Below are 72,089 nucleotides of genomic sequence, written 5' to 3' on the forward strand. Positions count from 1 at the left end.
AGCTAGTTTCTGGCACGACTCCTGGCTCTTCGGTGCGTCGCCCAGAGCCCTCGCCCCCTCCCTCTACAGCCTCTCCAGACGCAAGCACCGTTGTGTGCGGGACGCATTACGGGGCGGTGCTTGGGTGCAGGACCTACGCGTGCGTGTCTCCGCGCCCTTGCTGGAGTCTTTCGTTGCCCTCCGCGCCCTGATCGTGCTGGTTGAGCTTCGCCCGGTCAGGCGAGACAAGTTCACATGGCGTTTCACCTCGGATGGCTGCTACTCAGCCTCCTCTGCGTACCGCCTTCAGTTCGAGGGCTCTGTGCAGACGCCCTTCGTCCAGCTCATCTGGAAGCCTTGGGCTACACCGCGGTGCCGCCTTTTTGCCTGGCTCTTCATTCAGAACAGGCTCATGACGTCCGACAGGCTGCTTGCTAGACGTTGGCCGAACGGATACTTCTGTCCGCTTTGCATGCGGAATCTGGAGACCGCGATGCACCACTTCACCGAGTGCCCGTACTCACGGCAGGTCTGGGAGCGGGTGGCGCTGCTCGCCACGGCCCCCTCCCTCGCCCCCTCCTCTTGGGTGGACCACCATAGGGCCGTCGATTGGATGACCGGCCTTTCTGAGGGGCTGCCTTCCCCGGAGGCATCCCGCGTCCGCTCTTGGACGCTACTTGTCCTCTGGCATATCTGGCTAGAGCGAAACGCCCGCATCTTCAAAGCATCCCCTTCCCCGGTCCGCTCTCTGCTTGCGCGGATCGCCGACGAGGCTGCTGCTTGGGATTCGGCGGGCGCGAAGATCTCCGTAGCTCGCGAGTAGTCCGCTTTCTTTTTTCGGTTGCGGTGGCACCCCTTTCCACCGCCATGATTGCTCGGCCGCAGCCGTTGTAGTCATGTTGTGAACTTTTCTCCTTCTATTAATATATCGAGGCTCACCTGCCGAATTCTCAAAAAAAAAAATTCGGTTCGGTCGACACACAAGTGGATCAACCAGAATTCCATGGCGACAAACTATACAATTGGCATTTTGTTGGCTTGGTCGCATGTGATCATTATTTGACGACAAGCTATAGCTAGACAGATTAGCCGCCAGGTTATCTCTTTAATTACTTTGTGTAGCTGAACAATAATTCGATGAGGCCCATGCACGCGAGCATGTGATTCCACAACCAAGAAGCGTCCAAGAGCTACAAGTGCTGAAAACCCGACGATGTATCATGGCCCAAGAATCTATATATGCATGTATAGCCTCCCATGCATGGTCGTCATATCATATCCTTAAACGCCTCCAAGCAACAAGGGTACAAAAAAGGATATGTCGCTCAATCGACAAAACGTGAATAGCATACATAGATGGAGATATGATGAACATATATACATATGCTAGGATTGTGATGCAACATTTGTTTGTGGCGCTTGGCGTCGTGTATTCATCATGCATGACTTGTTTTTAATTTATTATTCTGGAAAACCCGAAGGGCATAGTACTCCGCAATTCAAGCAGAAGAATATATTTCCACTTAATTAGCAAAGCACAAGATCTAGGTACAAAGGGGAGAAAGTCCTATGCCACCATCCACAAAGAAGTTCCTCACCGATCAGACAAAGAGGAAGAACTGACAATGTAGGGGAATCAGAGAGCGCATCGGCGCACCAATGAAGGCCATCGGAAAATATCATCGCTGCATCATGATACATCACACCTTGAAAGTACACTAGCATAAATGCCCGCGCGTTGCTGCGGAAGGAAAAAGAAACCTAAATTTTAATAATTTTGCTCCGTGCGCTCGCATGAGCAAATTAAACCTAGATGCACGGACAGTAAAGTGATCTGTTAAATTAAAGGTGATCATCATTAATAAATCTTCTAATCCTAGCAAAGCAGTTGAAATTACCTTCAATTAAAAATATGCTATTGACAACATTATTTAAAAAAATCTGAATAGTGACACCGTATGAGCGCGGCTAAACATGCTTTCCGTGCATAGAACTTCATGTAGTAGTGTAAATCAAATGCTTCTATACCTGTTGGCATAAGAACATTTAATTCATGTGAAAATCATGTAAAAATTATACAAACTAATTTAAACCAGTAACCTGTTAAAAACTTGTGTACTCTCCATAATAGTATGGTATGATGCATGGACAATGGAAGGAATAAAAACTTACATATGTATTTTAAAAAAATCAAGTACATGTTAAAGCGGTGCTTTTGTTGGTACAATTTTTTTTGCGAAAGGTTGTTGCTACTATTTGACTGTTTCTCGGTAATAAAAAAATGCTTCGGTGTTAGCAACATTCAAGGATTGACGGATGGATACTTCCTTTGTTTGCTTTTCTTTTAAAAAAAGTGGAAAAAGAGATATGAAGACAAAAACAGAATAGATAGTCCAGCCGGACAGGGCCAATGGCCCAAATCGACCGTCAGCTGTTCAACCCTAGCACGCGACCCAGTGGCTAGGATTTTCCTCTTAGCGCCACTTCTGACGCTCACACTGGTGGAAAAAAGGGCTTTGGTCGCGGTTGGCCACTGCCATTAGTCGCGGTGGCGCAACCGCGACCAAAGCTGCGCGACTAAAGGCCCCCCCCTTTAGTCGCGGTTCCTTACGAACCGCGACTAAAGGCCCGTCCACGTGGGCCGCAGGCGGCGCTGTGGCGGAGGACCTTTAGTCGCGGTTCTTCTGGCCAGCCGCGACTAAAGGCCTCCGCAGGGTTTAGGGTTTTAGCCCCCCTCCCCCTAAATCTGGTTTCTTTTTAATTTGTATTATTTTATTTCTTTTGGGTTTTAATTCTGAAGGAGTTTCACATATTTAGGCCAACCGCGACTAAAGGCCTCCGCAGGGTTTAGGGTTTTAGCCCCCCTCCCCCTAAATCTGGTTTCTTTTTAATTTGTATTATTTTATTTCTTTTGGGTTTTAATTTTGAAGGAGTTTCACATATTCTACTGATCGTATACATACATGCATATGAATGTACAATTTCAAACAAATTTGAAATTAGAACCAAAAAGAATTCAAGAGGAATATACAATATATATTCAATATCGGATGACCATATACAATATATATTCAATATCGGATGACCATATACAATTTTGAACAAGTTAGTTACAAATTCTGGTGCATATAAAGTTCTACGTCATCGTAATAGTGTTCTCCTTTAGGATCGATGACTTCCCTCGCCAACCATCCAGCTAGTTCCTCTTGAAGTGGTCGGAAGCGAGCTTGGACTAAGCGTCTTCCGGAGGTTATTCCTCAGGATGTTGTTCTCACACGTCTGGTCCCGCTCATTGCGGTATCTCCGGATCCTCTCACAAACATAGTATCCACATAGGTTGGTCCCCGGTGGCTGAGTATCCCAGTCGTCCGCACCGCCATTTTAAAATGTAGCTCTTTTTTGAATTCACCGACCTTGGTATCTACGAACCGTCTCCAAACCCTACGAGGCAAAGAAAATTAAATAAACAAGAGAGTTATTAATTAGTTACTTGATATTAGGAAATGATGAACGAAATAGGCCGATCGATATAGAGCGCAAATGAATGAAAATAATTACTTTTGCATCATTTTTCTCATGTCGCCCCAAAGCGCCGGATCCATATTCAGAGAGTCGTGGACGAGAACCGAGGAGGTCTGAACTTTAATTACCATAAGAATCCAGTGGAACCTGCGGACACGATACATGCACGATCATGCATAACTCATCGATTAGCCACATACCATGCATGGAGTAAACAAAAGAGAATGTGCTCAAGACAGAAACACTCACCCAAAATGGTAAGGAAATAGAATATCACTTTTCATTGCTGTTTTCTAATAAACCGCCACAGGTCATCCTCCACGTCGGCGGGGTGGTGTTCTAACACATGTGAATTAACGATGTGTGGGTCAATGAACCCAACATCATGGATGTTCCTTATTCGCATTTCCCGCTTCTTCATTCTCGCATAATAGCGTACACAACAAGATAGTTAGGACGGTGCGAGGCAATGAACGAGATGGGGTAGAAATTAATAAATCACTTACGTAACGTAGCAACCGATGATAGATTTGTCGAGGTCGCGCAGATTGAACAGCTGGAACAATTCACTCAGAGGAATTTGTACCCGGTAATGTTTGAAGTGATGCTCATATCTAACTTCCGCATAGATATAGTCTTTGGCGTTTTTATGTTTTATGTAACCCTTGTACCAATTTAGCAGACCTAGCATTTGTCGAGGTAGATCCCCTTCTGCGCAGGCTCGACGAGAGGGCCATTCTTCACATATGTAAATACTACGTCCTTCATTGGCGCCTCATCAAGGCCTAGCGAGTGCACGAAGAGTGATACCTAACTCGGCCGCTTGTTCTACGGCACTCGTTACGGTCAATCCATGTCTGCCGCAGCTGCTATGATATCGGGGGCATCCGGATCGGCGGCTTGCACTATGAGCGGGGCGATCGATTGTTTACTTTGTTCCCCGAGCTGGGCAACTTCTTTCCCCCTTTCTAATTTTGACTCGGCCTCGTCCTTCACGGCTTTCTTCTCCGCCAACTCTTTCCTGTTCTTGAACGCGAGTGCTTGCCTACGAAGTTCACGTAAATAGTCGTCGAGCAGATTCTTCGCGGCTTGGGACGGTGTGTTCAAAAATGACTTAGCCCACCGCTTTTCCTTGTCGAATATACTGGCTTGGGCTCGCCCTCTATTTTCCTCTTGACGCTCGCCTTCCATTTCTCTAAATCAGCAGCCGCGCCCGCCTCGACTTCCTCGGCACTACTTTCCCAAGGCCTCGTGGGGAGAGGCTTCAGTGATACCTCCGGTACCTTTGTTTTCTTAGGTACGTAAGGGTCCGGGTTAATAACCCAGGACTGCTTCTGCTTCTTCGCCGGAGGTGGATTGGGGGGCGGTACCGGTGTCTGATCACCCGCCGGACGAGGACTGGGGGGCGGCGGCGTGGGCTGACGTGAATGAGGTGTATTAGGTGAAGCACCACCGCCACCGTCACCGCCACCGCCACCGCCACCGTCACCGCCACCGCCACCACCACCACCGTACGGGGGTGGACTTGTTGGCGCCTCGCCTGGAAACTTGATAAATTTCTTCGCCATAGAATGAACTGGCGCTTGACATCTCCAAGTCTTTTCACCCCTTCAGGTGTAGCAATGTCAATGTCCAGGTCCTCAAACCGTTGGACTATCTCCTCCACCGTCACACGAGCATAGCCATCTTGAATGGGGTTGTTGTGGTGGAGTGCTCCAGGTGGTAAAGCACTGCCGATGGCTACCTTCATGGACATGTTCCCGATAGGATAATACAGATGACATGCTTTCATCTCCTTTATATCGTCCACGGGGTAGCGAGGAGGCTCCGGTGCAGTAATTTCGACCACCGCAGGCTCCGGTGCGGTAATTTCTATCGTCGGTGCACCAGCCGGTGAGGCCTCCGTGGAAGCCACGCTGCTTCTTCTCCGCTGGCTTCCGAGATCCATTGGATGATCTTCACATGCTGCGCCCGAGCTGCATCTCTTTCGGCGACTAGTACACTCACGGTTTTCTTCATCACATCCATTTCAGTTACCAACTTCGCCACAACATCCGCATCCCCGATCCATCTTTCTCTTACGGCTTCTGTAACCGTACGGGTCATCGTTCCGGGGGAACCCTATTTTCCACGGAATGGGCCCCATGCCTCGTATACGTCCTCCGTGTTCAGGATTCCCGAGGGCTTTTGTCAGGGCGTCGTTCTCTCTGTTGAACCTGATCCTCCCTCTTGAGCCTCCCTCATTGCCTCAATAAGCTTTTGGGTGGGTGTAATTATTTTGCCCCGATAAACACACTCCCTGTCTCCGGGTTCAGCGATCCCCCATGCCCGTACCACCAGCTTTTGGCCCTTGGGTCCCATCCCTCCGTGCACTGGACGGATTCCTCGCGCCCTCGGCTCGTTCTCCATCTTCTCCCACTTAGGCTGCCAAAAGCGATACCCTCCCGGCCCCATTTTATGATTGTACTCCTTCTTGGCCGCATTTTCCTTATTTTTCTCGATAGTTCAAGGAACTGCTCCGATTTCTTTTGCTTCACAAATTCTGGCCAATCATGTTGCGTTTCTCATATTGTCCTATGAAATCCGGAGTCTTGCCCTGGTTGACAAAGTCATGGGCTAGATTTTGCTTGTATTTCCGAATGCGTTGGCCATCCTAGAAAGAGCGAACTGTTTGACTAGCTTGCGCCTCTCCTTGTTTTCCGCAATCTTGTTACCCTCCTCATCGTATTTGCGGTATTCCGGAGGTAGAACGAAATGTTCCATAAGCTTGTTGAAGCAATCTTTTTTTTCTCTTATCGACAAAAGTGAAACCAACACGTGCCTTCTTTGGCTCATTCCACTCCCCGGGCGGGTGATCGAGACGTTGTCTCTAACAACGGCTCCGCATTGGCCGACAAACTTGGTGGCGTTCTTGCTGGGCTCCAGCGGCCTGCCGGTTGCTTCATCGACAACATCGATGGTGCATGTTTCTCCTGCTTTCATCGTCTTGGTTGCGCCACGCTTTGACGACGTACTCGATTTTTTTCGACGATCCGCCGAGGGCTACAATAAGAAAGAGACTCGCGCGCGTTAGCACACACACATTTATTCAAATCAGTTAGTTGTATCACCGTACGCTCAATATGTATATATATATATATACCTCGGCGCCGGAGGTGGTTGCTACTTCCAATTGAAGATCGTCGTTTATCGACGTTTCTTCGGCATCATCTCGCTTGCCGACGGCGCCCTTCATCTTCACACTCAAGGTTCGAGATAAGAAGAGATATCATCTTCTTCTTCTCCGGTCGGCACATATGGAATATCGCCTTTTATGATGCCGAACATATGGTCTTCAGCGTCCGGATCATAGTTGTCCAGAATCGGGTCAGCTCTATCGTCCGCCATATGTCAGTCCTGAAAACATGTAGTCAAAACAAATTAATTAAGTGAAGAAGGGGTGGTGGCGGTGGCAAAAGGGCGGTGGCGAAAGGAGGGGGCCGGCGAGCTGGAAGGGGTTGGGAGAGGGTGTCGCGGAAGAGCGCGAGACGGGGCGGTAGACGACGGCGTCACGGAGAGGGAGGCGTATGCGGAGGGGGCGACGAGGCTCGCTCCCCCTCGGTATACGCGCGCGGTGGCGGTGGTGAAAGAGGCGGTGGCGAAAGGGCGGTGGCGGTGCCGAGGACACATAACCCTCGCGCGGTGGTTAAGTTATGTGTCCTCGGCGCCCTAGTGCGTGTGTGTGGCACGCCGTCCTAATGCGTGTGTGTGGCGCGCGCCGCCGGCCTTCGGGCCTCCGTCTCCCCTAGATCTAGTACGTTTTATTAAGTCAAGATTTTAAGTCAAAATTATTAAGTCAAAAAAAGTCAAAATTTTAAGTCTCAAATTACAAGTCTTCTTTTAGTTTTTTAAGTCTCAAAATTTTAACTCTCAATTATTTAGTTAATTTTAAGTCTCAAATTTTAAGTCTAAAATTTTAAGTCTCAAATTTTTAAGTCTCAAATTTTATGTCTTCTTGTAGTTTTTTAAGTCTCAAATTATAAGTCTCAATTTTTAGTTAATTTTAATTTCGAAATTAACAAAAACTAAAACTAAAAAAAAGAAAAAATTGGCCGGGCCGAGGTATGCCCCATTTGAAGTAACAAATTACTTAAAACTATTTTTCATTTAAGTTACAATTTGTAAGTTACAAATTTTGAAGTTTTAATTTTTAAGTACTATTTTTTGTTAAGTATTTTTTTGTTAAGTACTTAGTTATCGACCGGCTAACAAAATTTAAGTTAACAAAATTTTAGGTTAACAAATTGTGAGTTAAGTACTTAGTTATCGAGGCTAACAAAATTTAAGTTAACAAAATTTAAGTTAACAAAATTTTAGGTTAACAAAATTTTAGGTTAACAAAATTTAGGTTAACAAAGTTTTATTTTGTGTCTAACCAACAAAACAAAACAATTCAGATATGATGATTCAATTTTAGTTTTTTAAGTCCAATTTTAGTTAATTTTAATTTCGAAATTAACAAGAACTAAAACTAAAAAAAGAAAAAAAAAAATTTGGCCGGGGGTGCGCCGGCCAGCGCTATGGCGCCCCATGTCTTGGCGGCGCGCGCCTCTCTCTCTGGCCGGCGGCGCCGCCCCCCTTCCTCTCGTGCGGCGCCGCCCTTCCTCTCGTGCGGCGCCGCCCCTTCCTCTCGATGGCGCGGCATGGCTGCGGCGGCACGGCGGCTTGGCACGACGGCGGGCGGCGCGCGCGCGCGTTTGTTTGGAGGGATCCTTACGGGCCGGGCGTGGCGAGAAGAGAAGATGGAGGGCGGCGATGGCGGCGACGGCGCGGAGACGATGACGCCGGCGACGGCGTGGAGACGACGAGGACGGCGTGGAGACGACGAGGCGGCGCGGCGTCTCAGATCGATGCGCGATTCGGGCGGAGGAAGAAGAATGGCGCGGCGGTTCGCCGTGCGCGAATATATAGGGACCCCCTTTAGTCGCGGTTGGGGTCGCCAACCGCGACTAAAAGTATTTTAGTCGCAGTGGGGACCCCAACCGCGACTAAAGGTATTTTCGCCGGTTTTTATTTTCCTCACAAGAAGGACCTTTAGTCGCGGTTGGCCAGGCCAACCGCGACTAAAGCTCTTTTTTTGAAATTTTTTTCTTTTTTGAAAATCATATAATACATATAATATATCAAAAAAATCGAAAAAATAAAACTAATTCAATTCAAAATTTTAAAAATACAAATAATATATCAAAAAAATCAGAAAAAAAAACTAATGCAATTCAAAATCTTAAAAATACAAATAATATATCAAAAAACTAAGAAAAATAAAACTAATTCAATTCAAAATGTTTAAAATACATATAATATATCAAAAAATTCATAAAAATAAAACTAATTCAATTCAAAATCTTAAAAATACAAATAATATATCAAAAAATTCATAAAAATAAAACTAATTCAATTCAAAATCTTAAAAATACAAATAATATATCAAAAAATTCAGAAAAATAAAACTAATTCAATTCAAAAATTTAAAAATACAAATTATCAAAAATTCATAAAAATAAAACTAATTCAATTCAAAAGTTCGTTGGCCCCCTCTTCCCGCCTCTTTCCGCCGACCCCTCTTCCCTCCTCGTCTTCCCGCCATTTCTTCCCTGTCTTCCCGCCTCTTTCTTCCCGCCAATTGTTTCCCGCCAATTTCTTCCGCCTCTTTCTTCCCGCCAAGTGTTTCCCGCAAATTTCTTCCCGCCAATTTTTTTCCCGCCACTTTCTTCCCGCCTCCTGTCTTCCCGCGCCCAATTTTCCCGCCATTAGTCACTTCATAGAGGTAGCCCGGCTTGGCCGACATCACATCTCTACAATCTCTCATCACTCTCTCATGGCTTCCACCGCACCCACTCTAACCTACGGCCAGGTGGAGGAGCTTTGCGCCTCGAACTACCCTTGCCCTCCGGCTACCGCGTCCTCGCTGGCCGGAGCCTAAGCGCCGGCGGCGTGCCGGTCCCTCCCGTCCCTCGGGTACCGCGCGCCGGGCGGCCATCACGAACCACTACTACCTCGACCTCACGCCGGAGCAGCGGATGAATCCCGCCGGCATCCCGATAACCAGCATACTTGGGACGCCTTCTTCATCAATCGGCGTGAGAGGGCGCTCGCCGTATGAGGAGGACGGTCCGCCTCTGGAAACTTCCACGAGGCCGGCCGTCGGCTATGGTGGTACGGCCGGACTCTGCAGAGCGTCATGGACTACATCACGGCCGGCGATATCCCCCGCTGCGCTACCCTCGATTCGAGCCACGAGCGCCGCCCGACGACAGCGACGACAAGAGCGACGACGACGCCGGCAACTTAGAAGGCGACGACTACCGGTACAATGGCGGCGGCTATGAAGACTACGAGTATGCATATTATACGCCTAGGCAGGAGTATGACTAAATCACTCCAAATTTCATGTATGTAGGAGTATGACTTAGTCACTCCAAATTTCCTATATGCAGGAGTATGACTTAGTCACTCCAAATTTCATGTATGCAGGAGTATGACTTAGTCACTCCAAATTTCATGTATCATCAGTGCTATCTCGAGTCAATTGAATCATTCGAAAATGGACACCAAACACATCACGGGTAATATAATTCACATGATTCATTCAACAAAGTTTGGTACAATAAATTATTACACATCATTTCTTCCCTTGTGTCCCTGCTTGCTTACGATTGTGCCGTATCCATGGAGCATCCTCATCATTTAACTTAATGCTTGGGTCGGTGTTCACTTTGAAGGGGGAATTTCAGCAAACATATTATAATCTTCGACATGTCTGTCTTGTCCTCCACTCCCACGATGTTTCTTTTCCCTGAAAGAACAATGTGGCGCTTTGGATCATCGAACGATGTACTGATCGTTTTCTTATCTTTCCGTTTCCTCGGTTTGCTACTCATGTCCTTCACATAGAAAACCTGAGCGACATCTTTCGCTAGGACGAATGGTTCGTCAAGATAACCAAGATTGTTGAAATCCACCATTGTCATTCCGTATTGCTGGTCCACCTTTACCCCACCTCTGTTAGCTTGAACCATTTGCACCGGAACAAAGGGACCCTAAAGGAGGGTCCATAGTCAAGTTCCCATATCTCCTCTATGTAACCATAATATGTGACCTTTTGCCCATTCTCGGTTGCTGCATCAAAGCGGACACCACTGTTTTGGTTGGTGCTCTTTTTATCTTGGGCGATCGTGTAAAATGTATTCCCATTTATCTCGTACCCTTGGAAAGTCGTTATAGTCGAAGATGGTGTCTTGGCCAACATGTACAGCTGATCTACAACCTTATTGTCACTCATTAAATGTTTTCTCAACCAACTGCCGAAAGTCTCCATGTGGGCCTTCCTAATCCAGGATTCAGGCTTCCCTGGGTTGTCCGAGCGTAAAATATTCTTGTGTTTCTCAAAGTACGGAGCCACCAAGCTGGAATTGGTCGAACCGTGTGGTGTGCTTGATCGAGAGAATGGCCGTCCATACATATCATTGATTTCCTTCCGATCGTGCCTTTTCCACTTAGTCTCCCCTCGTGCCGCGATTGAGGAAGACCAATCGGCTTAAGGTCAGGAACAAAGTCAACACAAAACTCAATTACCTCCTCATTTCCATAGCCCTTGGCGATGCTTCCTTCTCGGCCTAGCACGGTTACGAACATATTTCTTTAATACTCCCATGAACCTCTCGAAGGGGAACATATTGTGTAGAAATACAGGACCGAGAATGGAAATCTCATCGACTAGGTGAACCAGGAGGTGCGTCATAATATTGAAGAAGGATGGCGGGAACACCAACTCGAAACTCGACAAGACATTGGATCACATCGTTCTCGTAACCGTGGTAGAACTGGATTGATTACCTTACGAGAGATTGCATTGAGGAATGCACATAGCTTCACAATGGCTACTCGAACATTTTCCGGCAGGAGCCCCCTCAAAGCAATCGGAAGCAATTGCGTCATAATCACGTGGCGGTCGTGAGACTTCAGGTTTTGGAACTTTTTCTCCGCCATGTTTATTATTCCCTTTATATTGGACGAGAATCTGACGGGACCTTCATATCGCTCGGGCATTCAAAAAGATGACCTTCTCTTCTTTGGTCGTAGCGTAGCCGGCACGACCTTGAAACCGTTCAGGATGCCGGTCATCGGGGTCTTTCAAACTTTGCTTTGGTCTGCCGTGCTTCCTTTGTATCATTTGACTTCCCATACACGCCCAAGAAGCTTAGGATGTTCACGCAAATATTCTTCGTAACGTGCATCACGTCGATTGCAGAGCGGACTTCTAGGACTTTCCAATATTCTAGCTCCCAGAATATAGATTTCTTCTTCCACATGGCTACGTGCCCGTCGGCTCCCTTCGAATCGATTGTCCGCCAGACCCTTTCCAAAGATGACTTTCAAACCCTTGACCATATCAAATACCTCAGCACCGGTGCGTGCATGCATTGTATCCCTTATTTGTGATCCGAAAGGTTACTAAGAGCAGGCCAATCGTTGATGGTTACGAAAAGCAACGCTCGTAGGTCAAATTCCTCTTCTTTGTGCTCATCCCACACACGGACACCAGGTCTGCCCCACAGTGTAAAAGTTCATCAACTAATGGCCTTAGGTACACATCGATGTCGTTGCCGGGTTGCTTCGGACCTTGGATGAGCAACGGCATCATAATGAACTTCCGCTTCATGCACAACCAAGGAGGAAGGTTGTAGATGCATAGAGTCACGGGCAGTACTATGGCTGGAGCTCTGCTCGCCAAAAGGATTCATGCCATCCGTACTTAGACCAAATCTTATGTTCCTTGCGTCGCTGCAAAATCTTTGAACTCTCTGTCGATCTTTCTCCATTGCGTTCCATCTGCGGGGTGTCTCAACTCCCGTCCGACTTACGGTCCTCTTTGTGCCATCGCAACAACTTGGCATGCTCTTTGTTCTGAACAGACGTTTCAACCGTGGTATTATAGGAGCATACCACATCACCTTGGCGGGAACCCTCTTCCTGGGTTTCTCGGCCCTCAACATCGTCACCGGGGTCATCGCCTCGATCTTATAACGCAATGCAGTGCATCTTGGGCATTCATTCAAATTCTCGTATTCACCGCGGTAGAGGATGCGATCGTTGATGCATGCATGTATCTTCGAACCTCTAAACCTAGAGGGCGGACAACCTTCTTTGCTTCGTACGTAGTGGCGGGCAACTCGTTATTCTTTGGAAACATATTCTTCAACATTTTCAGCAAGTTTTCAAATGCCGAGTCAGCTACACCTGCTGTGCCTTCCATCTCGGCAAATCCAGTGTGCAGCCCAGCTTTTTCAGACCATCATCGCATCCGGGGTACAGCGCCTTCCCGTGATCCTCTAACATGCGATCCAAATTCTCCCTCTCTTTTTCAGTTTCGCGGCGTCTCCGTGCATCGGCAATGGTCCGACCAAGATCATCAACGGGATCATCACGTGCCTCTTCTTCACCTTCCCCTTCACCTTCCCCTTCACCTTCAGCATCCTCCATGAAAGTATCACCGAAATGAGCAAGATAGCTTTCATCGATGAAATCATCCCCTTCTTCATCTTCTTCCATTATAACCCCTCTTTCTCCATGCTTGGTCCAACAATTATAGCTTGGCATGAAACCGTGCCGAAGCAGGTGCATGTGAACATCTCTTGAGGAAGAGTAACCCTTCGATTCTTACATTTAACACATGGACAGATAACAAAACCCTCCCAGCTTGTTCGCATTAGCCACTACGAGGAAATCTTTCAAACCCGCACCGAACTCGCCGGAGAGTCGGTTACCGTACATCCATTGTCGATTCATCTGCATTATTATAATATAAAATATATAATTAACCATCATGCATTTGTTAAACTAACTAGCTACAAACAATATAAATTAAACAATGAACTACACACACATGCACATTTTATCAACGACACATCAAAGGTTCAAGTTGCTAACCGCGATCGAGGAGGAAAAAATAAATGAGAAAGCTCAAGTGTGGCTCCAACACTTCATATCATGTTTGTTTCATGCTCTTGGGGCATTTCATCAAACACCTTATGTGCATAAGAGGAACCAAAAGCAAACCTAACACCCACTTGTGAGCTTGTGAAGAGAATGGCACCAAATGGCTAAGTGTTGGCTGCTGGATGGGTATATATAGGGGAGGGGCTTTAGTCCCGGTTGGCCTGGCCAACCGCGACTAAAGGCCTTCGGGCACCTTTAGTCGCGGTTGGCCAGGCCAACCGCGACTAAAGACCCCCCACGTGCACCTGCTGGCCACCGAGCGCCCTGGAGGCCTTTGGTCGCGGTTCTCCTCCCGAACCGCGACTAAAGGTACCATTTGTCGCGGATCCTGCAGCATCGCGACTTATGGGGCTCACCCGAAGCCTGTTTTTCCACCAGTGTCATGAGGCTTCGCTCGCCTCCATCTCCATTCCTTCGCAAGCTAGGCCGCGTCAGTACTGCGCCCCTCCGCTGTGAAGCCTCCACGAAGCTCATATCCTTCGACGTGAGCCAGTTAATTCTTTTCCTGGGCTGTTGCTTGTTCTCGGAGTCGGCGACCGTGAGACGGGATTCCGCCACAAGCTGCCAGCATCGATAAATGAGGCTTTGGAACTTATTTAGCACTTGATAATCTGTTCTATTCTTCCTAGCAGGCTCAGTGCATCGATACTGACTGTCGGGCCATCGATTGCGGCTACAGTCATCGCGTCAGTGGGCTGTACTCCGTTGTCAGCGTCGAGATGGTGAATAAACATTAATACTTCATGCGTGCACAAAGTCAATGTTAGTCTGGTATGTGAGCCATTCTGGACGAAAGGCTTTCATAGTCCAAGCAACTGTACGTTTTTTTTTCTGAGGCAGCCAAGCAACTCCACGTAGAGCAAAACGTTCACGGAGAGCAAAACGTTCACGTACAGCAAAACGTTTTGGCTGAGCGGACAATCATCCAGCTAAGCTGCACACTATTAGATAGGCCCATATCATGGACAGCCCATGGGCGAAGCCCACTGCCAAGCAGCCGAACCCAATTGGAACAAAGCCCTCGCGTCGCTACCATCGGAAATTCGGAACGTGAGGAAGCGACTTACGCGTACGAACCACGGGTCGCAATTTAATAGTTAAGACATATATATGATTTCTAAAAAAGTTTTGGATGATTCATGACGAGGCAATTAAGGAACTAACTTTTCTATAATTGTAGGGCTTTACTCTTACTTTCTATGTGGATCATGCCAATGGTGACTCATAAAAAATGTTAGAAAAATATACACTAGTGGAGATAGGCCCTTCAGTCCCGACCCGTAACGGGCTTTAGTCCCAGTTGGCCAACCGGGACTATTCAGACGGGACTAAAGGCCAACCCTTTAGTCCCGGTCCGGTTACCAGCCGGGACAAATGGCCCTCCATATGGCTGCGACACAGCGTTTGGGCTGGAGGACATTTAGTCCCGGCTTGTAAGCCAAACCGGGACCAATTATTATTTTCCAAAATTGTTTTTCATTTTTTCTAATTTCTTTTTTCTAATTTTTTTTCTTTTTTCTAATTGTTTGACTCGTTACTCTCTCACTTGGACCATTTTTAACACTAATTATAATTAATCTTTAGTCAAATTCTAGACTTGGTCACTTACCGGTCAGTCACCCATCCTCACACTACTCCACCATCAGCACGCTTAACTTCTCGGTTCTTTCCTGTTGTGCTCCCGCGAATGTGATTGTACCTTGTTGTAAATACTACCATAACAATCCTATTAACTATTATACCATTGTGTCACATTTCTGTATTTTTTGAAACCAAAAACAATTATGTAAGTAAATAATAATGAATAAGATAATAATAATGAATTCCAATGAAAATAAAATCAGTAATAAAACTACTTTTTTATTATTATCAAATAATATATGCATTATTCATATAATATGGCCAAATAATTAATATCTTTAAATCTGTAAACTGCAATTGGACAAATAATATATGCATTATTATTAGAAAAATGTGAGGAATTTGAATATGAAACAATTTTGTTTTTATTCATTTTTTTATTATTATCAAATAATATATGCATTATTTATATAATATAGCCAAATAAATAATATCTTTAAATCTGTAAATTGCAATTGGACAAATAATATATGCATTATTATTAGAAAAATGGGAGGAATTTGAATATGAAACAATTTTGTTTTTATTTATTTTTTATTATTATTATCAAATAATATATGCATTATTTATATAATATGGCCATCAAGTCACATGTGTTATCGGACTTCACGGCAGAATGGATGGAACTCCAAATAACAGGACCACCAGATTTATCGAGTGCTTGGACAATGTATTTTCATGGATCCAAAGGTTTGGAGGGCGCATGAGCAGGTGTGGTGTTAATATCACCCCAAGGAAATAAGATGCGATATGTTCCATAAGCGACAATATGATAGCATATCGAGGTATGTATAGCAATCTCGACGGATCATTTGATGGCTGCGAAGTAGGGGGCTACGTCCGCACCCGACGATATATATGGAAATAGATACAACCGCGATAGGAGTAACAAAGGACGTCATGATGGTGGAAGTTACATGGATGCAGCCATACTTAGCATATCTGCTAAATAAAGGTGAATTATATAAAAGGAGCTTCACGCGCGTACTGGTTATACAAGTTATCGAGCAATTACATCAGCGGCAGTGAACTTTGTGGAGTCAATTGTCTTCTGCTTCGGCAGTGATATGACATAATTAATATGTGAGGAATCTTTAAACCGCAATTAGAAAAATATGACAAATTTGAATAACAATAGAAAGATTCGATATATTTAGACGATTCATAGTTCATACAAATATAGAAGACACACATCACACACCACAACACCATCTACTCATCATCTTTAAATATTGAGACGATCAACATGGCTATTGTAGCCAACTAGCCTCCAATGACTCCTAGCCATCTCGAAGCACAGGCGAGCGTCTAGAGCGGCATAGTGCACTTGCTCATAGCTCAATGAAAAATTGCTCCATCCAAAAATAAGTTCATCTTCTTTCTCGTCGTACTTCTTCGTGTTCTTCTTGTCCCTCTTCCTCTTCTTCTTCTCAAGATTTGTGCCAACAGTAGCATTTGCCAGATCATACAGACTTGGAATGGGCTTGTTGGTGGGGTTCGGGAGTATCTTTTGGAGGTCGCACGCAGAAGAAATATCAATACCGTAGGGACTCAGCATTTCCACATCTTTGCCGATAGCCGCGCCGCAGAATTGGATGATATTGTCCTGCAAGAAATCCTTCAGCAGTTGTGGCACTTCATCCGCCCAACAAATCTGGAAGACCAAATTCTCGGTCGCCACCGAGAGTTGAAGGACGGCGGCGCGCTGATTACCCTCGCGATGGTTGGTGAACTCGCAGTCCAAGCCGACGCACTTGATTGGTGCGGCGTCGAGAAAGTTCCTCTTGACGGCGCGGATCCACTTCTCCACCCTTGATGCACGGAGAATGACCGTGATCTTGAAAGACATCCCTTCGGCCATGAGATGCACGGAGCCGGGACGCACGCGAGGTGCACCATTGGGGCCGGAACGTCGACGGGGAGAGAGATTTTTGGGAGAGGATGATGAAGATGTGAAGAGATGTGTGGCAATGGTGAAGGAGATGTGAAGCATATAAATGTGAGGAAGATGAACATGAACATGCCAGCCACCGGGTGATCAATTCCCGTGGCTGGCCGCCGGCACCGGCGACCCAAATTCCCGTGGCCGCGCGGCGCGTGATGATCGATTTCCGCGCCAGTAATAGCGCGGCTTCCGCGGGAACGAACCGTTTGATTTTATTTGTCCCGGCGTCCCGGTTTGAAATGCAAACCGGGACAAATGGTTCCTAACGAACCGGGACCAATGGGTGCCGTACGCTTGGGCGGATTCGGGACGACGTGGCCAGGCCTTTAGTCCCGGTCCAGGACACGGCTGGGACTAAAGGGTCCTGACGAAAGGCCTGTTTTCTACTAGTGGTATAGGCTGACTAGTCATGTAATCTCTATTTTCTTGAGTCTTAGATCATCTCTACCCGATCTCTTATAATTTCCAGGAGTAAACCGCCGAGTACCCTTCAAAGGAGTATATTTGCTCCTCTAAAAAAGCGTGGCTTCTAAATTTAACACCTTAAAACTTATATTTGCTTATACATTTTGTCCAGCACTTGCTATGTGTTTCTGCGGCACCAACCGGCGACCATGCAGACCATGTCTGGACGAGCAGCACAGGCCTGCATGACGCCTCTAACTACGTTATGCCTTAACCAAGGTTTAAAATAGCATGCTAAATGAAATAGCGGCAGTCCTGTGTAACGCTATGCACGGTATATTGTGCTAATAGGGTGCTATTTTTTAAATAGCATTTTTTTAAATACCACATATCGTCTAAAAAAGATTTAGCAAGAAATAAAGGATATACTTTGAAAGTGACAGAACCATAACTAGTAGAAAAGAGGGCTTTGGTTTTTTGCTCCAAAGAGCATTAGCACCGGATTTGGCACGAACCGGTGCTAAAGGGGTCATTAGCACCGGTTCGTGCGGTCTGGACGTCCAGGGGACCAGCCGCGGCATTAGCACCGGTTCCCACCGGTTCGTGCGGGAACCGGTGCTAAAGGGTTGGCGTTAGCCGCGAAACCTTTAGCACCGGTTCGTGTTGTCTACCCTTTAGCACCGGTTCGTTTAACTCTGTAAAATAGAAAAGAAAATGATAGAAAATTCAAAAAATAAAATCTTTTGAGATTCCTGTATGTTACACAACCTACTATTAGGGAAAATTAACAAATTCGAATTTTCACTTTTTTTGCAAAAAAAGATTGAAAAATGGTAAAACCGCATTAACTTTTGCATACGACGTCGGAAAAAAACGTATAATATATCAAAATCATCGTGAGAAAAAGTTACATCCGAATTCACCCGGATTTACCCGGTTAGCCAATTTTTAGATTCTCAAAATTCCAAATTAAAATATGAAAGCAGAAAGATTTTAGTTTTTTGCTAAAAATTTAGAATTTTATATATTTTTTATTTATTTTAAATTAAAATTAATAATTTTATCCTGCATAAAGATTACCATTACTTTTCAGGTTTAGCAAATTATAAAATTTTCAAATTTTCAGGTTTTAGGTTTGGCAAAAAAAAAAATTAAAAAATTAAAAAATTGAAAATAATCAAAAATAATATAAATTATAAAGTTAATGTTTATTTATTTATTCAAGATTATTATTACATCATTACTTTTGTTTATTAAAAGAATTATTAAACAATAAAGAAATATGACATCGACCAACATGTTAATAGGATTGATATGATACTAGTATCACATACATGCGCGTGAAGCATTTGGATGTGGGACGGAAAGGAACTTGGAAGTTAAGCTTGCTAGTGCTAGAATAGTGGGAGGATGGGTGACCGAGCGGGAAGTTTGAGCACGAGTAAGTAATTTGACTAGAGATAAGTGTAGTTAGAGACTAAACTTGTGAAATAACTAAAATATTAGAAATTCTGAAAAAAAGAAAAAAATAGAGGGAGTGGAAAATAATTCGAATTTTTTTTACGGTAGCGGGGTTCTACCGCGGCAGCGTTTTGGGGCATTTTTCTGCCGCGGCAGACCCTTTACGAACCGGTGCTAAAGGTCCTCCACCGGACGCTCCACAGCGGGCCACGTGGTGCCCCCTTTAGCACCGGTTCGTAACTGAACCGGTGTAAAAGGGGGGGGGGAGGGGGGGGGGGGCTTTTGCACCGGATCGTTTGCACCGGTTCGCCATCCGGTGCATATGGCCTTTTCGAACCGGTGCAAAAGCCTTTGGTTCTACTAGTGCATATATAGGTCACCACATACAAAAGTAGTATTCCAATTTTTTTTAGAAGCCTATCATCAACATTTCACGAGAAAACATCATAGTATAAATTATTTCTTAAGAATCACTAGCACTAGCGATATAATCTTTCGATTCAGAAGAGGAACATCAAAACATGGGGACCACCACCACCACAAACAGGAAACAAGAAACATCAAAACTTAAGGACCAATACGAGGCTGGAAAAAATAGCATGCTAAGAGAATCTCTAACAGAACCCGTAAATATTGCCGGAACTGAATTTTTCCGGCGGATTTACAGGTTCGTGCCGAAAGCGCAGATCAGCGACTGAATCGGAGCCCGGCCCGTAAAATTTTCTTGGGGGCCCGAGAAAGTTTGCGCGCGGCCCCTATTTTTACAGGCCGTGGAGTGGAGTAGGGTTCCAAAATCCAACTCCCCGCTGCCGCGTCCGCTTCCTCCACCGCGCGCACTGCTTCCACTTCCGGCGAGAAATCGCATCCTTGCCGCTGCCGCATCTCCGCTTCCGCGCCTCCACCGCGATCACATGGCTAGCGCCGGCAGCGGCGGGAGGGGTGGCGGACGGATTGGCGGCAGCAACCCGCCGCCGCCCCGCCCCCCTTCCCCCGTCTTCCACTTCGAGGCCGAGCGGCGAAAATGGAACCGGTCGGAGGGCGCGTAGAAGGGGAGCGCGCGCCGGTGGACAAATTGGGGCCTAACGCCGCCTGGGAAACTCGCCCGCTACGCCAATAGCGGCGAGGGGTATTCCTCAGGTGCGTCAGGACGTGCCCTTGCGCCACCCGTCACCAACAGCAGCGACGAGGAGGAGGAGGAGGAGGAGGAGGAGGATGCGGCGCCGGCGCGCACCGTCCTCAACTCGGCGGACTATGTCCTCAACGGCGAGGAGGAGGCGACGACGATCCAACAAGTCGCCGTAATCTCGGAGGCCGAGGCGCGCGCACGCTTCCGCCGTGAGGAGGCAGAAGCCGTCCGAGCCGTGCGCGCGTACGAGGTGGCGCAGAAGGAGGCTGTTGTCCGCCGCGTGAAGCAGGAGGTCATCGACCTCGACTCCGAGTAGGCCGCCGACGGCGTCGTCCTCCGCCGCACGTAGAGTAGCCCATGAAAATGGGCGGAAAACATGAAAAAGGTGAGTTTTGGTGATGCCCCTTAAACCATGTATTGGTGGTCACGGTCGCTGGAAATTGTCCCTGGAACAAAAAGTTGTGCGTTATAGCCCACGAAAATGGGCAGAAAACATGAAAAAGGCGAGTTTTGGCGACACCAGTCTAACCATGTATCGGTGGTCACCATCGCTGGAAATCGTCCCGGGAACTTAAAACTGTGAGCTATAGCCCACGAAAATGGAGGCAGAGCACATGAAAAACACGAGTTTTCGTGAAGCCGCTTAAACCATGTATCGGTGGTCACGGTCGAGGGAAATCGTCCCGGGAATCGAAATATATGCGTTATAGCTCATGAAAATGGGCAGAAACATGAAAAATACGAAATTTAGCGGTGCCACTAAACCATGTATCGGTGGTCACGGTTTATGGAAATCGCCCGGGGAACCGAAAAATGTGCGCTATAGCCCATCAAGATGGTCAGAAAACATGAAAATACGAGTTTTGGGGATGCCACTCAAACCATGTATCGGTGGTCACAATCACCAGAAATTGTCCAGAGAACCAAAAATTGTGCGTTATAGCCCACGAAAATGGACGGAAAACATGAAAAAGGCGAGTCTTGCCTACACCCCTCAAACCATGTATCGGTGGTCACGGGCGCTGGAAATTGTCCCGGGAACAAAAAAAATTGTGCGCTATAGCCGACGAAAATGGGTAGAAAACATGAAAAGGGTGAGTTTTGGTGAGACCAGTCTAACCATGTATCGGTGGTCACCGTCGTTGGAAATCATCTCGGGAACTTAAAACCGTGAGCTATAGCCCACGAAAATGGAGGCAGAAAACATGAAAAACACGAGTTTTCGTGAAGCCTCTCAAACCATGTATTGGTGGTCACGGTGACTCGAAATCATCCTCGGGAACCGAAAAATGTGCGCTATAGCCCATGAAAATAGGCAGAAAACATAAAAATATGAGTTTTGGCGACGCCACTCAAACTATGTATCGGTGGCCACGATCGCTAGAAATTGTCTTAGGAACCGAAAAATGTGCGCTATAGCCCACAAAAAAGGGCGGAAAACATGAAAAAGGCAAGTTTTGGCGATGCCCCTCAAACCATGTATGTGTGGTCACACTCGCTGGAAATTGTCCCGTGAACAAAAAATTGTGCGCTATGGCCCACGAAAATGGACAGAAAACATGAAAAAGACGAGTTTTGGCGAAGGAAGTGAAACCATGTGTCGGTGTTCAATATCGCTAGAAATTGTCCCGGGAAACAAAAACTATGCGCTAGCCCACGGAAATGGGCAGAAAACATGAGAAACGGAGTTTTGGCGATGCCACTCAAACCATGTATCGGTACTCACGATCACTGGAAATTGTCCCGAAACCAAAAGTTGCACGCTGTAGCCCATGAAAAAGGGCAAAAAACATGAAAAAGATAGGTGATACGTCTCCGACGTATCGATAATTTCTTATGTTCCATGCCACATTATTGATGTTATCTACATGTTTTATGCACACTTTATGTCATATTCGTGCATTTTCTGGAACTAACCTATTAACAAGATGCCGAAGTGCCGATTCTTGTTTCATTGTTTTTGGTTTCAGAAATCCTAGTAACGAAATATTCTCGGAATTGGACGAAATCAACGCCCAGGGTCCTATTTTGCCACGAAGCTTCCAGAAGTCCGAAGAGGAGACGAAGTGGGGCCACGAGGTGGCCACACCCTAGGGCGGCGCGGCCCCCCCCCCCCTTGGCCGCGCGGCCCTATGGTGTGGGGCCCTCGTGCCGCCTCCTGACCTGCCCTTCCGCCTGCTTAAAGCCTCCGTTGCGAAACCCCCAGTACCGAGAGCCACGATACGGAAAACCTTCCAGAGACGCCGCCGCCGCCGATCCCATCTCGGGGGATCCAGGAGATCGCCTCCGGCACCCTGCCGGAGAGGGGAATCATCTCCCGGAGGACTCTACGCCGCCATGGTCGCCTCCGGAGTGATGTGTGAGTAGTCTACCCCTGGACTATGGGTCCATAGCAGTAGCTAGATGGTTGTCTTCTCCCCATTGTGCTTCATTGTCGGATCTTGTGAGCTGCCTAACATGATCAAGATCATCTATCTGTAATTCTATATGTTGCGTTTGTTGGGATCCGATGAATAGAGAATACTTGTTATGTTGATTATCAAAGTTATGTCTATGTGTTGTTTATGATCTTGCATGCTCTCCGTTACTAGTAGATGCTCTGGCCAAGTAGATGCTTGTAACTCCAAGAGGGAGTATTTATGCTCGATAGTGGGTTCATGCCTCCATTGATATCTGGGACAAGGATGAAAGTTCTAAGGTTGTGGATGTGCTGTTGCCACTAGGGATAAAACATTAGTGCTATGTTCAAGGATGTAGTTACTAGTTACATTATGCGCAATACTTAATGCAATTGTCTGTTGTTAGCAACTTAATACTGGAGGGGGTTCGGATGATAACCTGAAGGTGGACTTTTTAGGCATAGATGCATGCTGGATGGCGGTCTATGTACTTTGTCGTAATGCCCAATTAAATCTCACTATACTCATCATGATATGTATGTGCATGGTCATGCCCTCTTTATTTGTCAATTGCCCAACTGTAATTTGTTCACCCAACATGCTGTTTATCTTATGGGAGAGGCACCTCTAGTGAACTGTGGACCCCGGTCCAATTCTCTATACTGAAATACAATCTACTGCAATACTTGTTCTACTGTTTTCTGCAAACAATCATCTTCCACACAATACGGTTAATCCTTTGTTACAGCAAGCCGGTGAGATTGACAACCTCACTGTTTCGTTGGGGCAAAGTACTTTGGTTGTGTTGTGCAGGGTTCCACGTTGGCGCCGGAATCTGCGGTGTTGCGCCGCACTACATCCCGCCGCCATCAACCTTCAACGTGCTTCTTGACTCCTACTGGTTCGATTAAACCTTGGTTTCTTACTGAGGGAAACTTGCTGCTGTGCGCATCACACCTTCCTCTTGGGGTTCCCAACGGACGTGTCAACCACACGCATCAAGCAAATTTCTGGCGCCGTTGCCGGGGAGATCAAGACACGCTGCAAGGGGAGTCTCCACTTCTCAATCTCTTTACTTTGTTTTTGTCTTGCTTAGTTTTATTTACTACTTTGTTTGCTGCACTATATCAAAATACAAAAAAATTAGTTGCTAGTTTTACTTTATTTGCTATCTTGTTTGCTATATCAAAAACACAAAAAAATTAGTTACTTGCATTTACTTTATCTAGTTTGCTTTATTTACTGTTGCTAAAATGGCCAACCCTGAAAATACTAAGTTGTGTGACTTCACAACCACAAATAATAATGATTTCTTATGCACACCTATTGCTCCACCTGCTACTACAGCAGAATTCTTTGAAATTAAACCTGCTTTACTGAATCTTGTTATGCGAGAGCAATTTTCTGGTGTTAGTTCTGATGATGCTGCTGCCCATCTTAATAATTTTGTTGAACTATGTGAAATGCAAAAGTATAAAGATGTAGATGGTGACATTATAAAATTAAAATTGTTCCCTTTCTCATTAAGAGGAAGAGCTAAAGATTGTTTGCTATCTCTGCCTAAGAATAGTATTGATTCATGGACTAAATGCAAGGATGCTTTTATTGGTAGATATTATCCCCCTGCTAAAATTATATCTTTGAGGAGTAGCATAATGAATTTTAAACAATTAGATACTGAACATGTTGTACAAGCATGGGAAAGAATGAAATCTTTGGTTAAAAATTGCCCAACCCATGGACTGACTACTTGGATGATCATCCAAACCTTCTATGCAGGACTGAATTTTTCTTCGCGGAACCTATTGGATTCAGCTGCTGGAGGTACCTTTATGTCCATCACTCTTGGTGAAGCAACAAAGCTTCTTGATAATATGATGATCAACTACTCTGAATGGCACACGGAAAGAGCTCCACAAGGTAAGAAGGTAAATTGGTCGAAGAAACCTCTTCCTTGAGTGATAAGATTGATGCTATTATGTCTATGCTTGTGAATGATAGGACTAATATTGATCCTAATAATGTTCCGTTAGCTTCATTGGTTGCACAAGAAGAACATGTTGATTTAAACTTCATTAAAAATAATAATTTTAACAACAATGCTTACCGGAACAATTCTAGTAACAACTATAGGCCATATCCTTATAATAATGGCAACGGCTATGGTAATTCTTATGGGAATTCTTACAACAATAATAGGAGTTCACCCCCTGGACTTGAAGCTATGCTTAAAGAATTTATTAGTACACAAACTGCTTTTAACAAATCTGTTGAAGAAAAGCTTGGGAAAATTGATATACTTGCTTCTAAAGTCGATAGTCTTGCTGCTGATGTTGATCTTTTGAAATCGAAAGTTATGCCTAATGAAAATCATCATAACAAAATTACTACTACAGCAAATGCCATCCAAGTTAGAATTAATGAGAATATAAGATTAATGGCTGAACTGCGTGCTAGGTGGGATAGAGAAGAAAATGAAAAACTAGCTAAAGAGAAGAATGTAGCTAAAGTTTGGACTATTACCACCACTAGTAATGCTAATGCTACACATGTTGCTGCACCTCCTACTATTAATAATAAAAGAATTGGTGTTAGCAATGTTTCCACTTCTAATGCAAAGCGCGAGAAACTGCCTGAAACTGCTAAAACTGCTGAAACTGCCTGTGATAAAACTGCTGAAATTTTTTCCAACATTGGGGATGATGATCCCATTGCTTTAGATTATAATGGTTTGAATTTTGATGATTGCCACATCTCTGAAGTTATAAAGTTCTTGCAAAAACTTGCTAAAAGTCCTAATGCTAGTGCTATAAATTTGGCTTTCACGCAACATATTACAAATGCTCTCATAAAAGCTAGAGAAGAGAAACTAGAGCGCGAAGCCTCTATTCCTAGAAAGCTAGAGGATGGTTGGGAGCCCATCATTAAGATGAAGGTTAAAGATTTTGATTGTAATGCTTTATGTGATCTTGGTGCAAGTATTTCTGTTATGCCTAAGAAAATTTATAATATGCTTGACTTGCCACCGCTGAAAAATTGTTATTTGGATGTTAATCTTGCTGATCATTCTACAAAGAAACCTTTGGGGAAAGTTGATAATGTTCGCATTACCGTTAACAATAACCTTGTCCCCGTTGATTTTGTTGTCTTGGATATTGAATGCAATGCATCTTGTCCCATTATATTGGGAAGACCTTTTCTTCGAACTGTTGGTGCTATCATTGATATGAAGGAAGGTAATATAAAACATCAATTTCCTCTCAAGAAAGGTATGGAACACTTCCCTAGAAAGAGAATGAAGTTACCTTTTGATTCTATTATTAGAACAAATTATGATGTTGACACTTCGTCTCTTGATAATACTTGATATACACTTTCTGCGCCTAGCTGAAAGGCGTTAAAGAAAAGCGCTTATGGGAGACAACCCATGTTTTTACCTACAGTACTTTGTTTTTATTTTGTGTCTTGGAAGTTGTTTACTACTGTAACAACCTCTCCTTATCTTAGTTTAGTGTTTTGTTGTGCCAAGTAAAGTCGTTGATAGAAAAGTTCATACTAGATTTGGATTACTGCGCAGAAACAGATTTCTTTGCTGTCACGAATCTGGGCTGTTTTCCCTGTAGGTAACTCAGAAAATTATGCCAATTTACGTGAGTGATCCTCAGATATGTACGCAACTTTCATTCAATTTGAGCATTTTCATTTGAGCAAGTCTGGTGCCTCGATAAAATTCGTCAATACGAACTGTTCTATTTTGACAGATTCTGCCTTTTATTTCGCATTGCCTCTTTTGCTATGTTTGATGAATTTCTTTGATCCATTAATGTCCAGTAGCTTTATGCAATGTCCAGAAGTGCTAAGAATGATTGTGTCACCTCTGAACATGTTAATTTTTATTGTCGCTAACCCTCTAATGAGTTGTTCTAAGTTTGGTGTGGAGGAAGTTTTCAAGGATCAAGAGAGGAGTATGATGCAACATGATCAAGGAGAGTGAAAGCTCTAAGCTTGGGGATGCCCCGGTGGTTCACCCCTGCATATATCAAGAAGACTCAAGCGTCTAAGCTTGGGGATGCCCAAGGCATCCCCTTCTTCATCGACAACATTATCAGGTTCCTCCCCTGAAACTATATTTTTATTCCATCACATCTTATGTGCTTTGCTTGGAGCGTCGGTTTGTTTTTGTTTTTTGTTTTGTTTGAATAAAATGGATCCTAGCATTCACTTTATGGGAGAGAGACACGCTCCGCTGTAGCATATGGACAAGTATGTCCTTAGTTTCTACTCATAGTATTCATGGCGAAGTTTCTTCTTCGTTAAATTGTTATATGGTTGGAATTGGAAAATGATACATGTAGTAATTGCTATAAATGTCTTGGGTAATGTGATATTTGGCAATTGTTGTGCTCATGTTTAAGCTCTTGCATCATATGCTTTGCACCCATTAATGAAGAAATACATAGAGCATGCTAAAATTTGGTTTGCATATTTGGTCTCTCTAAGGTCTAGATAATTTCTAGTATTGAGTTTGAACAACAAGGAAGACGGTGTAGAGTCTTATAATGTTTTCAATATGTCTTTTATGTGAGTTTTGCTGCACCGGTTCATCCTTGTGTTTGTTTCAAATAAGCCTTGCTAGCCTAAACCTTGTATCGAGAGGGAATACTTCTCATGCATCCAAAATACTTGAGCCAACCACTATGCCATTTGTGTCCACCATACCTACCTACTACATGGTATTTTCCGCCATTCCAAAGTAAATTGCTTGAGTGCTACCTTTAAAATTCCATCATTCACCTTTGCAATATATAGCTCATGGGACAAATAGCTTAAAAACTATTGTGGTATTGAATATGTAATTATGCACTTTATCTCTTATTAAGTTGCTTGTTGTGCGATAACCATGTTTACTGGGGACGCCATCAACTACTCTTTGTTGAATTTCATGTGAGTTGCTATGCATGTTCGTCTTGTCTGAAGTAAGAGCGATCTACCACCTTATGGTTAAGCATGCATATTGTTAGAGAAGAACATTGGGCCGCTAACTAAAGCCATGATCCATGGTGGAAGTTTCAGTTTTGGACAAATATCCTCAATCTCATATGAGAAAATTATTAATTGTTGTTACATGCTTATGCATAAAAGAGGAGTCCATTATCTGTTGTCTATGTTGTCCCGGTATGGATGTCTAAGTTGAGAATAATCAATAGCGAGAAATCCAATGCGAGCTTTCTCCTTAGACCTTTGTACAGGCGGCATAGAGGTACCCCTTTGTGATACTTGGTTAAAACATGTGCATTGTGATGATCCGGTAGTCCAAGCTAATTAGGACAAGGTGCGGGCACTATTAGTATACTATGCATGAGGCTTGCAACTTGTAAGATATAATTTACATGATACATATGCTTTATTACTACCGTTGACAAAATTGTTTCATGTTTTCAAAATCAAAGCTCTAGCACAAATATAGCAATCGATGCTTTTCCTCTATGGAGGACAATTCTTTTACTTTCAATGTTGAGTCAGTTCACCTATTTCTCTCCACCTCAAGAAGCAAACACTTGTGTGAACTGTGCATTGATTCCTACATATTTGCTTATTGCACTTATTATATTACTCTATGTTGACAATATCCATGAGATATACATGTTATGAGTTGAAAGCAACCGCTGAAACTTAATCTTCCTTTGTGTTGCTTCAATGTCTTTACTTTGAATTATTGCTTTATGAGTTAACTCTTATGCAAGACTTATTGATGCTTGTCTTGAAGTGCTATTCATGAAAAGTCTTTGCTTTATGATTCACTTGTTTACTCATGTCATATACATTGTTTTGATCGCTGCATTCACTACATATGCTTTACAAATAGTATGATCAAGGTTATGATGGCATGTCACTCCAAAAATTATCTGTGTTATCGTTTTACCTGCTCGGGACGAGCAGAACTAAGCTTGGGGATGCTGATACGTCTCCGACGTATCGATAATTTCTTATGTTCCATGCCACATTATTGATGTTATCTACATGTTTTATGCACACTTTATGTCATATTCGTGCATTTTCTGGAACTAACCTATTAACAAGATGCCGAAGTGCCGATTCTTTGTTTTCTGCTGTTTTTGGTTTCAGAAATCCTAGTAACGAAATATTCTCGGAATTGGACGAAATCAATGCCCAGGGTCCTATTTTTCCACGAAGCTTCCAGAAGTCCGAAGAGGAGACGAAGTGGGGCCACGAGGTGGCCACACCCTAGGGCGGCGCCCCCCCCCCCCTTGGCCGCGCGGCCCTATGGTGTGGGGCCCTCGTGCCGCCTCCTGACCTGCCCTTCCGCCTACTTAAAGCCTCCGTTGCGAAACCCCCAGTACCGAGAGCCACGATACGGAAAACCTTCCAGAGACGCCGCCGCCGCCGATCCCATCTCGGGGGATCCAGGAGATCGCCTCCGGCACCCTGCCGGAGAGGGGACTCATCTCCCGGAGGACTCTACGCCGCCATGGTCGCCTCCGGAGTGATGTGTGAGTAGTCTACCCCTGGACTATGGGTCCATAGCAGTAGCTAGATGGTTGTCTTCTCCCCATTGTGCTTCATTGTCGGATCTTGTGAGCTGCCTAACATGATCAAGATCATCTATCTGTAATTCTATATGTTGCGTTTGTTGGGATCCGATGAATAGAGAATACTTGTTATGTTGATTATCAAAGTTATGTCTATGTGTTGTTTATGATCTTGCATGCTCTCCGTTACTAGTAGATGCTCTGGCCAAGTAGATGCTTGTAACTCCAAGAAGGAGTATTTATGCTCGATAGTGGGTTCATGCCTCCATTGATATCTGGGACAGTGACAGAAAGTTCTAAGGTTGTGGATGTGCTGTTGCCACTAGGGATAAAACATTAGTGCTATGTTCAAGGATGTAGTTACTAGTTACATTACGCGCAATACTTAATGCAATTGTCTGTTGTTGGCAACTTAATACTGGAGGGGGTTCGGATGATAACCTGAAGGTGGACTTTTTAGGCATAGATGCATGCTGGATGGCGGTTTATGTACTTTGTCGTAATGCCCAATTAAATCTCACTATACTCATCATGATATGTATGTGCATGGTCATGCCCTCTTTATTTGTCAATTGCCCAACTGTAATTTGTTCACCCAACATGCTGTTTATCTTATGGGAGAGGCACCTCTAGTGAACTGTGGACCCCGGTCCAATTCTCTATACTGAAATACAATCTACTGCAATACTTGTTCTACTGTTTTCTGCAAACAATCATCTTCCACACAATACGGTTAATCCTTTGTTACAGCAAGCCGGTGAGATTGACAACCTCACTGTTTCGTTGGGGCAAAGTACTTTGGTTGTGTTGTGCAGGTTCCACGTTGGCGCCGGAATCTCTGGTGTTGCGCCGCACTACATCCCGCCGCCATCAACCTTCAACGTGCTTCTTGACTCCTACTGGTTCAATTAAACCTTGGTTTCTTACTGAGGGAAACTTGCCGCTGTGCGCATCACACCTTCCTCTTGGGGTTCCCAATGGACGTGTCAACCACACGCATCAATAGGTTTTAGCGACGCATGTCTAACCATGTATCAGTGGTCACCATCAATTGAAATCGTCCCGGAAACTAAAAACTGTGCGCTAGCCCACGAAAATGGCGACAAAAAAAATGAACAACACGAGTTTTCACGGAGACTCTAAAACCACGTATCGGTGGTCACGGTCGGTGGAAATCATCCTGGGAACCGAAAAAATGTGCACTATAGCCAACGAAAATGGTCAGATAACATGAAAAAATATGACTTTTGGCGACGCCACTTAAACTATGTATCGGTGGTCACAATCGCTAGAAATTGTTCCGGGAACCGAAACTTTGCGTTATAGCCCACGAAAATGGGTGGAAAACAAGAAAAATGTGAGTTTTGGAGATGCCCCTTAAACCATGAATCGGTGGTCACGGTCGCTGGAAATTGTCCAGGGAACAGAATATTGTGCGCTATAGCCCACAAAAATGGGCAGAAAATATGAAAAAGGCGAGTTTTAGCGACACCATTCTAACCATGTATCGGTGATCACCTTCGCTGGAAATCGTCCCAACAACTTAAAACTGTGAGCTATATCCCATGAAAATGGAGGCAGAAAACATAAAAACACGAGTTTTCGTGAAGCCTCTCAAACCATGTACTGGTGGTCACGATTGCTATAAATTATCTCGGGGACCGAAAACTGTGCGCTATAGCCCACGAAAATGGGTAGAAAACATGAAAAATGCGAGTTTTGGCGATGCCCCTCAATCCATGTATCGGTGGTCACGATCAATGGAAATTATCCCGGGAACCAAAAGTTTCACGCTATAGCCCACGAAAAAGGGCAGAAAAGATGAAAAACGCAGGTTTTGGCGACGCCCTTCTAAACCATGTATCAGTGATTGCCGTCGTTGGGAAATCGTCCCAGGAACTGAAAACTATGAGCTATAGCCCACGAAAATGGAGGCAGAAAAAATGAACAACACGAGTTTTCGTGAAGCCTCTCAAACCATGTATCGGTGGTCACGGTCAGTGGAAATCATCCCGGGAACCGAAAAATGTGCGCTATAGCCTACGAAAATAGGCAGAAAATATGAAAAATACGAGTTTTTGCGACGCCACTCAAATATGTATCGATGGTCACGATCGCTAGAAATAGTCCCAGGAACCGAAATTTGTGCGTTATAGCCCACGAAAATGGGCGAAAAACATGAAAAAGGTGAGCTTTGGCGATGCCCCTCAAACCATGTATCAGTGGTCACAGTCGCTGGAAATTGTCCCTTAAACAAAAAATTGTGCGCTATTGCCCACGAAAATCATGAAAAAAGAGAGTTTTGGCAACACTAGTCTAACCATGTATTGGTGGTCACCGTCGTTGGAAATCGTCCCGGGAACTGAAAAATGTGAGCTATAGCCCACGAAAATGGAGGCAGAAAACATGAAAAAAACGAGTTTTTGTGAAGCCTCTCAAACCAAGTATCGGTGGTCACGGTCACTGGAAATCACCCTCGGGAACCAAAAAAATGTGCGCTATAGCCCAAGAAAATGGGCAGAAAACATCAAAAATATGATTTTTGGCGACGCCACTCAAACTATGTATCGGTGGCCACAGTCGCTAGAAATTGTCTTAGGAACCAAAAATGTGCGCTATCCCACGAAAAATGGCGGAAAACATGAAAAAGATGAGTTTTGGCGATGCCCCTCAAACCATGGATGTGTGGTCACATTCGCTGGAAATTGTCCCAGGAACGAAAAATTGTGCGGCCCACGAAAATGGACAGAAAACATGAAAAAAGCGAGTTTTGGCGAAGGCAGTGAAACCATGTGTCGGTGTTCATGATCGCTAGAAATTGTCACAGGAACCAAAAAACTGTGCTCTAGCCCACGAAAATGGGCGGAAAATATAAAAAGAGAGTTTTGGCGATGCCACACAAACCATGTATCGGTACTCACGATCGCTGGAAATTGTCCCGAACCAAAAGCTGCACACTGTAGCCCATGAAAAAGGGCAGAAAACATGAAAAAGACGCCTATCTAACCATGTATCAGTGGTCACCGTCATTGAAAATCATCCCGGAAACTGAAAACTGTGAGCTCTAGCCCACGAAAATGGCGATAGAAAAATGAACAACACGAGTTTTCGTGGAGCCTCTAAAACCATGTATCGGTGCTCACGGTCGGTGGAAATCATCCCGGGGACCGAAAAATGTGCGCTATAGCCCATGAAAATGGGCAGATAACATGAAAAATATAACTTTTGGTGACGCCACTCAAACTATGTATCGGTGGTCACAATCACTAGAAATTGTCCCGGGAACCGAAAACTTTGCGTTATAGCCCACAAAAATGGGCGGAAAACAAGAAAAATGCGAGTTTTGGCGATGCCCCTTAAACCATATATCGGTGGTCACGGTCGCTGGAAATTGTCCCTAGAACAAAAAGGCTTGCGCTATAGCCCACGAAAATGGGCTGAATACATGAAAAAGACGAGTTTTCGCGACGCCCCTCAAACCATGTATCGGTGGTCACGATCAATGGAAATTCTCCTGGGAACCAAAAGTTGCACGCTATAGCCCACGAAAAAGGGCAGAAAACATGAAAAAGGCAGGTTTTGGTGCACCCGTCTAAACCATGCATCAGTGATTACCGTTGTTGGAAAATCGTCCCGCGAACTGAAAAGTGTGAGCTATGGCCCACAAAAATGGAGGCAGAACAAAATGAACAACATGAGTTTTCGCGAAGCCTCTCAAACCATGTATCGGTGGTCACGGTCAGTGGAAATCATGACGGGAATCGAAAAATGTGCGCTATAGCCTATGAAAATAGGCAGAAAATATGAAAAATATGAGTTTTTACGGATCCACTCAAACTATGTATCGATGGTCACGATCGCTAGAAATTGCCCCAGGAACCGAAAATTATGCGTTATATCCCACGAAAATGGGCAGAAAATATGAAAAAGGTGAGTTTTCGTGATGCCTCTCACACCATGTATCGGTGGTCACAGTCGCTGCAAATTGTCCCGCGAACAAAAAATTGTGCGCACGAAAATCATGAAAAAAGCGAGTTTTGGCGACACTAGTCTAACCATGTATCGGTGTTCACCGTCGTTGGAAATCATCCCAGGAACCAAAAAATGTGAGCTATAGCCCATGAAAATGGAGGCAGAAAACATGAAAAACACAAGTTTTCTTAAAGCCTCTCAAACCATGTATCGGTGGTCACGGTCACTGGAAATCATCCTCGGGAACCGAAAAATGTGCGCTATAGCCCACGAAAATGGGCAGAAAACATCAAAAATATGATTTTTGGCGACACCACTCAAACTATGTATCGGTGGCCATGGTCGCTAGAAATTGACTTAGTAACCGAAAAATGTGCGCTATAGCCCACGAAAAAGGGCGGAAAACATGAAAAAGGCAAGTTTTGGCGATGCCCCTCAAACCATTTATGTGTGGTCACATTTGCTGGAAATAGTCCCGGGAACGAAAAATTGTGCGCTATAGCCCACGAAAATGGACAGAAAACATGAAAAAGGCGAGTTTTGGCGAAGGAAGTGAAACCATGTGTCGGTGTTCATGATCGCTTGAAATTGTCACAGCAACCAAAAACTATGCGCTAGCCCACGAAAATGGGCAGAAAACATAAAAAGGGAGCTTTGCCGATGCCACACAAACCATGTATCGGTACTCACGATCGCTGGAAATTGTCCCGGAACCAAAAGCTGCACGTTGTAGCCCATGAAAAAGGGCAGAAAACATGAAAAAGACAGGTTTTACGACGCCTGTCTAACCATGTATCAGTGGTCACCATCATTGAAAATAGCCCCGGAAACTGAAAACAGTGAGCTCTAGCCCACGAAAATGGCGACAGAAAAAATAAACAACACGCGTTTTCAATGATGGTGACCGAAAAATGTATCGGTGCTCACGGTCGGTGGAAATCATCCCGGGAACCGAAAAATGTGCGCTATAGCTCATGAAAATGGGAAGATAACATGAAAAATATGACTTTTGGCGACGCCACTCTAACTATGTATCGGTGGTCATAATCGCTAGAAATTGTCCCGGGAACCGAAAACTTTGCGTTGTAGCCCACGAAAATAGGCGGAAAACAAGAAAAATGCGATTTTTGCCGATGCCCCTTAAACCATGTTTCGGTGGTCACGGTCGCTGGAAATTGCCCCGGGAACAAAAAGTTTTGCGCTATAGCCCACGAAAATGGGCAGAAAACTTGAAAAAGACGAGTTTTGGCGACGCCCCTCAAACCATGTATCGGTGGTCACGATCAATGGAAATTCTCCCGGGAACCAAAAGTTGCACGCTATAGCCCACGAAAAAGGGCAATAAACATGAAAAAGGCAGGTTTTGGCGACGCCTATCTAAACCATGCATCAGTGATTGCCGTCATTGGAAAATCGTCCCGGGAACTGAAAAGTGTGAGCTATGGCCCACGAAAATGGAGGTAGAAAAAAATGAACAACACGAGTTTTCGCGAAGCCTCTCAAACCATGTATCGGTGGTCACGGTCAGTGGAAATCATCCCGGGAACCGAAAAATGTCTGCTATAGCCCATGAAAATGGGCAGATAACATGAAAAATATGACTTTTGGTGATGCCACTCAAACTATGTATCGATCGTCACGATCGCTAGAAATTGCCCCATGAACCAAAAATTATGCGTTATATTCCACGAAAATGGGAAAAAAATATGAAAAAGGCGAGTTTGGGCGATGCCCCTCAAACCATGTATCGGTGGTCACAGTCGCTGGAAATTGTCCCTTAAACAAAAAATTGTGCGCTATTGCCCACGAAAATAATGAAAAAAGCGAGTTTTGGCGACACTAGTCTAACCATGTATCGGTGGTCACCGTCGTTGGAAATCATCCCAGATACGGAAAAATGTGAGCTACAGCCCACGAAAATGGAGGTAGAAAACATGAAAAACACAAGTTTTCTTGAAGCCTCTCAAACCATGTATCGGTGGTCACGGTCACTAGAAATCATCCTTGGGAACCGAAAGATGTGCGCTATAGCACATGAAAATGCGCAGAAAACATCAAAAATATGATTTTTGGCGATGCCACTAAAACTATGTATCGGTGGCCATGGTCGCTAGAAATTGTCTTAGGAACCGAAAAATGTGCGCTATAGGCCATGAAAAAGGGCGAAAAACATGAAAAAGGCGAGTTTTGGCGATGCCCCTCAAACCATGTATGTGTGGTCACAGTCGCTGGAAATTGTCCCGGGAACGAAAAATTGTGCGCTATAGCCACGAAAATGTACAGAAAACATGAAAAAGGCGAGTTTTGGCGAAGGAAGTGAAACCATGTGTTGGTGTTCATGATCGCTAGAAATAGTCATAGGAACCAAAAATTGTGCACTAGCCCACTAAAATGGGCAGAAAACATGAAAAGGGAGTTTTGGCGATGCCACACAAACCATGTATCAGTACTCACGATCGCTGGAGATTGTCCTGGAACCAAAAGCTGCACACTGTAGCCCATGAAAAAGGGCAGAAAACATGAAAAAGACAGGTTTTACGACGCCTGTCTAACCATGTATCAGTGGTCACCGTCATTGAAAATCGCCCCGGAAACTGAAAACTATGAGCTCTAGCCCACGAAAATGGCGACAGAAAAATGAACAACACGAGTTTTTGTGGAGCCTCTAAAACCATGTATCGGTGCTCACGGTCGGTGGAAATCATCCCGGGAACCGAAAAATGTGCGCATATAGCTCATGAAAATGGGCAGATAACATGAAAAATATGACTTTTGGCGACGCCACTCAAACTATGTATCGGTGGTCACAATCGCTAGAAATTGTCCTGGGAACCGAAAACTTTGCGTTATAGCCCACGAAAATGGGCGGAAAACAAGAAAAATGTGATTTTTGGCGATGCCCCTTAAACCATGTTTCGGTGGTCACGGTCGCTGGAAATTGCCCCGGGAACAAAAAGTTTTGCGCTATAGCCCACGAAAATGGGTAGAAAACTTGAAAACGACGAGTTTTGGCGACGCCCCTCAAACCATGTATCGGTGGTCACGATCAATGGAAATTCTCCCGGGAACCAAAAGTTGCACGCTATAGCCCACGAAAAAGGGCAGAAAAGATGAAAAAGGCAGGTTTTAGCGACGCCCGTCTAAACCATGCATGAGTGATTGCCGTCGTTGGAAAATCGTCCCGGGAACTGAAAAGTGTGAGCTATGGCCCACGAAAATGGAGGTAGAAAAAAATGAACAACACGAGTTTTCGCGAAGCCTCTCAAACCATGTATCGGTGGTCACGGTCAGTGGAAATCATCCCGGGAACCGAAAAATGTGTGCTATAGCCCATGAAAATGGGCAGATAACATGAAAAATATGACTTTTGGTGATGCCACTCAAACTATGTATCGATCGTCACGATCGCTAGAAATTGCCCCATGAACCAAAAATTATGCGTTATATTCCACGAAAATGGGAAAAAAATATGAAAAAGGCGAGTTTTGGCGATGCCCCTCAAACCATGTATCGGGGGTCACAGTCGCTGGAAATTGTCCCTTAAACAAAAAATTGTGCGCTATTGCCCACGAAAATAATGAAAAAAGCGAGTTTTGGCGACACTAGTCTAACCATGTATCGGTGGTCACCGTCGTTGGAAATCATCCCAGGTACGGAAAAATGTGAGCTACAGCCCACGAAAATGGAGGTAGAAAACATGAAAAACACAAGTTTTCTTGAAGCCTCTCAAACCATGTATCGGTGGTCACGGTCACTAGAAATCATCCTTGGGAACCGAAAGATGTGCGCTATAGCACATGAAAATGCGCAGAAAACATCAAAAATATGATTTTTGGCGATGCCACTAAAACTATGTATCGGTGGCCATGGTCGCTAGAAATTGTCTTAGGAACCGAAAAATGTGCGCTATAGGCCATGAAAAAGGGCGAAAAACATGAAAAAGGCGAGTTTTGGCGATGCCCCTCAAACCATGTATGTGTGGTCACAGTCGCTGGAAATTGTCCCGGGAACGAAAAATTGTGCGCTATAGCCACGAAAATGTACAGAAAACATGAAAAAGGCGAGTTTTGGCGAAGGAAGTGAAACCATGTGTTGGTGTTCATGATCGTTAGAAATTGTCACAGGAACCAAAAATTGTGCGCTAGCCCACGAAAATGGGTAGAAAACATGAAAAGGGAGTTTTGGCGATGCCACACAAACCATGTATCAGTACTCACGATCGCTGGAGATTGTCCTGGAACTAAAAGCTGCACACTGTAGCCCATGAAAAAGGGCAGAAAACATGAAAAAGACAGGTTTTACGACGCCTGTCTAACCATGTATCAGTGGTCACCGTCATCGAAAATCATCCCGGAAACTGAAAACTATGAGCTCTAGCCCACGAAAATAGCGACAGAAAAATGAACAACACGAGTTTTCGTGGAGCCTCTAAAACCATGTATCGGTGGTCACGGTCGGTGGAAATCATCCCGGGAACCAAAAAATGTGCGCTATAGCCCATGAAAATGGGCAGATAACATGAAAAATATGACTTTTGGCGACGCCACTCAAACTATGCATTGGTGGTCAGAATCGCTAGAAATTGTCCCGGGAACCGAAAACTTTGCGTTATAGCCCACGAAAATGGGCGGAAAACAAGAAAAATGCGAGTTTTGGCGATGCCCCTTAAACCATGTATGGGTGGTCACGGTCGCTGGAAATTGCCCTAGGAACAAAAAGTTTTGCGCTATAGCCCACGAAAATGGGCAGAAAAGATGAAAAATGCGAGTTTTGGCGACGCCCCTCATACCATGTATCGGTGGTCACGATCTCTATAAACTGTGCGCTATAACCCACGAAAATGAGTAGAAAACATGAATGCGAGTTTTGGCGATGCCCCTCAAACTATGTATCGGTGGTCACGGTCGCTAGAAATTGTCCTGGTAGCCGAAAACTGTGCTTTATAGCCCATGAAAATGGACAGAAAACATGAAAAAGACGAGTTTTGGCGAAGGATGTGAAACCATGTGTCAGTGTTCATGATCGCTAGAAATTGTCCCGGGAACCAAAAATTGTGCCCTAGCCCATGAAAATGGGCAGAAAACATGAAAAGGGAGTTTTGGCGATGCCACACAAACCATGTATCGGTACTCATGATCGTTGGAAATTGTCCCGGCACCAAAAGCTGCACGTTGTAGCCCATGAAAAAGGGCAGAAAACATGAAAAAGACAGGTTTTAGCGTCGCCTATCTAACCATGTATCAATGGTCACCGTTATTGCAAATCGTCACGGAAACTGAAAACTGTGAGCTCTAGCCCACGAAAATGGCGATAGAAAAAATGAACAACACGAGTTTTCGCGGAGCCTCTAAAACCATGTATCGGTGGTCACGGTCGGTGAAAATCATCCCGGGAACCGAAAAATGTGCGCTATAGCCCATGAAAATGGTCAGATAACATGAAAAATACGACTTTTCGCGACGCCACTCAAACTATGTATCGGTGGTCACAATCGCTAGAAATTGTCCTGGGAACCGAAAACTTTTCGTTATAGCCCACGAAAATGGACGGAAAATAAGAAAAATGCGAGTTTTGGCGATGCCCCTTAAACCATGTATCGGTGGTCACGGTTGCTGGAAAATGTCTCGGGAACAAAAAGTCGTGCGCTATAGCCCACGAAAATGGGCAGAAAACATTAAAAGGGCAAGTTTTGGCGACACCAGTCTAACCATGTATCGGTGGTCACCGTCAATAGAAATTGTCCCGTGAACTTAAAACTGCGAGCTATAGCCCACGAAAATGGAAGCAGAAAACATAAAAACACGAGTTTTCGTGAAGCCTCTCAAACCATGTATCGGTGGTCATAGTCGTTGTAAATCGTCTCGGGAATCGAAAAATGTGCACTATAGCTCATGAAAATGGGCAGAAAACATGAAAAATATGAGTTTTAGCGACGCCACTCAAACAATGTACCGGTGGTTACGATTGCTATAAATTATCTCGGGGACCAAAAACTGTGCGCTATAGCCCACGAAAATAGCCAGAAAACATGAAAAAGACGAGTTTTGGCGATGCCCCTCAAACCATGAATCGGTGGTCACGATCAATGGAAATTCACCCGGGAACCAAAAGTTGCACGCTATAGCCCACGAAAAAGGGCAGAAAATATGAAAAAGGCAGGTTTTGGCGACACCCGTCTAAACCATGTGTCAGTGATTGTCGTCGTTGGAAAATCGTCCCGGGAACTGAAAACTGTGAGCTACAGCCCACGAAAATTTAAGCCTCTCAAAACATGTATGGGTGGTCACGGTCACTGGAAATCATCCTTGGAACCGAAAAATATGTGCTATAGCTCATGGAAATGGGTAGAAAACATGAAAAATGCGAGTTTTGGCGATGCCCCTCATACCATGTATCGGTGGTCACGATCTCTATAAACTGTAACATCCCAACTTTTGAAATCAAGGAAGAATCTCAATCTCAATTTCCCAAATTTTGGAGCCAACAAAAACTTAAATTAGAATTGCATATGTGCATAGTGATCATGCATGAATGAATTGATGTTTGCCATGATTGTTTGCTAGAGTGTTACTAATCTAGACTACTTAAAAAGGAGGAATGTGTTCCTTATTCTGCCCACACAGCAATACGTCAAAGAGTTTCGTCGTCCAACATCTGGTCGTCCTTCGTCGCTCCCTTGCGCTCGCCCCGCACGCACAGCTAAAACTGGGCCAGGCCCAACTAAACCCAACTATCACACGACAACCCTATTTGCTCCCCTATCTCTAACCATGGATGCAGAGAGGTTCACCTGCGCACCAGTGACCCCCAACACCGCCGGCTCCCCCTCTGGATCCCCATCTCAACCGGCGCCCCCTGGATCCCCGTCTCCACCGGCATCCCCTTTATCCCCAACACCATTGTCGCCCCTTTGATCTCCGTCTCCACCGCCGCCCCCTTGATCCCCAACACCATCGCCTTACCCTGCCCGCTCTCTAGATCCCCATCTCCATCGGCGCCCCTTTTATCCCCAACACCACTGCCGCCCCTTTGATCTCCGTCTCCACCGCCCCCTTGATCCACAACATCATCGCCTCAACCTGCCCGAGGCACCACACACACCCTATTTGAAGGCTTGAATCGAGTTTGCCTGCCTGGGTTCTTCGGAGGCCGTCGCGGTAGTGACGAGGTTGTCATTGATCTGCGGGGAGGTGTGCGACAAGGACGGCGCCACGGCCTCCACCGGCTTCCATGGAGTCGCCATCACGTGTGTTTCCGCGGCCCTCGAGGCATCCCCTTTTGAGGATGACGGTGCAGCTTTGGAGATGTTTGGCCAAGCCATTCCCAACCTGGATCTGATTTCCAGCCATGCTTGGTCTGCATCCATGCCTGATTCAAGGTAATTAAACCCGTAAAGTGGATTATTACCTGTATACGGATGGGATTAGTGATAGGGAAGTTTTATCCTGATACATCCATTGTCGTTATCATATTCATTCTCCCTACAAATTTATTAAGCCCCGGTGGTCCATTTACTAAAATTTTCATGTCCTGTGTTTGTATCTTGCCAAATAGATATATCTTTGAATAACTAAAGTTCTAGAAAGACTGGATGCGAATTTTTATATCACAGGTAAGCGCAGACAACTTCACGTATCAAACTGAAGCCTCTCCACATGTAGTATAATTAGCAGTATCTCATGCAGTAACAAATGCATAATACATCAGTTTGGATTGTATTACAGCCATGCTTTTTTCGGCATCAACCTACTTGCTTCACCTGTGATGGTACAATCCTCTTTCTTTATAACAGTGATAATTGACCTGGCATCTACTGCCATAACAAAATATTTTAATTCTGTCAGATAGAGTAAGCCGAATGATTTTGCACTACTAGAAGATTAATTATGTTTGGAACATCAGTCATACATCCTTTGTATGCTCAGATTATATTGCTGTTGTTTGTCCAACCTCTTTCATTCAATCTCTTTGAATTACATGCTTCATACCATGTACAGTAAAAAAGGCTCCTCATTGATGGAATGATAAATATTCATCTGTACTTTTCCAGCAATCCTAACTATGGATCCCATAGTGATTTCTTCTATCAAATTATTAATGTGATTTCCTTTCTTTAATAATTTTCACATATTTTAGTTAGAACCATATTTCTAATGAAGACGAGCAACACTTTTTTATTTTCCAAATAAGGCATTTGAAGCTTGGCCCATCTTTCTCTTTTTTTCCCAAGATGAGCACTCATGTGGTTCTATCATCTTTTTCATTTGACAGTTTGGCGATTGGATGCAAAGCTGGGCACAGGTAAGAAAGACGCACCATTTCTGGCCTTTGTATTGCCCTGCACCTTTGCAAATGATGATTGAAAGAATAGATGCATTTCCGGTTAAATCATTACAATCGCCAAACTGTTAAAGAATCGTGCTATTTATTAAAAATAACCCAATTGTCAAAAATGTATTATCTATTTAAGAACCTGGAACAACTAAATGATTATTTGAACCTGAACTAAAATCATTTTATGTGCAATATGGTTGTTATTTATTTTGTCATCTTTGGCATTATAGTTGCTATTTATTTTGTGGCACCAAAATTCATGCTATTATGTAGCTTTTGATGGCTAGCTCACATCTCTTCCATCTAGAGGGATTCTGTGCTCCAGTCGTTGCTGGATAAGGTAAGATGGTTTCATTTGACCTCAAAAGTAAGGATTATGGATCTGAAATCATTTTGCTTGAACGGGTAGAGCCTTGTAAAGATGGTTAGTGATGTTTGATGTTAATTGCCTATTAGCGACCTCACTGCTTTTTATTTAGTACTAGATGGTTACTAAATTTGACGGTGGTCCTGGCTACAATATTTGTGCAGTGGTTCTATTCCAAAGTTCTTCTTAGTTTAGGTTGCTTTTCGTGTGCAGCTTATAGCAAGAAATTAGCTTAATTCAAGGTAGACTTTTCTTCAAGTTATATAATGGAACTTGGTTACCACTTAGCAGTTAAGCACTTGCTAATAGCATCATTGGTTGTCTTATCCGAACCGTGAACATTTTGTGTTATCTGCTCATGTATAAAAAAATGTATGTAGTTTCATATTTTCATACTTACGGTTCCGATGAATGCAAAATTTGATAGTGCACATGGATATAAATGTGTTTGTACTACTTATGGTCATCAGAAGTTTTTCCCATGAATTCTGAGATTTATGTTGTTTTTTCTGATCTTCTATTTTTAGTACATATTTGAACACAATTAGCATGCTATGGAACCATTCATTCAACAAATATTTCTTATTCATCTCTAAATTAAATCGCATACTGCTTTCATTAGTATTGCTTAGCGCTCTTGCACATCACTTGGGTCAATAATTCAGTCAGTGTAATGTATTTCCCTGTACACATTAACAAAAATACTATACACTGTTTACTGTAGGGAGAGTGGTGGATGAAGTAGGGTTCCCCGGACCATCCCTACGGGTGTCGATCCAGCTCTGGCCACCCCAGCCCTTTCTCCCAGCCGCGTCGACATGGCTTCCAGCCAGAATCAACCACACTGACAACAGCTACCAGTTGCACCGCCATGGCTGCACCGCCATGGCTGCCCCGCCATAATCGATTTGCTGCCGATCCTGTTGGACATGTGCGCCACTCAAGTGCCCGATATGGAGGAGGACTGCGGCAAAGAAGTCAAGATAATTTGATTCAAGATGCAGATCTCACTCATGCTCTCATGCAGCCGCCTCTGGCTCACCCCACCAAGACTGCCCCGAGAGCTATACCAGCGGCATGCCAGGTTATTAATCGCTCCTCATGTCCTCCAAAATTCGTTTCCCTAATTCGACCAATTGCAACACTGCTTTATATGGCACTATGGTACTTGGTACTACTATTCACATAAGCATTATTAAAGAGAGCATCCTGCAGGTGCTCGAGGGTTTTTTTTATTAAAAAAAGCATCCTCTGATAAGAAAAATGGTTCTCTTAGGGAAGTTGTATATTTCTGGGTTCATTCTTAAATTTTATTGAGAGCCTCTCTTGTTGTCCTTTGAGAAATCTTTCCAGAAAGCACAAGCCTCTTAAGTAGGCACCCAAGTCGTACCGTGCGGGAGATTCAGTATGTTAGTGTTTTCTTTATGCCTACACCTAAGAGGGTTGTGCTTACTTGGCTGATAAATATTTTGTAAAACTAGACCATTTAGTTCATGCCTGCATGCCTGCAGTTAAAGGGGATGTGTCTTTAGGTCTTCGATATTTTAACTTCCTGTGTATTTCTTCTTACTTCTAGGTATGTTAGTGTTCATTTGTGTGTGCAGTTACTTGGATGATCTTTTTTTTTTGTAAAATTAGGACGTTTAGAGGCTCTTTGTGCCTACAGCTACCAGGATATTTCTTTAGGTCTTCCTCATTCTAACTTTCTATTTGTTTTCTGTTCATTGGATAATATTCACTAAGCTACAACATCATTTTGAAGTATATCACCTTTTCTACTTCCTGTGGACAAACAAACTAATTGGTAAGTTCTTGAGCTTGTAGTTAAAAGGAATTGATTTATTTTGGTTTCACAAGTAGTAAATGAAACCATGGTTTAATAACTTCTTGCTCAATTTTATTTTGAGCAATACAAACATTGTTCTGAAGTACAATAAGTATTTTAAGTATACACATAAACCACTCTTGGCATTTACTGTAGCCTTTAAAGGGAAAGCAAATTATATTATGTTCTAGAACATATGGTTATGCAAGAATTGTGTTGCAGACCCTATGAATGACTGATTATAGTACCAATTTAGTGAAAGTTCATGCTTAATGGAGAAATTCATTTTAGTGGAATTGTTCATACTTAATCAATTTTGTACTTGGGTGGAGATAACCGATGACTTACAAAGTTTATGAACTCATGTTCTCACTGGAGACTCAAACCATTTGTATATCTTTTTAAAGTTGTCAAGCCATCTTCATCGGTAAATGACCTTGCCTTTTAGCCAGATGAGCTTGTGCTTTGGATTATTTTTATAGTGGTTTAGCATGAAAATATTGGAACTCTTCTAAAGTTGTGGTCATTCCATTGGCTAACCTGAGGTGCCTGACAAACATGACCGAGGCAAAACATAACAGGCCTAACAAAGGTAGGTGAGTTCAGAAAAATAAGGTAGACGATATTTTGTACTCCCTCCATCCCATGAAAGTTGTCTTAGATTTGTATAAATTTAAATGTTTCTACATGGTAGATACTGTTTAGATACATTCGAGTTTAGACAAATAATCTAAGACAAGTTTCATGAGATGAAGGGAGTACATCGCAAGGTAATTTCCTCCACACCAACTAGAATTTTGGGCCAAATTTTGGAGAGTACAGAGTGGGCTTGCAGAGTAATTCTTTCAACCAGAACACCATTTTTTCAAAAGGGTAGTAACTCAAATCTTAATGCAAGTGTAGCTAACTAGAGTAGCGGCACATCAGCAGCTACTGCAGGCTGGATGAAACACTTGCTCTCTACACCCTTATTCACATGTAGGTCCACGCACGCTTATACTCTCCCTTGCAAGCTAAATCTAGCGGTTCATTGAGCAAAAAATACAATCTTGCTCTTTCAAAATTGTGGTGCATTTGCTCTGCTTGTGTTTGACAAAATGATCGTGCAATTACTTTAGATCTTTTCTGAACAAATTTTTCCTTGACTCTCAGTTTAGTGTTCATATTTGCCGGATGTTCGGTGCTTGATGACCTAAAATTCAATTGTTTCACTTATGCCAAAAATACTTTGTTGACTCTAGACTTGACTACTATTGGCTGTTAGATAACTTCAAATTATTTTGGTTGGTATTCTGGCTCAACATTTAATTTATTTCCAGGGTGCAATACTGCAGTTTTTAATCGATTACCAACAAGTGATGGTGTAATATCTCTTCAGCTGTTCAGAACTTTCTAAACTTGAGTGAGATTCTGCAAAAAATAAAATATTTAAGGAGACAATGCTCATTATCTACTTCAATCTAGATTATCAAAAAGATAGTGTGTTTGTCATCAAGTGAAAAACTCATGAGATTGATTTCATTGTCAATTGATATTGAAGGATGCAGGTTTGTGGTGGACACATTAAATTTTTGCTCTTTTCTATGGCCGCATCCCATTATAAAAGGATAATTAGGTGTGTTATGTGCATTACCATGACCTCCATCGATAATAGTACGAGCTCTCCTTTTCAGTTTTACTGTTGTAAATCAAATTCTACTCACAAAACCACAAGGAAGGCGCAGTGCTGGACTTGCAAGGCGGGTAGCACACATAGAGATGGAGGAATGAGTGGAAATCGAGGCGAAGCCAACATATAATTTTGAATTTGGAATACTGCTGGAGCAAGTGGGGTTGGGTGATGTTGAGCCAGAAGTTGTATAGCAGAGATGTTCATGTTAATATATTTCTAGATAAAAATTTGCATTAGTGCACTGAACATGACACACATATATTTGGTGACATTGATTGACATCTGTTCCAATTATGAATTCCTTTGGTTCATTAAATTTGCACTGGTTTATATGGAATTATGTTTGTTCACTGTGGTTGTGGATCTGTTCACAATTTGGTCTGCTGATGTTGCAACATTTAATGGATTATATATGGGATGCTTTTCGGCTGCAATTTTTGTTCCTCTGTAAGACGGTTAGAGAGATCTCACCGAGGAGACGTATATAGTACATGAAAGGATCAACTTTTTTTTTGTACCGACAAAGACTAAAAATCAAAGTTGAGATAGTAGAGAAGGGAGAAACAACGTGAGGTGCCATTTGTTGTGTTGTTATAATTTTTTTGCTGTGTTGTTATAATTTTTTGCTTTTTTATGTTTCATTTGTTTTCTCCCGTAGCAACGCACGGGCATTTCTACTAGTACCTCTAAAACCCTAAACCTGGCTAGTTGAGGTCAAAAGGAAACAAAACCAAAGAAAAGAAAAATAAAAGAGAAAGACATATGAGAGCAAATGGCAAATTTGCAAATCTTGGCCTAAGCCATTTATACTTGGTGGAGATGGTTGGGAAACCTAAATAAACCAATAACAATCACTTTTGAACCAAAGAAACCCAAATCAAATCAAAGGAAAACTCAAATTCAAGTTACATGTGATAATGGTCAAATCTGCCACTATTAACATGTTACCCACTTTGAGCCCTGGTATTAAGCAAATCTTAAACCAAACCCTCCCCAACTCTTTGCACCTCATCCAAGACCTCATCAAGGTGAACACTTTTTGTGTTGACCAACATAGTTGACTTTGTCTCAATTGCTTAATATAAGCATGCCAAGTGGCAACATTGAAACAGAAACTAGATCATACCCTTTTTTGGATTTTTTCAAAACCTTGTCCATTTTGCAAACCAACACCACCACTGTGTGCCAAACATTATTTGAACCACTCCCAAGAAAAAGTTTGGCAAAATTTGAATTTGAATCCCATGCGGCCATTTCATCGAACACCTGGCAGGCATCAAACTGGATTTGACACACATGCTAATATCCAGTGGATTTTGGGCTAAACCAGAGATTAAAAGTGCTGATTGTTGTCCTTCTACACACACTGGACCAAACCATGCCTTTGCCTTTGATGATTAAAGCAAGGAGAGGACCAGAGCATAGCCATGCCGTGCACCATGCCGCTCCCCTTGCCACTCCTCCTCTCTGCCCCCTCCTCTCACTTTAACCTTGTCCAGGAGCATCTCCTCTCTTCCCTGATCATGACCATGTACGCCCTCGACGCAGGAGAGGCCAGCATTGGCCAGGAACGTACGTGCCCAGAACGCCCAGGCATGCCAGAGTGTGCACGCCCGCAACGCCCTGGACGCGCCAGAGCGCGAGCATGCCCCGTCGCCTCAGTCCTCCCCTACACCTCTGCCTCTGCACACAGCACAACCACGCCACCGGCTACCTCCTAGACGTGCTCAATCGCCTGCGCGTGCCCTATCGCCGCCGCCCGTGTCAAAAGTCTCCGCCGGACCCGTGGCAGACGCTGCAACCTCCCGAGCCATCCCATCTCCTTTTCTCTGCGCCAGCAAGCAATCGAGCAACACCAGGATGCTAGCAAGCCCACGCCGTCCTCGCCTTGCCCCTTCGCGGCCCAGAGAGGCATCGCCATGGACGCCACCGTGCACCCCCGCAGCACTCCCTCGCCGCTATAAATAGAGGCCTTCCCCTCTCCATCTCTTCACACCAGTCGCTTCCCCTCTCATCCCTGATCCTCCTCGACCACCTCCCTCTCCACATTGCTGCCGGAGCCACCTCAATTGCTCACCGGAGCACCGCCAGTACCGTAGCAAGGGCGCCGTCGATTGGAGCCACCTCGAGCGACGCCACCAGTACTAGGCGGTTCGCCGTCATCGACAACGTCCCCCTGCGTCCACGCCGATGACCGCCGGACCTCCGGTAAGCCGCCGACCCCCGAGCCTCGCTGCCAGAGACGCGGGATCTTGTCGGAGACGATGACGATCCATCGCCGTCGGATCCCTTTCTAATCCAACGCCCCCAGTTAAAACTTACCGTTTCACTCGTTATGAGCCGCTGACAGCGGTTCCCATCGTCAGGCAGCCCACGCGTGCGATACGCACAGATGGGCTGGCCCAACTCTTTTTCTCCTCCTGGCCCAAGTTCGTTTCCCGCGCAGGCCCGTCCGTTTGAATTCGATTTATTCGTTTAATTCGAATTTCAACACTGGTGCTTTACTAAAAATTGAATAACTTTAAATCTACAAGCCCAAATTGAGTGATTCCAATTTTGTATGAAAGTAGATGAAATGATCTAACAAACCCCACTGGTTTCAAACCCTAGTTCATTGTAGATCAAGTGCAACAAAAATAAAAAGTCAGTAACTTTTCCAAATTCAAACAATTATTAAAAATCAATCATAATGAATTTTGAGGTGATTTCAATTCTCATAATTCACATTTCAAAAACTCTAATTGTTTATGCAAAAATATGTTATAGTTTTTTTGGATGATCATGGGCTAGAATCAAATAATGGCTATGTAGTCATGACTAGCCCATTTAAATTATTTTCAAATCTAGGATTTTAAACCTATGAGGTGTAGCACCTCATTTAAATCATATTCCCAAGTAAGGTGAGGAGAGGTGATGACTTTAGCTACATTGCCTCACCCTTGCTTATTTGAGGATTTAAATCTTAGTATATATAAATGAGAGGAAATTATTTTTCTCACCTTAATGAAGTCAAAAACCTAGTGATTAGTGGAATGATGATTGTGATGATGCTAGGTCATCTTGATTGAGCTATTAGGGCTAAGTAGCCTCCTTAAGTATTGATTGGTGTTTGTTACCTCGTATCCGTTTATAGACGCTAGTACCGAAGGCTACGAGGAGGAGGAGGTCTTCTACGAGGAGGAAGAAGAACACTTTGACCAGTACTCCAACCAAGGCAAGCTATACTCTTGCAAGCTACCCTAATACAAGCTCTACCATGCCAAGTTACTAGTGCAAAATATCATGGCACTAGTATTGGTGTTTCAAGTCTTATTCATCCAAACCTAAGTTTTTACATTGCTTTACTCTTTACTTTATTTACCAAAGTTTACTTATTGTTTTTTTTAATTTTGTGTCTAAGTATAGAGTATCACAAGAAGTGTCACACTTAGCTTAGCAAGCAAAACTATGGTAGCACCCCTCATGATTAGTTGCTAGTGCTAAACTAAAATTGATTTACTCTAGATGGGAACTTATGAAGCAAGTGATTTGTAAAAACCTTGGAATGAGGATTCATTCTATTGAAAGATTTTGAAGGTGAATGTGACTCTTGAATGACTTGGTGAATTTGATAAAAACTGATGGTTGGGTTCGGATGCGATACCATTCCAATTTTAGAGTACCCCCACAATACCTGATTATGGGTAAGGCTTTAGCTGGAAATTTATGTACCTTAGTGTGGGTTCCCTCTAACAAGCGTCATAGAGGTTATGCCGAGGCTGCCTCCGTTGAAAGTGAAATGACGTGAAAAGAGTTGAATGTCCTACCCAAGCCCTGTGCAGTTCCCAGGATGATGGTTGTTATCACTGGGAGGCCAAGCTCATGGGGAAGGTGCCTATACTAGAGTATGTAAGTGAAAGGTTAATGGTTGATGATCTGCATACTGAGTTATGATGATTCAGGGCTATCCCTGACGGATGTAATCAAAAGTTGTGGCACAAGAGTACAACCTCTGCAGAGTTTAAACTATTCGAATAGCCGCGTCCGCGGTCATGGACAGCTGGAAAGGCCATACTGTTCCGTCATCAGAACTTTTCCAAATGTGACTCGTAACTTGTGTTTTGAACTTGAATGGTGACTTGGACTTGAATCACAACAGAGTTGTGGGAATGACACTAATGTTCCCACTTGAGTAAGTCTAGGAAATTAAAGAGTCTTAACTAGTAAGTGCTTATGAAATAAAACTAGCTTTATGCAAATGAAACTAGAGCTTAGAACCTACTTAGAGCTATTAGTACTTCTATTAGTATAGTTTGCGAGTACTTTAAAGTACTCATGGCTTTGTCCCTGGCTATTCAAATGGCCAGACTATGAAGAGGAGACCAGTGCCGGAAGGTGGTCGGCGGGACGTCTACGATAACTAGGACTACCTCCCGACGTCAAGCGTTGCACTGTGGAGCAGAGATGAACCACTACTACGTATCTTCCGTTGTGTGTTATGTATTTGATCTCTAGATCAATTGTTGTAATGAACTGGATCATGTGATCCTTTGTTGTAAGACAATTATGGTTTGTAATAAATGATGTGCTGTGATATGAACTTATTATGTCTCGCAAAAACAATCTTCCTGGGATTGCGATGTATGGCATAATAGGCATCTGGACTTAAAAATCCGGGTGTTGACAAGTTGGTATCAGAGCCATTGTTTGACCTTAGGAGGCCCTAGTTTAGAATGGACGTCTGAAAAACTGAGTTTCCAAATAAACGAAGTGAATACTTATGAAAACTTATTCTCACCCTAACCTTTGAGATCTTTTAAAAAGAGAAATTCATGCTCGAGGTTTTCTTGTAATTATACATAAAATCTTGACACACTTGCACTTCTCTAACTTACTCATCCAATTCGTCTACAGATGGAACAGTTCACCCAAACCAAGTTCTACCAGCTGGGCAATGGAGGAAGCCTAGTCTTCGAGAAGGACTTGAAGGAGTTAGCGGAGTACCTCGAGCGCCCACACCCGGAGTTCTTCGGAGGACAAGTCAACGATCAGCCTGGAGGGCAACTGCAGTGGGTCATCATTGCAGACCTACGCGGGAAGCTGGAGCCACCCATGTCCGAGAGGATCCAGTTCTCTTTGAGGGAGAACAACTGGGCGGACGGACTAGCTCGCGCCATGCAGGAAGCACTTGCCCGTCTGTGTGGGCAGAACCTGCCCCAGATCCGGGGAACCCGCTTCTTCCACCTCGCAAGGCATGACTCCATGGGAGCGCCGATGGATCTGTCACCTCACCCCGAGGTGAAGTACCATGTGGAACACCTGGACTTCATGCTGTGTGAGACCCGCATGGAGCTGGACAACTCCTGCGCCTACGCCAACCACACCTACCTCTAGCAGGCACAGCAGACCGAGACCCTCAAGATCCTTGCCAAGGAGCGCAAGACTCTTCGCCGTCAGGATGCAAAGAAGGACTACACCATCGCTCGCCTCCGCGCAAAGATAGCCTCACTGAAGGAGACTGTCCAGGCCCAGGAGAACCAACTGAAGGACCTGGAAGGAGAAGGAGAAGGAGAAGACATCCAGGGAGATGGATACTCCTACGTGAGCAATGACGATGACTTGGAGGAAGAGGAAGATGATGACCTGGCCTTCCACCCCTATGTGGATGGCTATGAGTTCATGGAAGCCGGAGTGGATGCTCTCACTCCGATAGATGTTGATGAAGAGTAGTATCACTGGTTCACTTGCGTAGGTGTGAGTTTGTATCAGTCCCTTGTATCGTAGAATGATGAAATGGTTCTTAAAACCATTGGGTGTTAGTTTGTAATGTTGCTTGGAATGAATGAATGAAAGTGTGTTTAAATTTCAACATGTCAAGTACTCAAGTTTTAAAAAAAAATTGAACTTTACCCCAAAACAAGCCATAGAAAATTCCCTCTTATCTCATGATCTGTCTCAATGTTCAGATGGCCCCTCCAACCCGCAGCAACAGCCAAGATGCAATAATGCAGATGCTATAGATGATGGTAGCAGATAGAGAGGTTGATAGAGCTGAGCGACAAGCCAACCTTGCCGTACTGCAGCAGATGGCCCAGAACAATCACGGGAATGGAAACCATGATCATGCAGGATCTAAGCTAAAGAATTTTCAGAACACCAATCCCCCCATGTTCAGCAAGACTGAAGAGCCACTAGATGCCGACGACTGGCTCCAAACCATGGAGAACAACTTGGAAGTTGCAGGAGTAGAAGCAGCAGAAAAAGTACTGTTTGCCACCCACTACCTGTCAGGCCCTGCAAGAGCATGGTGGAACAGTGCCCGTGCCATGAACGGAGGACAGATGATGACCTAGGCAGATTTCAAGCTCAAGTTCAGCCGGTACCATGTGCCACCGGGTCTAATCAAGAAGATGAGGGATGAGTTCCGCGAACTCAAGCAAGGAAGGATGTCTGTGGTAGAATACCGCGACAGATTTCTCACTCAGTGAAGGTACGCCCCGGATGAGACCGACACCAGCGAGAAGAAGAAGGAGAGGTTCCTGAATGGACTGCACGACGAGATGCAGACTGTACTTGTGAACATCCAGTTCACTGACCTCGAAGCCCTTGTTGACTCAGCCATACAGATGGAAGGGAAGCTCAACCAGGCCAACGAGAACCGCAAGCGCAGGATGATGAACCAGAGTGGGCCCAGCAATACGCCCAAGTATAGCCCCAACTCAAGTGGAGGGTTTGCCCCCAGATTCGACAAGCCCTCAGCACCGCTGTCGCGCCCAAGTTTCCCCAACCGTGGTGGACACCCCAGGCCCGGAGGCCACCACAACAACAACAACAACAACAACAACAACCACTTCAACCGTGCCCCGATGAGAGCCCCCGGCAACAACACCAACACCAACACTGCTCCAGGGATTGGGAGCAACGCTGTTCCCATCACCCCAAAGGACAAGTCAACTGTGACTTGTTATGAGTGCGGAGTTGTGGGTCACTACTCAAATGAGTGCCCCAAGAAGCTAGCCAAGACTACCCCCAATACTGTTGCTCCTGCTCAGCAGCAACGCCGTGTCACCACCGAGAGAAAGTTTGCCCCAAGCAACCCGAACAACCGCAACGGCCGCCTCTATCACATGAATGCTGAAGAAGCCCAGGAAGCGCCAGATGTCGTGCTGGGTATGTTTTCTGTTAATTCAGTACCTGCAAGAGTTTTGTTTGATTCTGGAGCATCGCACTCATTTGTTACGGAAGATTTTGCATGCACTAGTAGGATACAACCAATCAGTTTGAAGCATGTCATGATAGTTCAAATACCTGGGTCAACCACCAAAGCTAGAAAAATTTGCAAATCAGTACCTATCCGAATACATGAAGTAGATTTTTATGCAAACTTGATAGTTCTGGGAGCCAAAGGTTTGGAAGTAGTACTGGGTATGGATTGGATGTCAACCCATCATGGATTGATTGACTGTGCTAAGAAGGCCATCACCATGACTAGTAGCACCGGAGTGATTGTAGAACATGTGTCCGAAAGACTGCCCAGACAATTCACCTGCAACTCAAGTATAGCCAAGCCAACCTTGGATCAAATCCGGATAGTCTGCAGATACCCCGATGTGTTTCCTGATGACTTACCCGGTATGCCCCCAGATCGGGATATCGAGTTTATCATTGATTTAATCCCTGGAACAGGACCCATATCCCAGAGAGCCTATAGTATGAACCCGACAAAACTAGTGGAGCTGAAGAAGCAACTGGATGACATGCTGCACAAAGGTCTGATTCAACCAAGTGCGTCACCTTGGAGATCACCAGTTTTGTTTGTGGATAAGAAGGACGGTGCCACTCGTTTATGTACGGATTACCGTAAGCTTAACGATGTCACTATCAAGAACAAATACCCCCTGCCAAAGATAGAAGACCTGTTTGACCAGCTGACCAGTGCCAGAGTGTTCTCTAAGATTGATCTTACGACTGGTGACATAGGCATCCCCAATGGGCCTGCCGAAGATGGTACCCGGGGTTTACTGAAGGCCCACGACTCGATGAGTATGAAGATTCGGAAGCCCAAATTAGTATTAAGGGAAACTAGAAAAACATACTTGTAATCTTTCGGGATGAGTTAGAAACCTTCCCGGACTCTGTAATGTGTGTACTACGAATCCCTCGACTCCACCTCCTATATAAGGGGGAGTCGAGGGACAAAGAAAGGATCGATTCATTGTCTCACGCAACCTTAGTTTTTACATCATCGAGTACTTTTCGGCTGAAAACCTTCGAGATCTACTTGCCCTCTACTTCCGCTAAAACCCTAGTCTACAATCCGTAGGCATTGATAAGTTAATCCCTTGTCAATTGGTTACCATCAACTAAAGATTCGTGCAACGGATATCCCCAAGACTGCCTTCACCACCAGATATGGATTGTATGAGTACAATGTCATGTCATTTGGATTGACCAATGCCCCTGCTTATTTCATGAATCTCATGAATAAGATCTTTATGAACTTTTTGGATAAGTTTGTCGTTGTCTTCATCGACGACATCCTAATCTACTCCAAGTCAGAAGAAGAACATGAGCAACATCTGACAATCATCCTGGAAACCCTTAGGGAGCACAAGTTGTATGCCAAGTTTAGCAAATGTGAGTTCTGGTTAAAGGAAGTAGGATTCCTGGGACACATCTTGTCCGCATGAGGAATTGCTATAGATCCTACGAAGATCAAGACCGTTGAAGAATGGAAAGCCCCAACCACTCAAACTGAGGTCCGTGCATTTCTCGGATTGGCGGGATATTACCGCAGGTTTGTTGAAGGATTTTCAAGCATAGCAAGACCCATGACTCAACTGTTGAAGAAAGATAAGAAGTTTGAATGGACTGATAAATGTGAAGAGAGTTTCCAACAGCTCAAGAGCAGATTGACCACAGCCCCAATACTGATCATGCCAGATATCACCAAGCCATTCGATGTCTATTGTGATGCCTCCAAGATTGGTCTTGGATGCGTGTTGATGCAAGAAGGCAAAGTCATATCATATCTGTCTAGGCAACTGAAGCAACATGAGCAGAATTACCCAACCCATGACTTAGAGCTAGCAGCTGTAGTTTTAGCCCTGAAGGTATGGCGACATTACCTCATGGGTAATCGCTGTGAGATCTATTCGGATCATAAGAGCCTGAAATACATTTTCACCCAGAAGGAGCTAAACATGAGGCAGCGAAGATGGATAGAGTTGATCAAGGACTATGACATGGAAATTCACTACCACCCCGGCAAGGCCAATGTGGTAGCGGATGCCCTGAGTAGACAGCCGTGTCAGTTGAACTCCATGATCGCAGAAGAACAACCTAGCTTGTATCAAGAGTTTGAGCAGTTTAGACTGGAGCTGGTTAGTGAAGGATTCTTAGCGAGCATTGAGCTCCAACCTACCTTGATGAGTCAGATCAAGGAAGCACAGAAAGGAAATGCCAGCATTGATGGAATCAAGAAAAGGATGGCTGAAGGAAAAGCACCGGGATTTACGGAAGATGAAGAAGGAGTTCTTTGGTACAACGAACGCCTCTGCGTACCAGCAGATTCGGAGTTGAAACAAGTCATTCTGAAGGAAGCTCATGATACCCTGTATTCCATTCATCCCGGAGGAACCAAGATGTACCAAGATTTGAAGGAACAATTTTGGTGGCATGGAATGAAGAGAGAGATTGGAAGTTACATAGCCAAGTGTGACATATGTCAGCGAGTCAAAGCAGAACATCAGCGACCCGCGGGATTACTGCAGCCATTAAAGATCCCTGAGTGGAAATGGGATTCTGTAGGAATGGATTTCATCACCGGATTGCCCAAGTCAAGTAGAGGAAATGATTCTATTTGGGTAGTGATTGATAGGTTGTCCAAGGTAGCCCATTTCATACCAGTCAAAACCACCTACCAAGGACCCAAGCTAGCGGAGTTGTATATCTCAAGAATAGTTAGTCTGCATGGAACCCCAAAGTCAATTGTGTCAGATAGAGGATCCCAATTCACCTCAAGATTTTGGCAGAAGGTACACGAAGGACTAGGAACCCGTCTGAATTTCAGCACGGCTTATCACCCGCAGACGGATGGACAGACTGAAAGAGTCAACCAGATCCTCGAAGATATGTTGAGAGCCTGTGTGCTAGAGTATGGATCAAAATGGGAAGATTGTCTGCCTTTCGCAGAATTCTCATACAACAACAGCTATCAAGCCAGCTTACAAATGGCCCCCTTTGAAGCATTGTACGGAAGGAAGTGTCGTACCCCTTTGAACTGGTCGGAAGTCAGAAATAGTCAGATCTTTGGACCCGACATTCTCCGAGAAGCTGAAGAAAGGGTTCACAAGATCCGTGAATACCTCAAGACAGCCCAGTCGAGACAGAAGAGTTACGCCGACAAAAGACGCCGAGAGATGACCTTCAACATCGGAGACTTTGTATATCTGAAAGTATCGCCACTCAAAGGAATGCAGAGATTCCAACTCAGAGGAAAGCTTGCCCCTTGATATGTTGGGCCATTCAAAGTTTTGAGTCATCAAGGAGAAGTATCCTATCAACTGGAACTGCCGGAGGAAATGTCAGCTATACACGATGTGTTCCACATCTCGTTACTTCGGAAGTGTTTGGAAGTTCCTGAGAAGACGGAGGTTTTCAAGAACATCGATCACAGATCGGTGGATATCAACAAAGACTTGACCTATCGTGAAGTACCCATCCGTATCCTGGAAGAAGCCTTCAGAACCACCCGCACCAGAAGTATCAAGTTTCTGAAGATTCAGTGGAGCAACCATACTGAAGAAGAAGCCACCTGGGAGCGAGAAGATTACATTAGGACTGAATTCCCTGATCTCTTTAGTTCCTAATTTTTCTTTAGATCTCGGGATGAGATCTTTTGTAAGGGGGAAGGGTTTGTAACATCCCAACTTTTGAAATCAAGGAAGAATCTCAATCTCAATTTCCAAAATTTTGGAGCCAACAAAAACTTAAATTAGGAATTGCATATGTGCATAGTGATCATGCATGAATGAATTGATGTTTGCCATGATTGTTTGCTAGAGTGTTACTAATACCTCTAAAACCCTAAACCTGGCTAGTTGAGGTCAAAAGGAAACAAAACCAAAGAAAAGAAAAATAAAAGAGAAAGACATATGAGAGCAAATGGCAAATTTGCAAATCTTGGCCTAAGCCATTTATACTTGGTGGAGATGGTTGGGAAACCTAAATAAACCAATAACAATCACTTTTGAACCAAAGAAACCCAAGTCAAATCAAAGGAAAACTCAAATTCAAGTTGCATGTGATAATGGTCAAATCTGCCACTATTAACATGTTACCCACTTTGAGCCCTGGTATTAAGCAAATCTTAAACCAAACCCTCCCCAACTCTTTGCACCTCATCCAAAGTCCTCATCAAGGTGAACACTTTTTGTGTTGACCAACATAGTTGACTCTGTCTCAATTGCTTAATATAAGCATGCCAAGTGGCAACATTGAAACAGAAACTAGATCATACCCTTTTTTGGATTTTTTCAAAACCTTGTGCATTTTGCAAACCAACACCACCACTGTGTGCCAAACATTATTTGAACCACTCCCAAGAAAAAGTTTGGCAAAATTTGAATTTGAATCCCATGCGGCCATTTCATCGAACACCTGGCAGGCATCAAACTGGATTTGACACACATGCTAATATCCAGTGGATTTTGGGCTAAACCAGAGATTAAAAGTGATGATTGTTGTCCTTCTACACACACTGGACCAAACCATGCCTTTTCCTTTGATGATTAAAGTAAGGAGAGGACCAGAGCACAGCCATGCCGTGCACCATGCCGCTCCCCTTGCCACTCCTCCTCTCTGCCCCCTCCTCTCACTTTAAGCTTGTCCAGGAGCATCTCCTCTCTTCCCTGATCATGACCATGTACGCCCTCGACGCAGGAGAGGCCAGCATTGGCCAGGAACGTACGTGCCCAGAACGCCCAGGCATGCCAGAGCGTGCAAGCCCACGACGCCCTGGAAGCGCCAGAGTGCGAGCATGCCCCGTCGCCTCAGTCCTCCCCTACACCTCTGCCTCTGCACACAGCATCACCACGCCACCGGCTACCTCCTAGACGTGCTCAATCGCCTGCGCGTGCCCTGTCACCGCCGCCCGCGTCAAAAGTCTCCGTCGGACCCGTGGCAGACGCTGCAACCTCCCGAGCCATCCCATCTCCTTTTCTCTGCGCCAGCAAGCAATCGAGCAACGCCAGGATGCTAGCAAGCCCACACCGTCCTCGCCTTGCCCCTTCGCGGCCCAGAGAGGCATCGCCATGGACGCCACCGTGCACCCCCGCAGCACTCCCTCGCCGCTATAAATAGAGGCCTTCCCCTCTCCATCTCTTCACACCAGTCGCTTCCCCTCTCATCCCTGATCCTCCTCGACCACCTCCCTCTCCACATTGCTGCCGGAGCCACCTCAATTGCTCGCCGGAGCACCGCCAGTACCGTAGCAAGGGCGTCGTCGATTGGAGCCACCTCGAGCGACGCCACCAGTACCAGGAGGTTCGCCATCATCGACAACGTCCCCCTGCATCCACGCCAATGATCGCCGGACCTCCGGTAAGCCGCCGACCCCCGAGCCTCGCCGCCAGAGACGCGGGATCTCGTCGGAGATGACGACGATCCATCGCCGTCGGATCCCTTTCTAATCCAACGCCCCCAGTTAAAACTTACCGTTTCGCTCGTTATGAGCCGCTGACAGCGGGTCCCATCGTCAGGCAGCCCACGCGTGCGAGACGCGCAGATGGGCTGTCCCAACTCTTTTTCTCCCCCTGGCCCAAGTTCGTTTCCCGCGCAGGCCCGTCCGTTTGAATTCGATTTATTCGTTTAATTCGAATTTCAACACTGGTGCTTTACTAAAAATTGAATAACTTTAAATCTACAAACCCAAATTGAGTGATTCCAATTTTGTATGAAAGTAGATGAAATGATATAACAAACCCCACTGGTTTCAAACCCTAGTTCATTGTAGATCAAATGCAACAAAAATGACAATTCAGTAACTTTTCCAAATTCAAACAATTATTAAAAAACAATCATAATGAATTTTGAGGTGATTTCAATTCTCATAATTCACATTTCAAAAACTCTAATTGTTTATGCAAAAATATGTTATAGTTGTTTTGGATGATCATGGGCTAGAATCAAATAATGGCTATGTAGTCATGACTAGCCCATTTAAATTATTTTCAAATCTAGGATTTTAAACCTATGAGGTGTAGCACCTCATTTAAATCATATTCCCAAGTAAGGTGAGGTGAGGTGATGACTTTAGCTACATTGCCTCACCCTTGCTTATTTGAGGATTTAAATCTTAGTATATATAAATGAGAGGAAATTATTTTTCTCACCTTAATGAAGTCAAAACCCTAGTGATTAGTGGAATGATGATTGTGATGATGCTAGGTCGTCTTGATTGAGCTATTAGGGCTAAGTAGCCTCCTTAAGTATTGATTGGTGTTTGTTACCTCGTATCCGTTTATAGACGCTAGTACCGAAGGCTACGAGGAGGAGGAGGTCTTCTACGAGGAGGAAGAAGAACACTTTGACCAGTACTCCAACCAAGGCAAGCTATACTCTTGCAAGCTACCCTAATACAAGCTCTACCATGCCAAGTTACTAGTGCAAAATATCATGGCACTAGTATTGGTGTTTCAAGTCTTATTCATCCAAACCTAAGTTTTTACCTTACTTTACTCTTTACTTTATTTACCAAAGTTTACTTATTGTTTTTTTTTAATTTTGTGTCTAAGTATAGAGTATCACAAGAAGTGTCACACTTAGCTTAGCAAGCAAAACTATGGTAGCACCCCTCATGATTAGTTGCTAGTGCTAAACTAAAATTGATTTACTCTAGATGGGAACTTATGAAGCAAGTGATTTGTAAAAACCTTGGAATGAGGATTCATTCTATTGAAAGATTTTGAAGGTGAATGTGACTCTTGAATGACTTGGTGAATTTGATAAAAACTGATGGTTGGGTTCGGATGCGATACCATTCCAATTTTAGAGTACCCCCACAATACCTGATTATGGGTAAGGCTTTAGCTGGAAATTTATGTACCTTAGTGTGGGTTCCCTCTAACAAGCGTCATAGAGGTTATGCCGAGGCTGCCTCCGTTGAAAGTGAAATGACGTGAAAAGAGTTGAATGTCCTACCCAAGCCCTGTGCAGTTCCCAGGATGACGGTTGTTATCACTGGGAGGCCAAGCTCATGGGGGAGGTGCCTATACTAGAGTATGTAAGTGAAAGGTTAATGGTTGATGATCCGCATACTGAGTTATGATGATTCAGGGCTATCCCTGACGGATGTAATCAAAAGTTGTGGCACAAGAGTACAACCTCTGCAGAGTTTAAACTATTCGAATAGCCGCGTCCGCGGTCATGGACAGCTGGAAAGGCCATACTGTTCCATCATCAGAACTTTTCCAAATGTGACTCGTAACTTGTGTTTTGAACTTGAATGGTGACTTGGACTTGAATCACAACAGAGTTGTGGGAATGACACTAATGTTCCCACTTGAGTAAGTCTAGGAAATTAAAGAGTCTTAACTAGTAAGTGCTTATGAAATAAAACTAGCTTTATGCAAATGAAACTAGAGCTTAGAACTTACTTAGAGCTATTAGTACTTCTATTAGTATAGTTTGCGAGTACTTTAAAGTACTCATGGCTTTGTCCCTGGCTATTCAAATGGCCAGACTATGAAGAGGAGACCCAGTACCCGGAAGGTGGTCAGCAGGACGTCTACGATAACTAGGACTACCTCCTGACGTCAAGCGTTGCCTGTGGAACAGATGAACCACTACTACGTATCTTCCGTTGTGTGTTATGTATTTGATCTCTAGATCAATTGTTGTAATGAACTGGATCATGTGATCCTTTGTTGTAAGACAATTATGGTTTGTAATAAATGATGTGCTGTGATATGAACTTATTATGTCTCGCAAAAACAATCTTCCTGGGATTGCGATGTATGGCATAATAGGCATATGGACTTAGAAATCCGGGTGTTGACATAAACTGTGCGCTATAACCCACGAAAATGAGTAGAAAACATGAATGCGAGTTTTGGCGATGCCCCTCAAACTATGTATCGGTGGTCACGGTCGCTAGAAATTGTCCTGGTAGCCGAAAACTGTGCTTTATAGCCCATGAAAATGGACAGAAAACATGAAAAAGGCGAGTTTTGGCGAAGGATGTGAAACCATGTGTCAGTGTTCATGATCGCTAGAAATTGTCCCGGGAACCAAATATTGTGCGCTAGCCCACGAAAATGGGCAGAAAACATGAAAAGGGAGTTTTGGCGATGCCACACAAACCATGTATCGGTACTCACGATCGTTGGAAATTGTCCCGGCACCAAAAGCTGCACGTTGTAGCCCATGAAAAAGGGCAGAAAATATGAAAAAGATAGGTTTTAGCGTCGCCTACCTAACCATGTATCAATGGTCACCGTTATTGCAAATCGTCACGGAAACAGAAAACTGTGAGCTCTAGCCCACGAAAATGGCGATAGAAAAAATGAACAACACGAGTTTTCGCGGAGCCTCTAAAACCATGTATCGGTGGTCACGGTCGGTGGAAATCATCCCGGGAACCGAAAAATGTGCGCTATAGCCCATGAAAATGGTCAGATAACATGAAAAATACGACTTTTCGCGACGCCACTCAAACTATGTATCGGTGGTCACAATCGCTAGAAATTGTCCTTGGAACCGAAAACTTTTCGTTATAGCCCACGAAAATGGACGGAAAACAAGAAAAATGCGAGTTTTGGCGATGCCCCTTAAACCATGTATCGGTGGTCATGGTTGCTGGAAAATGTCTAGGGAACAAAAAGTTGTGCGCTATAGCCCACGAAAATGGGCAGAAAACATTAAAAGGGCAAGTTTTGGCGACACCAGTCTAACCATGTATCGGTGGTCACCGTCACTAGAAATTGTCCCGTGAACTTAAAACTGCGAGCTATAGCCCACGAAAATGGAAGCAGAAAACATAAAAACACGAGTTTTTGTGAAGCCTCTCAAACCATGTATCGGTGGTCATAGTCATTGTAAATCATCTCGGGAATCAAAAAATTTGCGCTATAGCTCATGAAAATGGGCAGAAAACATGAAAATATGAGTTTTACCGATGCCACGCAAACCATGTACCGGTGGTCACGATTGCTATAAATTATCTCGGGGACCAAACACTGTGCGCTATAGCCCACGAAAATGGGCAGAAAACATGAAAAAGGAGAATTTTGGCGATGCCCCTCAAACCATGTAGCGGTGGTCACAATCAATGGAAATTCACCCAGGAACCAAAAGTTGCACGCTATAGCCCACGAAAAAGGGCAGAAAACATGAAAAAGGCAGGTTTTGGCGACGCCCGTCTAAACCATGTATCAGTGATTGTCGTCGTTGGAAAATCGTCCCGGGAACTGAAAACTATGAGCTATAGCCCACGAAAATTGAGGCAGAAAAAAATGAACAACATGAGTTTTCGTGAAGCCTCTCAAACCATGTATCGGTGTACACGGTCAGTGGAAATAATCTCGGGAACCGAAAAATGCGCGCTATAGCTCATGAAAATGGGCAGAAAATATGAAAAATACGAGTTTTTGCGACGCCAGTCAAACATTGTATCGGTGGTCACGATCGCTAGAAATTGTCCGAGGAACCGAAAATTGTTCGTTATAACCCACGAAAATGGGCGAAAAACATGAAAAATGTGAGTTTTGGCGATGCCCCTCAAACCAAGTATCGGTGGTCACAGTTGCTGGAAATTGTCACGCAAACAAAAAATTGTGTGCTATTGCCCACGAAAAACATGAAAAAAATGAGTTTTGGCGACACTAGTCTAACCATGTATCGGTGGTCACCGTCATTGGAAATCGTCCCGGGAACCGAAAAATATGAGCTATAGCCCACGAAAATGGAGGCAGAAAATATGAAAAACACAAGTTTTTTTGAAGCCTCTCAAACCATGTATCGGTGGTCACGGTCACTGGAAATCATCCTTGGAAATTAGAAATGTGCGTTATAGCTCATGGAAATAGATAGAAAACATGAAAAATGTGAGTTTTGGCGATGCCCCTCAAACCATGTATCGGTGGTCACAGTCGCTGGAAATTGTACTGCAAACAAAAAATTGTGCACTATTGCCCACGAAAAACATGAAAAAGGCGAGCTTTGGCGACACTAGTCTAACCATGTATCGGTGGTCACCGTCGTTGGAAATCATCCCGGGAACCGAAAAATCTGAGCTATAGCCCGTGAAAATGGAGGCAGAAAACATGAAAAACACGAGTTTTCGTGAAGCCTCTCAAACCATGTATCGGTGGCCACGATCGCTAGAAATTATCTTAGGAACCGAAAAATGTGCGCTATAGCCCACGAAAAAGGGCGGAAAACATGAAAAAGGCGAGATTTGGCGATGCCCCTCAAACCAAGTATGTGTGGTCAGAGTCGCTGGAAATTGTCCCGAGAACGAAAAATTGTGCGCTATTGCCCACGAAAAGGGACATAAAACATGAAAAAGGCAAGTTTTGGTGAAGGAAGTGAAACCATGTGTCGATCGGTGTTCATGATTGCTAGAAATTGTCCCAGGAACCAAAAACTGTGCGCAAGCCCACAAAAATGGGCAGAAAATATGAAAAGGGAATTTTGGCGATGCCACACAAACCATGTATCGATACTCACGATCGCTGGAAATTGTCCCGGAACCAAAAGCTGCACGCTGTAGCCCATGAAAAAGGGAAGAAAACATTAAAAAGACAGGTTTTAGCGACGCCTGTCTAACCATGTATCAGTGGTCACCGTCATTGCAAATCGTCCCGAAAACTGAAAACTATGAGCTCTAGCCCACGAAAATGGCAACAGAAAAAATAAACAACACGAGTTTTCGCGGAGCCTCTAAAACCATGTATCGGTGGTCACGGTCGGTGGAAATCATCCCGGGAACTGAAAAATGTGCGCTATAACCCATGAAAATGGGCAGATAACATGAAAAATACGACTTTTCACGACGCCACTCAAACTATGTATCGGTGGTTACAATCGCTAGAAATTGTCCCGGGAACTGGAAACTTTGCGTAGCCCACGAAAATGGGCGGAAAAAAAGAAAAATGCGAGTTTTGGCGATGCTCCTTAAACCAAGTATCGGTGGTCACGGTCGCTGGAAATTGTCCCCAGAACAAAAAGTTGTGCGCAATAGCCCACGAAAATGGGCAGAAAACGTGAAAAAGGCGAGTTTTGGCGACAACAGTCTAACCATGTATCGGTGGTCACCGTCGCTGGAAATCGTCCCGGGAACTTAAAACTGTGAGCTATAGCCTAGGAAAATGGAGGCGGAAAACATAAAAATACGAGTTTTCTTGAAGCCTCTCAAACCATGTATCGGTGGTCATGATCGTTGGAAATCGTCTCGGGAATTGAAAAATGTGCGCCATAGATCATGAAAATGGGCAGAAAACATAAAAAATATGAGTTTCAGTGACGTCACTCAAACCATGTACCGGTGGTCGCGATTGCTATAAATTATCTCAGGGACCAAAAACTGCGCGCTATAGCCCATGAAAATGGGCAGAAAACATGAAAAAGGCAACTTTTGGTGATGCCCCTCAAATCATGTATCGATGGTCACGATCAATGGAAATTCTCCGGGGAACCAAAACTTGCACGCTATAGCCCACGAAAAAGGGCAGAAAACATGAAAAAGGCACGTTTTGGCGACGCCCGTCTAAACCATGTATCAGTGATTGCCGTCGTTGGAAAATCGTTCCGGGAACTGAAAACTGTGAGCAATAGCCCACGAAAATGGATGCAGAAAGAAAATGAACAACACGAGTTTTCGCGAAGCCTCTCAAACCATGTATGGTCACGATTAGCGGAAATCATCCCGGGAACCAAAAAATGTGCGCTATAGCCCATGAAAATGGACAGAAAATATGAAAAATACGAGTTTTTGCGACCCCACTCAAACTATGTATCGATGGTCACGATCGCTAGAAATTGTCCCAGGAACCAAAATTTGTGCGTTATAGCCCACGAAAATGGGCGAAAACATGAAATAGGCGAGTTTTGGCGATGCCCCTTAAACCATGTATCGGTGGTCACAGTCGCTGGAAATTGTCCCGCGAACAAAAAATTGTGCGCTATTGCCCATGAAAAACATGAAAAAAGCGAGTTTTGGCGACACTAGTCTGACCGAAAATTGTGCATTTAGCCCATGAAAATGGGTGGAATACATGAAAAAGGCGAGTTTTGGCGATGCCCCTGAAACCATGTATCGGTGGTCACCGTCGTTGGAAATCGTTCCGGGAACCGAAAAATGTGAGCTATATCCCACGAAAATGGAGGCAGAAAACATGAAAAACACAAGTTTTCTTGAAGCCTCTCAAATCATGTATCGGTGGTCACGGTCACTGGAAATCATCCTTGGAACCGAAAAATGTGCGCTATAGCTCATGGAAATGGGTAGAAAACATGAAAAATGCGAGTTTTGGCATGCTGTCGGGGGGATGACCCCCGGTAGGTCAAGATTATGGCAAATATGCCATGGTAAAACATTTGTATACCGGATTAAAGGTTCAACCAGATCCTAAGGAGTAAGTTTAACAGTGCTAAGTTGGTACGATCCGGTATACCAGGAGGGGTATGCCGGAGCACGGGAAATAGAGGAGATTGAGCTACAAAGGCGAAGAAGCCAGAGCTCACAAGTAAAAGATACCGGAGATCCGGCATAGGCTCAACTATCGCATGTCGGCACCCCAGTCAAAGATTCCCCCAAGGACCAAAGGACAGGATGAGCGAAGCACTTCAGCTTTAATCGAAGCCCTGATGCCAAAGCAGAAGATGGTGTAAAAGAAGCCGGACGAGGTCATCAGCCCTCTGATTAAAGACAGAAGCGTCATCCCTGGAGCCAAAGCAGCTTTATAAAGTAGCTTAGGTCACCAAAGATACCCCTAGGGTTTCTTCCCCTGTAAGCCTCCTCTCCACTATATAAGGAGAGGAGGGGCACCCCTGCGAGGGACGAGCGGAGAGACGAGCGAGCTCTAGAGGATTGAGCATTTTGTGTTTAGACCTGGGCCTGTAAGCCGTACGTCTTCAACCTCTGGCCATTTGGCTAAGTTCTTGAGTTAAATATATCACCTCGGTGTTCTTCCCCTCTAAACCTTCCCCTCACCCGGATCCTCAAGCGTACATCCGGCCCCAACTTAAGCCATCCCATGGCATCTGTTTGTTCACCACGACGACAGTTGGCGCCCACCGTGGGGCCAGCAGCTCCGCTTGCTGGAGTTCATATCTGGGCGGGTCTCCTCACCATCTCCGGCGAGCGTACGGTATCTGGCCTCGTCCAGCGCCTCGGCTCGCTGGAGTTCGTCGACGACAACGCCGGCTGCTTCGCCAACGGCGGCCGCTTCCCCAAGAACGGCCGCATCATCGAGTTCGGCTCGCACCGCATCTACCTCGGCACCGTGCCGGAGCCCCGGTACCCATCGCTGGTGCTGGTGGCGCCGGATCCACCAAGGTCTGCAGCTGCCCGCGGGATGCACACCGACCGCGCCGCCGACAGCGTCGAGGTGATGATGGCCGGCGTAGGAGGCGCTGGCAAAGAAGTGGCAGAAGAGGGCACAGGGCCTGCCAAGTTCGGGCGCACGGCAAAGACACCAATCGAGCGCGACGAGATGACCGCCGGCACCTCCAACATGCCACCGGCGGCAACCCCGCTGCAGGCAGCCATGAGCATGTTGGCCATGCCCATCGCGCACAACGCTGAAGTTGCAGCCACTCAAGCTGAGCTGGAGGCGCAGCGACAGACGCTGCTCACCGGCACAGCGGACGTCATCCGAGCACAGCAGGAGCTCAACCTAACCCTTCGTGAGTATAACACAGCGCATGGCTTTGCTTCCGTTAGCGCAAACCCCGCTAGAATAGCAGGCAACCGGCTTAGAGGTCGTAATTTAGACCAGGATCTGCGCCGGGAAGTTCTTTCCGGTAAAACCGCGTCGGCATCTTTGGGACCGGTAGAGAAACCTAAGTATAGCAGTCCGGATAAAACTTTGAAAGCTGCTAGAGCTGCTATAGAAGCATGTGATTCGTTATCGGGTGATGCTCTGATAAAACAGCAAGCTCGAGTAAAAGTGTTACTTTATACAATTGAGGCACAAAACGCTGAGATGGCCCAGAACAACAAAGCGGCCACGGCATCCCAAACACTTCGTTCGGCAAGAAATGCCGGAAGAAAATCGCATGGCCAAGCCTCGTCCCCCCATCCAGACAGAAGAAGAGAAAAAGATGTGAATGCGCAGCAAATGACTGTGTACGATCCGGTTTTGGCTGGAAAACAAAAAGCCGGGCAACATGATGCTGGCAGAAGAAGCCAAGGGGTAGGCCACGGCTATGCCGGAAACGGTTACGCCGGAAACGCCTGTGCCAAAAACGGTGAATCCGGGCAAAACTATCGCCCAGTGAGAGCGGGATATGCCGCGCAAGAGGCACCATCACGAAGATACCAAAGGGTTGTCATAGCTGCGCCCAATCGGTATGATGAAGCTGATTCCAGGTTGGAAAGAACCGGATACCACCGGATTCCTTTGGGAGAACGTGTCGGAGAAATATGCTTGCCGGAACGAGACGCACGGCACAAACTGGACAGAGTGTACTTGTCCGAAATGATTGAATCTGAGGGTCCACCGGGTCCGCAGTGTTTCGGCCCCCGGATCATCAGGGAGGAACCACCGGTGCGTAACTTTCAGTTGCCCCGAGACACGAGGACATATGATGGCAGTACCAAGCCGGAAGATTGGCTCGCAGATTACGTTACCGCGGTATATATCGCTAGAGGAGGAGGAACCGCAACTGGCGGAGGAAACCGGCGCTGAGCGGTGAGATACATACTGTCAGTGCTGGTAGGACCGGCACGCATTTGGTTAAACAATTTGCCAAAGGGAAGCATAAATGGATGGCTTGATTTTGAAGAGGCGTGCGTGAGCAATTTCAGCAGCACATACCGGAGACCAAACAGACCACAGCAGCTCGCCATGTGCCAGCAGCGCGAGAATGAAACAGACCGGGAATAATTGACCCGGTGGAGTTCAACAAGGAACTCCTGCGAGGGCGTGATAGAAGCTCAAGCAATTCCCTGGTTCTGCAACGGATGCCAGAGAGGCTCCCCATTGTGGCAAAGGCTACAGAGAAACATGCTAACTACTTTGGCCGAAATGATCCGGGTAGCCGATAGCTATGCGTTGGGAGATCCAATGCAGCCGGCAATCGCGGGTGACCCATTACCGAGAATCCCGCCGCGCCAAGATCAATACCGGAACAACCATCATAACAAAAGAAGGGAAGATTTTCCGGATAGGAGATACGGAATGCAGCAAGTGGCCGCAGTGCAAGATAACTCAGAAGCCGGCGGAAGCCAAAGGCAAAAGACCGGAACGCAGCCGTGGGCTGGCCAAAAGAAGCAGTGGGCAGAAAAGAAGCCCTGGCAAGATCAGCCGAAATACACAATGGAATCTGTAATGGATCAACCGTGCCGCTGGCACACTCCTAATCCCACGAAGCCGGCAAATCACTTGACGAAAGATTGCTCCTGGACCAAGAGGTTGATGACAAAAGCCGCGATGAAAGAAGGTTTCGAAACATTGCCACCGCCGCCACCGCTAACCGGGGCAAATGCGCAACCGGTTTATGCTCAGCAGAACCGGCCGCAACAGCAAGAAGGAGTTCATCAAGTGGCGCAGGGCAATAATCATGCTCCGCCCCCGGCACCGCTGGGCCGGAATGTTTACCAGGATCCGGATATGTGTTGTGTCGTTTTTGTGACTGAGCCAATGGACAGGCAAAGTGTAAACCGGCGCTCCATGGAGGTTAACACTGTTATACCGACAGTACCGAGATACATGCAGTGGTCAGAACAAGAGATCACTTGGTCCCTTAAAGATCATCCGAAAGTGATGCCTAATCCGGGTGGATATGCTCTGGTGGTTGACCCCATAATGCACGGGCCAGCAGCGCGAGTCCGATTCAGCAAAGTGCTGGTGGACAATGGCAGTAGCATCAACATCATGTACCGGCATACCATGCATACGCTAGGCATAACTCAAAACATGCTGGAGCCAACTCACACAACATTCCACGGCATAGTTCCGGGATTGTCCTGCTCCCCGATGGGCAAAGTCCGGGTTGATGTGCTGTTTGGCGGCCGAGATAATTGCCGTGTCGAAAACATTCTGTTCGAGGTGGTGGATCTGGAGAGCCCTTACCACGCTCTGCTTGGGAGGCCGGCATTGGCTAAGTTCATGGCCTCAACTCATACGGCCTACCTAAAAATGAAGATGCCGGCACCTAACGGTATCATAACCGTGGTGGGCAATTACAAAGTGTCACTGGAAACTGCTTCTGCCGGATCAAATCTGGCAGAATCGCTGGTCATAGCGGAGGAAAAAAGGGAGAATTCAAACTGCTGTTGCGCTAGCTCAATCATCCCAGCTGAACTTAGCAGCAATGAGCGACCAGCTTGGCGGAACGGCTTTCAAGCCACCAAAGGAAACAAAGGACATCTTCCTGGACCCAGCATACCCGAAGCGCACTGTCCGCATCGGTGCCGGATTAAACGAGCCATAGGAAAGCGCGCTTGTCAGCTTCCTCCGTGAGAATCGAAACATCTTTGCCTAGTCCACTGATGACTTGGTGGGTGTGCCGAGGAAGCTGGCTGAGCACTCTTTAAATGTCCGAAAATACGCTAAATCGGTGAAGCAGCCCTTGCGCCGTTTCGCTGAAGATCGAAGAAAGATTATCGGTGAGGAAGTAACCAAACTACTGGTGTCCGGTTTCATTGTAGAGGTTCTGCATACCGAATGGCTAGCTAATCCGGTGCTGGTCGAGAAGAAAAAGGAAGAAGACCCGAAGGCGCCGAAGGCCTGGCACATGTGTATTGACTACACACATCTGAACAAGGCTTGTCCCAAAGACCCGTTCCCTCTGCCTCGGATTGATCAAGTGATAGATTCTACTGCTGGGTGTGAGTTGTTATCTTTTCTGGATGCTTATTCCGGTTTCCACCAGATTCCCCTGAAAAAGGAAGATCAAATAAAAATTGCATTTATCACCCCGCACGGGGCTTATTGCTATGTCACCATGCCTTTTGGTTTGAGAAATGCCGGTGCAACGTACCAACGTTGTATGCAAAAATGCCTACATAACCAAATCGGTAAAAATGTGCAAGTCTATGTCAATGATGTCATGATAAAAACGAAAGTAAAAGATACTCTGATCGAAGATTTAAGAGAAACATTCGATAACTTGCGAAGATTCCGGATGAAACTTAATCCGGCAAAATGCACCTTTGGGGTACCGGCCGGAAAATTACTCGGTTTCTTGGTCTCAAGCGGCGGCATAGAAGCTAATACAGTTAAAATCCGGGCAATCGAAAGAATGGAATTGCCCCAATGTTTAAATGATGTGCAAAAGTTTACCGGATGTTTGGCATCCTTAAGCCGGTTCGTAAGCCGGTTAGGCGAGAAGGCCTTGCCTTTATATGCCTTGATGAAAAAGTCGGATAAGTTTATTTGGACCTCGCAAGCGGATGCGGCGTTCAAGGAGCTAAAGAAAATGTTAGCAACGGCTCCGGTTTTGGCATCTCCTTTCCCGAAAGAGCAATGTTGCTTTACATAGCGGCAACAAGCCGGGTCGTGAGCGCCGTTGTTGTGGTGGAAAGAGAATAGGAAGGAAAAACCGTGCAAAGACCGGTATACTACCTGAGCGAGGTGCTCTCCCTCTCAAAACAAAACTACCCGCATTACCAAAAAATGCCCTATGGCGTGTTCATGGCTGCCACTAAGCTCAAGCACTACTTCGAAGAACATCCGATGAAGGTGGTGTGCGAGGCGCCTATCTCGGAAATCATTGGCAATAAAGATGCCAGCGGCCGGATCGCCAAATGGGCAATTCAGCTATCGCCTTACGTACCCATCTACGAAAGAAGAGACGCCATAAAATCACAAGCTTTGGCGGATTTCCTGGTTGATTGGGCCGAAATGCAGTATAAGCCACCCAAACCGGAAGTTGATTACTGAAGGATGCACTTTGACGGGTCAAAGCTCAAAGAAGGTCTCGGTGCAGGGGTAGTTCTCACCTCACCAAAAGGAGATAACTTGAGGTACGTGCTGCAAATACACTTCAGGGCATCAAATAATGTCGCGAAATACGAGGCTTTAGTCCATGGACTCAAAGTCGCAAAAGAGGTCGGGGTGCGCCGGATCGTTTGTTACGGTGATTCGGATCTGGTGGTGCGGCAGTGTTCCAGAGATTGGGATGCAAAGGATGCCAACATGGCATCATACCGGTTCTATGTGCAGCAGATCACCGGATTCTTTGAAGGGTGCGAGTTTCACCATGTGCCACGTGCAGAAAACGAAGCAGCTGACACTTTGTCTAAGCTAGGTTCATCCAGGCAAGAAATACCTGCCGGAGTAGCCCTGTCTCACCTGAGGAAGCCATCAATCAAACCAAGTCCGGAATCCGAATCAATCTTTGTGCCGGAACCACATATTGTACCAATGGACATTGACAAGGTAGACATGGGGACTGCTCCCTCTGGCTCGGGGACTGCTTCATCCAACCCGGGGACTTTGGGATCGAAGCCGGAAGAGACTATGTCGGTAGACTGCATGGAGATCGATATGCTGATCTTTGTGGTTCGAGAAGCACCAACTTGGGTAAAACCTATTAAGGAATTCCTAGTCAACGGCGGTTTACCAGCTGGTGAAACCGAATCAAGAAGAATCCAAAGGAGATCGAAAGCGTACACCATCATCAATGGTGAGATGTACAAGAGAAGCGTAACAGGAGTACTGCAGCGCTGTGTGGAGCCGGAAGAAGGAAAAGAGATGCTCCGAGAAATCCACCAAGGGGAATGTGGGCACCATGCCTCATCCAGGGCACTGGTGGCGAAAGTGTTCCGGCATGGGTTTTATTGGCCCACTGCGCTGGAAGATGCGGAAGACATGGTCCGGAAATGCAATGGATGCTAGAGGTACAGTAAGCAAAACCACACCCTAGCATCCGATTTGAAAACAATCCCAATAACTTGGCCATTTTCCGTGTGGTGCCTCGATATGGTTGGTCCATTCAAACCGGCAAGAGGGAACATGACTCACATCTTTGTCATGGTAGATAAATTTACCAAGTGGGTAGAGGTTAAACCGATCCGGAAATGCGATGGGCACACTGCTGTGAAATTTCTGAAGGATGTCATATTGCGGTATGGTTATCTGCACAGTATAATCACTGACAATGGCACAAATTTCGCCAAAGGAGAGTTCGCGCGATTCTGTGAAGACAACAGAATCTGGCTTGATGTTGCCTCAGTGGCGCATCCTCAAGCCAATGGGCAAGTGGAAAGGACAAATGCCCTTGTGCTGTCCGGAATAAAGCCCCGGCTTATGGAGCCGTTGGAAAAAACGCCAGGATGTTGGCTTGATGAATTACCATCTGTGTTGTGGAGTCTAAGGACCACACCAAACCGGTCAACCGGATATACACCATTTTTTATGGTATATGGAGCAGAAGCGGTCATCCCAACCGACATAATCGATGACTCACCACGAGTTCAACTCTATACAGAGGAAGAGGTCAAAGAGGCCCGAGAAAACGATGTCGATTTGCTCGAAGAAGCAAGAGAATTGGCACTTGCCAGAACAGCTGTATATCAGCAAAACCTCAGAAGCTATCATAGCCGGAAGGTAAACCCAAGGGTGTTCCGGGAAGGAGACCTAGTGCTATGTCTGGTGCAGCGCACTGCAGGACAACATAAGCTTGCACCCCCATGGGAGGGA

The 72,089-nt window shown here is 45.1% G+C and overlaps 1 protein-coding gene across 1 annotated transcript; it reads right to left on the bottom strand.

The window, feature by feature from the left end:
• Positions 1-16,405: 16,405 nt before the first annotated feature.
• On the bottom strand, positions 16,406-17,029 carry LOC127347540 (uncharacterized). The gene has a single exon (XM_051373970.1). It carries the CDS (start codon positions 17,027-17,029, stop codon positions 16,406-16,408), a length of 624 nt encoding a protein of 207 aa, XP_051229930.1.
• Positions 17,030-72,089: the final 55,060 nt, after the last annotated feature.

The sequence above is a fragment of the Lolium perenne genome, chromosome 1 (assembly GCF_019359855.2).
Source record: "Lolium perenne isolate Kyuss_39 chromosome 1, Kyuss_2.0, whole genome shotgun sequence".
NCBI classification, from domain to species: Eukaryota; Viridiplantae; Streptophyta; class Magnoliopsida; order Poales; family Poaceae; genus Lolium; species Lolium perenne.

Excerpts from the sequence above, each read along its gene's own strand:
- LOC127347540 (XM_051373970.1), bottom strand. The coding sequence starts at position 17,029 with ATGTCTTTCAAGATCACGGTCATTCTCCGTGCATCAAGGGTGGAGAAG.